General features: G+C 44.1%; 5 protein-coding genes across 5 annotated transcripts; 2 read left to right on the forward strand and 3 right to left on the reverse strand.

The window, feature by feature from the left end:
- The first annotated feature begins 2,300 nt into the window (after positions 1-2,300).
- LOC135161052 (uncharacterized) lies at positions 2,301-6,065 on the forward strand. Its single transcript, XM_064118318.1, has 3 exons — positions 2,301-2,946; positions 3,047-5,186; positions 5,273-6,065. Exons 1-3 carry the CDS (start codon positions 2,301-2,303, stop codon positions 6,063-6,065), a joined length of 3,579 nt encoding a protein of 1,192 aa, XP_063974388.1.
- A 9,065-nt stretch (positions 6,066-15,130) lies between these two features.
- On the reverse strand, positions 15,131-15,934 carry LOC135159908 (uncharacterized). Its single transcript, XM_064115971.1, has one exon. The coding sequence runs from the start codon at positions 15,932-15,934 to the stop codon at positions 15,131-15,133; it is 804 nt and encodes a 267-aa protein (XP_063972041.1).
- A 9,454-nt stretch (positions 15,935-25,388) lies between these two features.
- Positions 25,389-30,590, reverse strand: LOC135159909 (uncharacterized). The gene is made up of 3 exons (XM_064115972.1): positions 29,325-30,590; positions 27,072-29,282; positions 25,389-27,023 (listed from the first exon to the last, which is right to left on the reverse strand). The coding sequence occupies exons 1-3, from the start codon at positions 30,588-30,590 to the stop codon at positions 25,389-25,391; spliced, it is 5,112 nt and encodes a 1,703-aa protein (XP_063972042.1).
- A 4,861-nt stretch (positions 30,591-35,451) lies between these two features.
- Positions 35,452-37,346, forward strand: LOC135159910 (uncharacterized protein F54H12.2-like). The gene is made up of 4 exons (XM_064115973.1): positions 35,452-35,653; positions 36,142-36,734; positions 36,881-37,043; positions 37,306-37,346. Exons 1-4 carry the CDS (start codon positions 35,452-35,454, stop codon positions 37,344-37,346), a joined length of 999 nt encoding a protein of 332 aa, XP_063972043.1.
- Positions 37,347-68,382: 31,036 nt separating this feature from the next.
- Positions 68,383-69,663, reverse strand: LOC135159911 (uncharacterized). The gene has a single exon (XM_064115975.1). The coding sequence runs from the start codon at positions 69,661-69,663 to the stop codon at positions 68,383-68,385; it is 1,281 nt and encodes a 426-aa protein (XP_063972045.1).
- Between the last annotated feature and the right edge of the window lie 2,426 nt (positions 69,664-72,089).

The raw sequence follows: 72,089 nt of genomic DNA on the forward strand, positions 1-72,089 counted from the left end.
CTTGTTGATACCCTTTTCGGTGGTGATGAGCAGTTCAGGGATGATTCCCTGGTTCTCTGGATCCTCGAACAAATCTTCTTTATCGACCAATGTCTCGGAAGACATGTTGATGTTCTCAATTACCGACCGGAGATTATTAAACAGATTTTAATTTTGATAGATATTTGAGGTGTCGATAATTCGTTGAAGGTAACCCGGATTAGAGAGAGATAGATAACGTTGCCCTTGAATTGGGATTAACCGTGCGTATTGCCTGGTGCGGTTGTTTTGATTTCGGGTGTCTGCTTTCGCTCACAAACACCTATTGTCTTGATTTTATTACTCTCAAAATCCGTTGAATTGCTCGTGTGAACCCCGAAACCCGTTCACAACGAGGCGTTCCTTTGATTTTCACTATGCTGAATCACTTGATTTGCACTAATTATCCGTCGATTTTCGCAGTTTCACTGAATTTAATCCCGGAATCCGGCTCGAAGGACCATATGGTTGTTGAGGGAACAGTTGAGTAGGGTGGATCCGGAGATTTCAGGGAAACTGGTTGATTGTGTAAAGAATTTAACTCGCGGAAATTATCACACACAACGATTTGTTAATTTATTAAAACGCGTGGTCAATTTCAATGCGGGTTATTACAGTCTTTACAAGTTGATTAGGTGATGTACGGTTAAATTATGTTGATGTACAATTTAGGTGATTTCACGGTGAGTTTCGATAGCGAACCTTCTGCGGTGAAGGTCGATGATAGACTCTAGGTGAGTGGGGTGATTTTTCAAAGATGAGTGATAGATTTCGGCTGGTGACCGTTGACCGACAGGTCACGATCATTGCCGGAGTTTTCCGATAATTATTTTCCGTTGAAACTGCCCGAGATTATCTTAATTCTAAACAGACATTTATTGTAGATAATTTTATTCTCTGCAAAAAAAGGCTTGTGACAAAAGGCCGTAAATCCATTTGTTTACGTGATAATCAAGATAACGCGGTTATTGCTCCGGATTCCGCGAAAATCGCGAGCTATCCCCTCTGAAATTTGCCCGCGATTGTTTATTATTAATTATCTCGATAATAGGCTCTTTTACAGCATTTTGTCAAGAGACCTTTCTTGTTGTAAATTAAATTTACAATAAAAAAGATCTGTTTAAACTATAGCTAAAAAACGCCCCCCAACTCAACGACAAGTGATCGATGAATTTCGGATACTTCCGGGGTTCATCGGGTCACTGGTCATCGGTCTCGATCACCAACTTGAGACCCCCCCCCAAATCAGTCTTTCAACGTACATTCAACGGATCAGTCAACTTATTCCAGTCTTACAACGTATCTCCAACGTACCGGTCAACGTAATTCTATAATTTCGCATTTATCAACGTCTCTCAACTACAATTAGAATATCAACGATCCAGGATTTCACACGGGTGAAACCCAACGAACTTTGTGAAACTTGTATAGTTTTTTACAATTAGTGACAATAAACATACGAAGTTTTTATAACTTAGTGTCGTGTGTCTTCAATTGCATCTCACTACACCAATCCCAATTTTTCCGACGCCCGACCACCCAAAACAACGTTCCTCAACTAAACATTGGTCCTTCGAGCCGGATCGTGCGGTAAAAAACAGTGAAAAATTGTGAAGGTGCAGTGAAATTTCAACGGAAACCCAAAAAGGACGCCAAGTCCTAGAGTGAAATCAACGACCCGTGGAATATTCTGGAACATTCCAACGATAATCCAACGAGAACAATAAGTGTTTATTGCCCTTGACCCTTTGTATTCAGTGTTTACATTCCATCGGGTCTCAAATTTCCCTGACCGCGCGTGCGACAATTCGGGAATGCTCGGCCCACTTCGCTCAACTTCGTCAGTAGTCCCCCACTTACTGGGACTGTGCTCAACGAGTGAGGTCGCACCCCACTCAACGTCAACTCAACGGTCGGTAAAACTCAACGGTCGGTAACGTAGCTATATTAGTTACCAACATAGCAGATGATGGAGAGTATGAGTCAACCCAACATATCGAAACCAACGTCGAGATCAACCCAGTACCTCCAATCATCGTCAACCCTCTAGAGACCCAAGCTCCAACCACACAGGAGCATGAAGATTGGACAAATGTTGTAGAAACTTTTCCGGCAATCAACACCTCAACAATTAAAACGAGGAAGTCCGAAATTGCAACGATGCCGTCAACTATAAGCACACCAACGCAGCTCTCAACAGGAACCGCCAACCAACTAGAGTTTCTACAGGACAGAATTCTAGAATTCAACGCAATCGACGAAGAACTGAGGGAATTAAGGCCATGATCAACAACGCTCATATTGCTCGTGAGACGGTGGACCACCTGATAAGCACCGCCAGGATTCCCAAAGAAGATTTGGGCGAGCGATTCGTCTTTCACTTGCTCAAACGTTCCATGGAGGCTGACACACGCACCACATGGGAACAGAAGCTGGGAACATCAACGAATTTCATACCTCTGCAGGAGTTAGTCAACTTCCTGGAGTCAACAGCAAGAGGCATGACTCCAGATGATCAACACGAACCAACGGTTCATCAACGGCCAAAAGAGAAAATTCAACGTGGAAAATCACCACCTCGAGCACGCGTTTATCATGCCGCCGAAACAACAACTCAACGAAAGGAGCCTCAACATATTAAGCCTGCTGATTGCTGTGCGTATTGCAACGCCAAGCATTTCATTGGAAAGTGCCCATCATTTCTCAGCCTCTCAGCGCAGAAAAAACTAGCGTTTCTGGCAACAACTCGACTATGTTATAACTGCTTCGGTACACACCTGGTGACGAAATGCAAGTGCACCAAATCTTGCATGAAATGTCAACACAGGCACCACACGCTGTTGCACATGGACCCAAAAGACAGAGAGAGAACAACGACATCGACAATCAACAGCGGTCCAGAGCAACCATCAACGAGTGCGGAATCAGGTTTGAGTGTTTGATTTATTATAATTCTAATTCATCACTCAGATCATTGATCCTCACTCGTTTTCAACAGGTCGTTCAACATCAACACAATGAACTAAAGTCAACGAGAAATCAACAGCTTCAACGACTAGCCAGGGGATTTACGCCCCCCTGAGTCAAGCCGAAGAATCTACTCAACGGAAATCGGTCAACGCAGAGGACGCTAAGTTCTCCCACAAATCAACGGATCAACGACTAGTGCTCTTGGCTACGGCTAAAGCCAGGGCATTCTCCAAAAGCGGATTCTACACGATCGCCAGAATCCTCATCGATCAAGGCTCAGAGCTTTCATTTATTTCGGAAAGCCTGGTTCATCAACTTCAACTACAACGACGACATTCAACGATCGAACTCATCGGAATTGGTGGAAAACACGCATGTTCAACGAGAGGGATTGTGGCAATCACGCTCCAATCAACGAAACAGCCATTTCAACAAGTTGAGATCAACGCCCACATCCTGCAAAAGCTAACCTCACGGTTACCAACGTTCTCATGCTCATCTGCATCAATCGGATCACTGCAGCAGCTTCAACTGGCAGATGAGAACTACTCAACACCTGGACCTATCAACGTAATTATCGGAGCTGACAACTACGGGAAAATCATCGGCAACGGGATTAAAAAATCCAACGATGATCAATTAGTTGGCCAACTAACAACATTCGGATGGATAATATCGGGTCCATTATGCAACACAACGTATTCAACGAGGACCTCCTTATCCGCGGCAAGGGGATCTTCCAACGAACAATTAATGGAGCTTCTACAAAGATTCTGGGTCCAGGAAGAACCACCAATCTCAACAAATCCAACCAACGAGCTCACACCAGACGAATTAGAGTGTGAAGAACACTTTCAACGCACGCATCAACGAGACACGTCTGGGCGCTACATTGTGCGATTGCCACTTCGCACATCAACAGCAGCGCTCGGAGAATCGAAAAGTAAAGCGCTTCGTCAACTCCAGTCGGTGAAACGAAGACTAAACGCTAATCCTGACTACAGCAAACTCTACTATGACTTTATCAACGAATACGAAGCACTTGATCACATGCGACGTATACAACAAGTATCAGAACCAGCAACAAACTACTACCTGCCACATCATGGGGTTCTGAGGGAAGATTCGCTAACCACGAAGCTTCGAGTAGTCTTCAACGGCTCCAACAAGACATCAACGGGTATCTCACTCAACGACATCCTCCACGCGGGCGGAAAGCTCCAAGTGGATGCAATGGATGTACTCACATGGTTAAGACGACATCGACTCGTCTTCGGCACCGACATCGTTAAGATGTTTCGACAAATCAACGTACACCCTGACGATTGGAATCTTCAACGCATTCTTTGGATAGACGAAAATCAACAACTTGTGACATATCAACTAACAACGGTCACATATGGACAGAAATGCTCTCCATGGCTCTCTTTGAGAGTTCTTCAACAACTCGTCAACGATGAAGGTCAACGATTCCCTGCAGCAGTGCTACCGCTAACTAAAGGCCGTTATGTCGACGACATTTACGGTGGAGCGGACTCTGAGGGAGAATTCAAAGAAATGATAATTCAACTTCAACAGATCTGCCAGGCGGGCGGATTTCCACTTCAAAAACGGACCAGTAATCGCCCAGAGATACTCCAACGGCTCAACTTGTCAACGGGACCGGCAGGTACAGTGCAATTCGAGGAAGCAGTCATCAAAACGCTCGGATTGTGCTGGCATCCAGCAACAGATTTATTTCAATATAAATCTAGAACATTCAACTCAACGAGCTTCACCAAGAGGGTACTGCTATCGGAAATAGCTCAGATTTTCGATCCTCTTGGATTCATCGCACCAGTGATTGTTCGAGGAAAAATACTCATCCAAGAACTATGGCTGCTCAAACTCGCTTGGGATGATCAACTTCCACTCGACTATGTTCGAAGGTGGAAAGAGTTCAGGGAGGAACTCACGCAACTAAATCAACTGTCAATCCCAAGATGGCTAAATCTATCTCCAACGACTACCAACGTACAAATACATGGATTTGCCGACGCATCAACAGCTGCCATGGGAGCAGTCGTTTATTTACGAGTTCAACGAGACAACGAAACACCAACAATCAGCTTGGTGTGTGCAAAAACAAGAGTTGCACCACTGAAAAAGCTGACGATTCCACGCCTGGAGCTAACCGCGGCCCTTCTGCTAACAAAATTGTCAGCTGGGCACAACGCACATTGGAAATCAACGGAGAGACATACCTTTGGTCTGATTCTTCTGTAGCTTTGGCATGGATCAACAGCCATCCATCGAGATGGAAGGAATTCGTTTACAATAGAGTAACGAAAATCCAGGAAGAGTTACCAACAGCCGTATGGAGACATGTTGGTGGGATTTACAACCCTGCTGACTGCGCTTCACGTGGCATTTCACCGAGTCAACTCAACGAACATCACCTTTGGTGGAAAGGGCCTGACTGGCTAGCAAAACCGCCGTCAGACTGGCCACAAAATACAACCAGTGCTCCAACGGAAGTCTCTCTTGAAGAGAGACCAGCAACAGCTCACTCAGTAGCTTCTGAAGCTAGGCAGCATCCACTGACAGAGTTCCTCAACAGATATTCTACTTTATCAAAAGTATTACAAGTCACCGCAACGATGAATCGAGCCATCCAACGACTTCGACGACAACCAACGCCCGATTCATCAGTATTAACAACGATAGAACTCAACGAAGCGAGGACATTCTGGGTTAAGGTAACACAACACCAATACTTTGAATCTGTGTTTCAGAACTTGAACAGAGATATTCAACTACCTCGCCAACATCCACTGGCCAAGCTCACCCCGAGAATTGATGATCAAGGAATTCTCAGGCTTGGTGGACGACTAAAGAACTCATTGCTTGATCCAGACGAGACTCATCCAATTATCTTACCACGACAATCTCGCCTGACAACGCTCATCATCAACGAAGCTCACCAGAAAACACTCCACGGAGGAGTTCAACTCACCATGGCTTACACCAGACCGATAACAAAACTTTGCTTGCTACCAACGGACCCAACACCAGCAGACCAACAAGATGACAACTAGAGATTACCATCAACAGAGGATTCATCACGCCTGATGAATGCGGGCGGGATGTTTAAACTATAGCTAAAAAACGCCCCCCAACTCAACGACAAGTGATCGATGAATTTCGGATACTTCCGGGGTTCATCGGGTCACTGGTCATCGGTCTCGGTCACCAACTTGAGACCCCCCCCCCAAATCAGTCTTTCAACGTACATTCAACGGATCAGTCAACTTATTCCAGTCTTACAACGTATCTCCAACGTACCGGTCAACGTAATTCTATAATTTCGCATTTATCAACGTCTCTCAACTACAATTAGAATATCAACGATCCAGGATTTCACACGGGTGAAACCCAACGAACTTTGTGAAACTTGTATAGTTTTTTACAATTAGTGACAATAAACATACGAAGTTTTTATAACTTAGTGTCGTGTGTCTTCAATTGCATCTCACTACACCAATCCCAATTTTTCCGACGCCCGACCACCCAAAACAACGTTCCTCAACTAAACAAGATCTCTTGACAAAACACTGTAGGGCTATTGCATAATGAGATAATTAACATTTAAATAATTAGCTTTGGAACGCCAAGGGGGATGCCCGCGGTTTTCAGAATCTTGTCTTTTAATAAATAATACTAAGGTAAATAATAATCGGTTTTTAATCATCCTAGCGCCCCCCCCCCCTGAAAGGATTGTCATGAAATATCTTTCCCCCTGTCTCTCTCTTACTCACTAGCGGAATGGAACGTCCGCCCGAGGAGAAGGGGAAGCACGCACACTGCTTACCCGCGGCACACGGACGGAGAGTCGCGCAATGCTCGCGCCCCATTGGCCGTTCTTTTCACCCCCATATCTCTGCAGGTGTGAGTCCGATCGAAAAGTAGAAAAGGACTTTTCTGCTCAGAATCACCCCCAAAACATGCCTGTTTAGAGTTCGCCCCTACCTGATTTACACCCTGTATATATGTATATATATACATGCAGGTTTATATTCTATATTTATATTATTATGTATATATATATACATATCTTACGTCGTGTATGCTACGTCTTTTCGTCCTCGTGACCTCGTTGCCATCACACATGAACGACTGGTACACTCCGTGATGACCCTCCTCGTGACTGCACATTAGGATGACTTCTAATAACAAAATAGATACTAATCTTCATGAGTTATTCATGCCCTATCTCTCTCGCATTATTTTCCTCATCTTAGCGCGAATACTTCGACGCCCATCGTTCCAAAACAAAACAGACCACCGTCAATATTTACATAGCACCCATTGAAAAATTAGCGATTATTTCAAGGGTTCCTTTGAATTAAAACTATCAATTTGTGACCCATAACTCATCCCGAAAATCCCAACCGTTGTTCAGTCGGATGGCAACTTCCGCCAAGTAAACCATGACAGCTCTAATGACTGAAACAAATCGCGGATGGGAGAAATATATTCATAACACTCACATGTTTACATTTGATAAAATGAGTGCCAATGGAGAAAGAAAATTTTGACGATGTGAATTTAAAAATGACTGCAAAGCGCGAATCCATACCTCTGCAGCTACAAATGAAGTTGTGAAAGAAATAAACGAACATACGCATGGCAATGATATCGCGTTTGTGCAGGCTACGAAGGTCAAAGAAGCCATGAAAAGACGAGCTGCTGATACACCTGAAACTCCAGCACAAATAATAAATAATTCATTAACGGGATGTCCTAGCTCAGTCAAAGCTAAGTTACCAAGAAAAGATTCATTACGAAAAATAATCGAGCGAATACGTAACAAAGTAAATGCAGTTCCACCGGCCCCAGCAAATCTCGAAGAATTGATCATACCAGATAATTATAAAAATTACGTAATTACTGATGGCGACGAGATTAAATTTTTGCTAGCAGACAGCGGTAATAGTGCAGATCGTATTCTTATTTTCGGTAGAGAAGATAATAAAAAGTGGAGCCAATGGATGAAGACTGTTTTCATGGACGGGACCTTTAAACAATCACCACCTCTGTTCTCACAAGTCTATGTAATCCTCGCTGCACGTGGGAGATTTGTTTTTCCAGTATTCTATGCATTATTGCCAGATAAACGTGAATCAACTTATGATCATCTGTTTCACATGATTAAAGAGCTATGGCCACAATTTAATCCTAACAATATTTCCATCGATTATGAACTAGCAGCTCATAATAGTATAGGACAAAAGTTTCCAGAAGCATACATTTTTGGATGCCTATTTCATCTGACAAAAAACGTGAAATTGAAAGTTGGAGAAGAAGGACTAATGAAACACTATAATAATGAGCCAGAGTTTGCTGTGTGGGCGCGAATGATCCCAGCTTTGGCTTTCATACCAATGTCACATATTGAGACTGCTATTGAGACACTCTATGACAACCTCCCTGACGCTCTTCATCCAGTCCTACAATATTTCGAGGTATTAATTTAGTTGATGACATTCATATCATTTTCCAACCATAACATACATCAACCTTTTCATCTATTTTTCCAGGATACTTATATGGGACCCATGAGAAAAAATAAACGTGGCAGAGCTCGTTTCCCTCCTTCTACATGGTCTGTCCATGAAAGGACTCTTGCTAACCAAGACCGGACCAATAATTTTGCAGAAGCAGCCCACAGACGTCTGCAACGAGAACTGGATGTCTCACACCCATCATTGTGGAAATTTATTGATGGATTACGAACAGTTCAGAGCTCACTTGATGCATATCCTGAAGGGTATCTTCGCGGCGATAACCCCCCCAAAAAACGAAGCAAATGGGCCGCCAATGATGAACGAATTATCAATATTGTGAAGGACTTCGATAATCGTACTGTACTAGAATATTTACGAGGATTAGCCAACAATTTCCGCATGCAATGACTTCTAGCATGAAGAAAGACTTAATCACCATATTTACTAATAGCAAAGCTTGTTTACGACATTGTGGTTTTTGATGTGTAGGCTTGAAAACGTGATGTCAAATTTTTAACAGTGTTAAAGTGAGCAATAAGAGTATCAATGATCATAAACCATTATAGGACTTTTGTATCAATAGCTTGAAAAAATATTATTGGGAAATTATCAGAAATTCATCTATTGATTCATTAGTTTTCCAATTCTATTTTTGAATTTTTTTCCCAACAAATCTTTTTTCATAAACCAATTCGAAATTCCCAGACATCTGCAAATTTCTGAAGATTATTCCCACACAAATTGGGAATCGCCAAAATATATATGGACGCCAAAAAGCCTGCGCGCCAAAAAAACCGGCGCCAAAAAGGCGGCGCCGAGATGGAGGCGCCAGAAAAATAGCGCCAAAAAATCCTGCTCCACCCTAGTCCCCATGACCATCACCAGCGTCTCAGGGGATCTAGACCCTACTCTAACTTTATGAGTCCCAATATTTGGAGTTCCAATATTTATGTCAGATTCCCAATATTTAGTTGATCCGGGAATTCCCCAATTTTACAATACCGAGCTATTTTTAACGCTTCTAGCTAGGTATAAAGGCTGCAACTTGCTCATCTTCAGTCAGTTACGTTCAACCATTCTACCATACAATACAGTCCCCTGTGACATTGTACAATCTACAATTAAATACATTCTTTATTATAATCAAAAAGTGTAATATATTCGAGTCTTTTATATCTCCTAATTAATATCCGAATAAAGTTTACGACAGCGTTCGGAAGTATCTCTCAAACGATACAGACCCATTAAGCGTAAATTTTCGCATCTTCATTATACAGTAACCAACATTGATGATGTGTGGGAGGCTAACCTAGTTGAATTGAGATCATAAAAAACATATAATGATGGGATTTCATAATTACTTGTAGTTATTGACGTCTTGAGTAAGTTTGCCTGGGTAGAGCCGTTGAAAGACAAATCAGCATCACAGGTTCTTGAAACTTTCAAGTGTCCAAAAATTTTTTTCTGATAAGAAAATAAAATTTCGTGTTGCACGTAATCCCGACATAAAGGCTGCAGTTGTGGAGCGCTTCAATCGGACATTGAAGGAACGTATGTGGCATTACTTTACACATAGTCGAACATATAAGTATACAAATGTTTTGAAACAAATTGTCTTATAACCACGCGCGACATTCTTCAATGAAGATGGCGCCTGCGGCTGTGACTATGGATAATGCACTATACGTATGGCGTAATATACAAAGTCGATACAAGACGGAGAAACCACGTAAAGAACCCTTTAAATATAAAGTTGGCGACTATGTACGCATCAGTCGAACGAAAGGCATCTTTGAGAAAGGATATGAAACTAATTGGAGTAAAGAAATATTCAAAATAACGAAAGCTGTCTTCAAGCAATCATTGCCGATATACGAGTTGATGGATTTTGCTGACGAACCAATTGAGGGATTTTTCTACGCACCAGAATTGGTGATTGTCAATATACCAATGGACAAGGACGAGTTCATAGTGGAACGTGTCATGCGCTCCAAGGGATAAGGAAAAAATAAGCAGATTCTTGTTCAGTGGGAAGGATATCCTGATAAGTTTGACTCTCGGATACATGCTGCTGAACTGTATGCAATTGGGAAAAAATGAAGAGAAACGAATTTTATAGGGTGCTCCGCAGCAACAGCAGCATGAGCTATCATCCTGATAATACAGCATCGAAATTCATAACCTTGCTTCCAAAACAAGTTGAACAGGAAGGAGAATGGGTAGTGGGTCTGAGTGAAATACAATTTCCTTGCAATTTTTTACATATACGTGATCGAAAAGATGCTTCAGTCAATGTCGTTAGTAATTCAATCCCCAATAAGAGCAAGACAAACTCACTACAAACATTTTTTCTACCTACTGCAGTTTTCAAAGATATAACAGATTAGTGAGGTTCATGAATACATTTCCGCCTTTGAGTACTCATATCCGATTTAAATATTTGTCGCAACAAGGTTTTGTGAAAATTGTAAATAACGGCAACTCCAGGAACTGCACTAGCATAGTTCATGCAATAGACGATACAAGAATCTCTCAATGCCTTAAGCGAAATTGCAATGTTTATGAATGGAGCCAGAGAAGACTCCAAGATATATCGTCTGATGTTTGTAGGCAGTACTGCAATGCTGTGCTTCACTGGTTGTTTAATGATCGGTCTTTACAGTCCTTTCATAAACTATTTACTTCAGACACAAAACGTAACGATCGCATTGTTATGAAAATGTTCAACAAAATTATTCAAAAACGCAATTGTAATCGTAGAAATTTGAGTAAACCTTTTCAGAACTTGCCTGGTAAAGGTAGTTTGCATTGTAACCAACGGTCCTGTAAAACATATATTCCGTTTGCATTAATTTGATAATAATAATAATAATTTTGCTAACTACTATTTTTTAAATCCCTAATATTATGTATCATCCTCCATACAAGTATAATTTCTGAATAAATGATTTATATACTTGACTTTGACTTTATTATTGTTAGACGGTCCTAACCCGAGGTGCAATCAGCTTCTCGGCCATTTTACACCCTGCGTCTAGGCAGCCGTCTAGTCGCTGGTCTCGAGTATCTGTGCCCTACGCGCTAACTCATAGAGCCCCTTGATCCCATCCCTGTCGACAAGAATATCTCTGGATGCAGACCCAAAAACATCCCATCTGGCTTCATCGAGCAGGCTGCATCTTGTGCATAGGTGAAGAGGGTCCGCCTCCGTTAACCCGCATCTTTTGCATAGGGGGTCAGTCCCTTTGCCTATCCTTGATAAATACAGAGCCAGGGGCCAGTGTCCAGTGAGAAGCCCCACTATGGCTCGGAGCTTAGCCCTGTTTAGGCTCAACAAAGTTTCTGCAATCTTCCTAGTGGGTTTTTCCAAGAGGGATTTCGTGTGTCTGGCACCCGTCTCCGAGTCCGACCTGTCCACAATCCTCCTGTCCCCACGCTCTTTGACCAGGTCCTTGACAAAGTCGGTGGGCACGCCTAAGTGCTCCACTTCCCCCTGAGAGGCCCTTGTGCTTCCGTTCCTTGCGAACTCATCGGCTTTCTCATTGCCTCTGATGCCAGCATGGCCCGGAATCCAAGCCACCTCAAGCCGATTATTTACGGCAATTTCCTCCATCAGCTCTACGCATTCACCCACTAGTTTAGAGCAACACTCGTATTTGAGCCAGATACCTAGGTATTTGACTTCCCTAGAGAATTTCAGTTCTGTGTTATAAATGGAGGGGGGTTTGACAGCACCCCTCCTTCTGCTTGTATAGTGCACCATCTCCGTCTTGCCTGGGTTTACCCTCAGGCCCTTCGATGTGCACCACTGCTGAACATAGTCCAGCGCCTTCTGCATCTTGCAATGTAGCATGCTCGCGTCCTGGCTAGTTACCAGCAGTGCCACATCATCCGCATATGCCACTGTCCTTACCCCCAGCTCCTCGAGTCCAGCGAGGAGGCCGTCGACAACGAGGAGCCACAGCAGAGGGGCGATAACCCCCCCCCTGCGGGCAGCCCCTCACCGCCGCAGCACTTACCGCACTGTCCCCGAGGGTGGAGTGGACAACTCTGGTTCGGAGCATGGCGGCTATCCATCTGGTGACCGACGTCTCGATCCCAAATAATGCCGCCGCTTTCTCCATTATGTCACAGGAAGTATTGTCGAAGGCCCCCTCTATGTCTTGTGACGTAATTTCGGAAGGTTCGCGGAGCCCTTCGTCCATTAGCCCGCCCTCTGACACCAGAACACCCCAGAAAATAAAATCAGAAAAATCAGTCACGCGCCAGGTCATTAGAATGGAATGACCACCGAAAACCCTTCTCCGCTCTCAGCTTCAATAGCTCGGGCAGCTCGGGTCGTCGAGATTCAAATAATCGGAAGCTGAAAGGGGTGCAACTGGGATTCCGAAAAGAGTAACGCAACGGTCAGAAATGTCGGGGATAACAATGTTTAATAAAAGAAAATAATATCGATACAATAAAAGAAATAATTAAATAAATCCCCGGAAACCAACCCAGCGTTACAACACACAAGTTTAATTTATAAGAGAGTATCACTATTGTCCAATTAGGAATCAAGTAAAAAAATCTTCTGAAGTCCATTAACAAGAAAAATCGAGTCATAATGTTAAAACGGTCAAATGAATCATAAATAAATACTCAATGAACAACTGCGTTCCAAGACGCAAGTTGCTATTGTCCAAAAAAAAGTAAAACGAGATTGAACTCAGACAACGGAGTCATGAAACTCAATTGCCGTCGGAAAAGTCAGATAAAGTGATCAGAAATCGAAACGTTATAATTTAGTTAAAATAATCCAGTGACTCGGAACAGTAACGCAGAAATCGATACGTCTGCGTGACCCCGAACGAACAACATTCCAGGAACTAGAACTAGAATTCAATGGCGAGAAATTAATGGGTTTGCGACACAAATCATCGAACAGATATCGTAAGACTCATCACAGGCAGTTAATTAACAAATTCACATTCAGACTAACTTTCAAACAATTTGCAGAACGAGAGAGAGAATTCGAAATCGCTGAAAAAAGTGGCCAGAGATTCGCTGACAGAATACTTCGGATAACGGTCCACAGGACCCAGGTGTACGTAACACCAAAAAACTCAGAATCTCTGTCCACAGTATTTCATTGATTTTACAATATAAAAGAACTGGCCACCACGCTCACCCGGAACCTCCACACTTCCTCAAATTCGTCCCAAAAATGCTTCAGAGCCTCAAATGAATACTCGGGCGAAATGGCGTCCGCGGCACCACAAAACTGACATACAGGTCTGCTCTCAATGTCCACCAAACAGGAAGTGATTTCCCTCGACACGTGAAAATCCGCAACCGGTCGGTAACGCGGTGATATTGGGTAATGGCGAGTGGGGGGGGGGGTGACAACGTCATTATCCACCAACCCCACTCAACCAGTCATGCGCAACAGACCCATCAATCATAGCGCATGTGCGATTAACTCCAGTTAGGCTCAAATTAACAACTGCGTTGTAGTTAATCGTTGTAGTTAATCCAGGTTAACACAGCCTAGCCGCATCCTCATTAACCCTAAATCCACCCTGCGTCCTCCGTTGCCCTGAGAGGAATAATTCTCTCCCATCCATCGAATGAATATTTGCTGATCCGTAACAGCCACGTGCACGATAACTGCGTCACTTCCGGGTACAGGATTCCTGGATGGTGGCTCCACTGTCGGCCAACTCAACCGCTTCTTCATCCTCTTAATTATCCTGAAGACTAACGACATCTTCCGGCTTTCCCAGGATCCTCGCTGTCGTCCTCATTGGGAACGCGGTGGCGCGTAATTCAATTCAAAATCAAAATAAAACCATAAATCATCAAACCCTATCTTCCTCTCTACCCGAACTCTCGCCATTGAAGGTGACTTCCCGCCTGGTGGACGTCTCCCGAATCGCGAAACGGTCGAGAACCAGTAACGCGGTAAAATATCACGTTACAGTCTATGAAGACACCGAGGGTGTCCTCCTTGCTTTCCTTTGCGTTTTCTATTATGCCTACCAAGTGGTGCAACGAAGTCTCCATTGATCTGCCAGCCTGGTATGCATGTTGTGAGGAGCATATCTGGTTTGACCTCAGTGCCCCCTCCTTGATGTGCCTGTCGACCATTGTCATAGCAGCATTTACCCGGCTTGGGGATAAAGACAACTCTGACTTCCCGCCACCTGCTGGGCACATAGCCCAATGCTAGGCAGGCCCTCAGTGCCGGTAGCAGCCTGTGCAGGAGCAATGGACCCCCTCTTCGCAAGAGGGCCAGATATATCCCATCCGGACCCGGGCTCTTGTACATTTCGAAGGAGTCCACCGCCCATTGCAGCCTGTCCAGCGTTACTATTCTTGCGGCTAGCTCCCAGTCGGGATCGCCGCTTCCTGTTCGCTTCCAGTCCACTTCCGGGCACTCTCCTGGAAGCTCTATAATAGAGTCTGGAAAGTGCGCGCAAACCAGATGCTCAAGGACTTCTCGCGGTTCTGTGGCGGTCTCTCCGCTTGTCAGCGTGATTCCGCCCAGCCTTCGCGTAGGGCCCCCCGAGAAAACCCTGCGAAGTCTGGAGACCCTTGATAGTGCCTCCAGCTCCTCACAGTATGTTCTCCAGGTGAGCTCCTTTGATTATTATGAGCCTCTTGTACTCCCTCTGCGCATTTCTGTACAGAGTCCAGTCCTCGGCTCTCTTGGATTTGCACGCTCGGTTCCAGAGTCTCCCGGACCGGCTTCTCAGCCCGTGCAGCTCTCGACTCCACCAAGGCACTTTGTTCCCTTGCCTGCCTCGTTTAGCCGGGCATGCCATCTGAAAAGACTCGGTCAGGGCGACGTGGATTTTCTCCACCTCGTCCTCCAACCTGTCTTCACTGCAGGGCCTTACGCGTCCTACCCTGAGCCTTTCCTCCAGGTTCCTCTCAAAGGAGTCCCAGTCGGTGGCCCTTGGGTTTCTGCACAGGCGATCCTGCTGTAGCTTGGCACAGCCCTCAATGCTAAATCTAATGCGTCGATGGTCGGAGAGTGTGTCCTCCTGGTCCACTCTCCAGTCCATGCCTCGCCCCGCCAGCCGGCGGGTGCACATGGTTATGTCAATGATACATTGACAGCGCGAGGTGACAAACGTAGACCTCGAGCCCCTGTTTAGGATCTCCAGGTCCATGGCGGCCATAAATTCCAGGAGAGCAGTGCCCCTGTCATTACATCTTTCACTGCCCCACACCAGGTTCTGCGCATTTGCGTCGCATCCTATGATAAGTGGCAGCTTTTTGGCTCTGCAGTGGTTCACCAAATCACGCAGTTCCTTGGTAGGTGGTGGTGTCGGCGAGTCATGCGGGAAGTCAGCCGAGCAGAACACAATGTCCTCCGCTTCTGCTTCCCGAAGTCTCATGACAACCGCCACCATTTATATACTCAATAAATTATGTATTATATATTTATTTTATTTTCCACATACAGGGTGTCCCAGAATTGCAGGTCCAGACTTTAAACCTAAGTTGGCGGTGAAATTCTGGATCGAAAAGTCCTGAGCGACTTTTTGATCAGACGCACCCTCCTCAACTTATTCAGGGTTGAAGTTGGACGAATCAGGGGTGTGGAATACCCGGTCGCACGACGGTGAGGAAAACGTTCGAGTGTGGTGGTATCCCCACCATACCGTACTACTCCCCTGCGGTGGCAGAAAGAGATGACAGGCGGCGGTGGGTAAGAGGAAGGGGAGGGAAATGAAAAAAATGAACACCCGCCCGCTACATAAAAATTATTTACTCCTCCCCTAATTAATGCCAAGGGATGAAACCAAGGGCATTCGATGGAGAAATAAATTCCCCATCGATTGAGGCCCATTACATCTCTTAATCCTATTTATTAAAGGAGAAGCACATAAATTAAGTTAGCTACGTAACACATTGGCTAACTTCATGCGTAAGACTTTTTCCGTATTGGTCGTTCGGGTTCATAGTAGACGAGATCGCCAGCGCGCCGAATTTGAATTGATTCCGAAGTAGTTTACATGTAGTATTTTCGATGGTGACTTAAACAATCAATTAGTAGAATTAATGGAATTGTTTATGTTGCCCGAAAATGAGGTAGTTTCGTTTCATCGTTATGATAAGTCACCATCGAAAATATTACATGTTCTACTTCGGAATAAATTCAAATTCGGCGCGCGAAGCGCGCTGGCGGTCTCGTCTAATCGAAAAGGAGAAAAAAACAGCGTTGAAAATTACAGCGCTGGAAAAAAAAACCCGGCGATTTAATTTTCTAAAGCCCGATTGGCCCTGCATGAGATTTTCATTTTTTCTTTCAGCGAAGGGGAAAATGATCAATCGCTGATGATTTTTTTTTTTTTGGTGTTCATTTTTTTCATTTCCCTCCCCTTCCTCTTACCCACCGCCGCCAGTCATCTCTTTCTGCCGCCGCAGGGGAGTAGTACGGTATGGGGGGGACACCACCACACTCGAAAGTTTTCCTCACCGTCGTGCGACCGGGTATTCCACGCCCCTGATTCGTCCAACTTCAACCCTGAATAAGTTGAAGAGGGTGCGTCTGATGAAAAAGTCGCTCAGGACTTTTCGATCCAGAATTTCACCCCCAACTTAAGCTTAAAGTCTGGACGTGCAATTCTGGGACACCCTGTATATAACCACGTTTCCCATGCCATCCACTTTCCACCCACCGCCTTTTTGAATCACGTGCCCCTTACCACCCACCCCCCATTTTGAATCACGTGACCCTTACCACCCACCCACCACCCACTTGCTGTCGAGCAAAGACATTCTTTTAGTGACCCTCATCCCAGGGGGCCCCCAGAGCGGCGACGTCCTCCACAAAGGACAATGGGAAGACCTGTTCGGAGACGTTTGAAAAAAGGGGCGAAGGGGGGCGATTCCTGGACCAAATTCGCCCATCGTGCCCACTTACTACTCACATAATATGACAAATACATTCGAATCACCTGAAACCTCAACAGTAATGTTTTTAATTACGATTACGTTTAAATCGTTCGGAAGAACTTTTTCCAATACACCGCGTATGAATGTATCCACTATCAATTGTTGGGTGCTGCGAAGCTCAAGGCATCAGCACCAAATTCTTCAAGTAAGGAGAATACTTCTGGAAATATCGCAGAGGTCAAGGACAATGGACACCAGTATCGGTTGACGAGACAAAAGGAATTCGTAGGGAAGGCTTTACTTTTTGAATTTTTTTCGGTGGAGAGGGTTTTGAAAGCTGATGTTCACGGAGAAAGGATACTCTGTCGATACAAAACTACAAAAGAGTTCTTTCATGCTGAGTCTGCACGCAACAAGATTGCTGAAATTGTCGTAAAAGTTACTGTAAAGGAGTTTCTAAAGTAATTCTGATTCATATACAAAAGCATGTGCTTGAGAGAAACATTGGAAATCAATCTTTGGATTTTCTTGTTCATGATTTTTCCAGGTTAGACAAAGAATGCTTGGAACTTTTAGCACGCAAGGTCATCGACATATTTACTACTGAGGTTCTGGAGATTTAGTACATTTCTCCAGTCTCTGCCGAAAGCTGAAAGCCGAAAACCAGAAGCATCTGCAGGTAATTTAGATTGATGAGTATTTATCGAGATAATTGAATAACCAACGATCATTTGGGTAGAACTGTTTTCAATTAACGAAGCTAACATTGAGTAAATTTCTATAGATCCATTTTTCTCTTTTTTTAAATAGTTAGGACCCATGAGGTCTGAGAACAGAAACAGTGGATGCAGGAAATTCTGAACCCTGGGATTCAGTTGTCACAAATTGGGATGCACTGTATCAAGAACGCACAGCAGATGCACTGAACTCAACGAATGACATTGTAATCGCATCAGCGAATGGTCGATTCTGAAGCTTAACAGAGGATACGAACTAATACTGAGAGATGTTCCTGCTCCACAGCATCAGTTGACTCGTGAGAAATGGGAATTATTCACCAGTGGACTCTAGGCAGTTCGTCCCATCAAAACTCGTGACCAGATCGTAAAAAATTGGGTCGAGCTATTGGATCACCATAACACCAATGAGAACAGTCCAACAGCACTCCAAATTCATCTACTAGCTCACAACGTCCCTCCAAAAAAGAACAGTAATAGAACTTGGAAGCCTTCAATCCCTGATTACCAGGACAGCATTTTAGTTTCAACGCAGGTAGTTTTGAACTATCTAATCAATGTCTAATCAATAATCAAATCATAATTCTAAGAATGCTACAACTCAAGAGCATGCTCGGATTTTCCGGCACAATATTTGGAATAAAAAATGGTTTTGTGTTTCAGAGCGTAGAGACTATTGATGAGGCAGTTGAAGCCACAGGCACCATTGCAAAAACTCGCAAAGCTCTTGTTAAGCCGTTCATCCTCGTGATTGGTAGTACCATCGCATCTGTAACTCATGTCTATGCCTGTCTTGGAGGAGTAAAATACCAAGTGCCAACTGTCCTGCAAGCTTTAGATATTGTCTTCAAAGCTTTCACGCTCTCCAAGATAGACTTCCCCGCAGAAAGCCAGACTATTTGGAGGTTAATCAAGAAAGCCGTTTATGACATCTCAATTGAACCACATTCAATTGTCGCTGAGATTTGCACGGATCTGGATAAACATCACGTTGCAAGTGTTGCAGCAGAAGGGTCACCGGATGCTGATGCACAGGCCTGTTAATAATCACGTCAAGTACTGTAAGCCTTTCGTTTGCCACACCTTCATATAATCCCCCTTTTACACACGATGAAAAATGCGGATTTTTCCTGTTTGACTGTGAGCTGCGTCATCACCGAAGTTTGTATTTCCTGAGATTTTTTTTTACTGCGATATTGGATTTGAAGATTTAGTCTCTTCAACTCCATGGGTGCTATAAGAGGCCAATGAATATAACATTCAGTTAATATAAAATCATTACAGGTTTATTAGATTGAGGATATTATTTGCGTGGTAATAACCACGCACATCTCTATTTTATAAAAAGACTCGATATTTCATAAGTGAGCCCCGTCAACGATAATTAAATGTGTTCTTCCTCGAAAAGATTTAAAATGCGTGCTCCCATCTTCCCATGTCCTCTCTGTTCTGAAGAACTCAGCAAACCCGATCTACTCATTCTACATGTGAAATGCATCCATAATTCTAATCACTGAAGATTTTATTGTCCATATTCGCCTTGTGCGTCATCATTCAGCACGGTCTATAGTTATAAATCGCATCTACAAAAAATACACGTAATGCAAACGATGGTCTACTCCCACCCAGTTCATTCAGTAATTCCGAAAAAAAATTCAGAAGAGTCATCGAATGATTTCAGTTTAGTTGGCAATTTGTTAGATAGAGTCGAAGCAAGACAATCACGTGCAGCTGCAGATTTAGCATGCAATTCATATGCCGATAATGCATTAAACAGAGCGACGACTTATAGAGATTTCAACATTATCGCTGAATATCAATTAACAACAATTGAAACAATTCGAGAAAGTCATGGGTTCTCCAATTGTCCAGACTCTTCAAAACGTAATATGATCCTTAATATCCTTGAAAATTCTTTATCCGAGTTCAGCACAGAGTAACGATCATTTGAATATTAAAAAAAAACGGTTCTCTTGTTTCCCCCGAGACAATTCACATAGAGTCATCATTACTTAATCAAGGTAAAAAAAAATTACAGCCTGTGTTGCGGCGATAGCCTCATACGGCCTAAGGGTGGCAGCACCTCCTGAGCGCCATCCCCTTTACCGGCCGCGTTGGCCACCAGGTGCCTAACTGCGCGGCCGAGGCGCTGTCCTTATCACCGTTTCCGGTGACTCTACGGGAACGTTCGGATTGAATCTGGAACGTTCGATATTTCCGAAGGATTTTCTCTCGGACGTTCTGAGAGACACTCAATACTGTGCTCTCGTGGTGACCGTTAGTCCTCGACAATTCTCTATCACCAGATTTTCCTCTACCGCGTTCAATATTCAAGTGTTTGTTGGCGGCTTATGTGCAAGGCACAATCGTATAGTTGGATATTTTAATAATTGTGAATCGAAAGTGACGTGAAATAAATAATTTTCCTAGTGACTAAATAGTACGTCTCGTGTGATCGTTATTCACCCCCGTTAACCCGCATCCCACTCTCCACCGGTTTTTTGACGCTGTCGCCGGAACAGCCTAAAATATTGAAACGTACGTTTGAATTTATTTCGATGAAAACAGTTGTAAAGAAATTTCTAGAGCTGCCACGTGTTTATCAATCCGTCATGAAATCAATCGATGCTACTGATTACCCTGACAATGAAATTTCATCGATGACACACGGGGATGCTACTGATTACCCTGACAATGAAATTTCATCGATGACACACGGGGATGTGTGGAAACAGATTCAAGGGCGATTTCGAGATGAAAAAGTAATCCCACTAAATCCATTCTCAGACGCGTATGAGACGAATAATCCATTAGGTAGTCACCGCGGTTTGAAAAAGCTCAACGGAGTATATTACTTCATCAGTTGCCTTCCCCCTGAATTCTAAAGCCATTTAAAAAATTCATTCTTGGCACAAAGAAATCTTGATAAGGATTTTGCAAAATTTGAAAAAAGGAAATTTGTATGTTAGGTTTAAGTTTTCAATAAAAAAAAAATGTTTAACATAAATTTTTGTATTTCTATGTTCTTTTTGCATTATCCCTTCCCTTAGTTTTAAGTTTATTATTCAGAAAAAGTATATTAGCGTTAAGCTTATTATTATTAAGAACCAAAAAAAAATTTAGTTTAGTTTTAAGTTTTTCAATAAAACATTTTTAAAATAAATATTTGTCATCCTTCTTTTTTAGACATTTCCTCCTTTTAATTTTAAATTATTATTAAATAGGAATTGGTTGGGAATAAGTGTAACGGGAGACTTTTTTCTAGTTTTTATTTATTTATTTATTTCTTTGTATAACATACATTTTTCTTACAGCTAATTTTCATTTTCGCGGGCCGCGGGTTTTTGAAACTTCGTATTTCAATTCGAAATACGAACGGCTAAAAACCCGCCTGTCAAAGCTGACGGTGGCGCCCCCCTGAGAATCGGTAACCCCTCCCAGAAACGTAGATTCCCAGATTTCCACAGTGTCGGTAAAAACGTCGGGCCGCCTCCTGACACCAGGAGGCTCTGCGCAAATGTAAACACTGTAGGCCCCATTTTTAAAATAATGAATATCTAGTGAACAAATAAACTTAAAAATATGGAATTTGGATATCAATTAGCGGCAAACGATTCCCTATCCAATAATAATAACTATTCGAGGCTACAAATAAATATTGGTCGAGTGGCGGGATAGCCCCTACTCATTAAATTGTTTAATTAATTATTAAATAATGAAGACCTACAAACGTTTTTAATGCATAACAATATTATACAAAACTACTACAATCAATCTAAATTGATAAAATACTTGATTATTCAATAAACAGTGCGCGCCAACTAGCAGCGGTTAAATCGCGGTTTTTTGAAACCATAGGGCAGTGTTGCAAAACCATCAAGCGGCCGTTTTGGGTCTGTCGCACGTACGATCTTACTCTCAGGTCTCGTGATGACGTCATGATACACTGTCCGACGAATACCATGATAGTCGATCTGGTAAGGATCTGCTTTATCGACAACGAGCGCGCGAATCGAGTCGTAATGAATTTGTTTACGCGATTCATAATTCAGTCTAACCCCTTTTATTTTACTAACTTCCGCGATACTGCCGTCCGGTTTTTTTACGCGATAAGTGTAAAATTTAGGTCCCCCAGAGACAAAAGAAGTAATGAAACTACCTTCTCCGTAGCCCTCTACTTCGTCGGTCAAATCCCCTAGAAAATTCCCTAGCGGTAATTCATTTGATCCATCGCTAACGTAAATTACCGAATCTGTATCATAATATAAAACACGTTCTTGCTGTTTTTCTAGATAAGAATATAACTTTAGACGCGCGTGAGCGGTTGTATAAGCCGCAATAACAACATTAGCCTTAGTGGACATTTCCGCGGCTTCGTTTAAATGTTTCCAGGACATGAAGAGAGTGTCGTTATCGACAGGAACAAGTCCTGTTACTTCAATTTCAGGATTAAACATTATATTTGCAAATTCCTCTTGTGTTCGAATAATAGCTTTTTTTGTCAAGTTCTCCCTCTCCCCAAATTTACCCCAGAGACAGTTTAAACAAAGTTTTGCTACGGCTCTTAATCCGGCATTCTTTTGAATTTTATCTTTGTCAAGTTTTATACCTTCTCGCGCCTCATATTCAGCAATATATCTATTCTTTGATTCATCATCTACACACTCAGCAGGCCAATCTGAAGCCTCTTGTTTTATTTTCAAAAAAGTGTTAATGTATTCGGCAAATAATCCACCTGTTCGCGTCACAGGATTATAACGCGTAGTATTCTTATACTCCCAAAGCTCACTGATTTCTAATATTTTGTACCCCATTTCTACGGCTTTACGAAGTTCTGGAGCGACCCAAGTTCCCAAAAATTCGCGATCAGCGGGATCATCATGAGGGCAATTGTCTTGTACAAGATCATCGCAGCATGATCGACAGAGAGGGAACAGTAACTTTCCATGGGCTTTTACTGGTAAAACAGGGTGAAATAATTGACGAGGGGGTAAAACGCGACATTTCACGAGACCTTCTATCCGCGAAATATTATTATTGGGGCATATAAGCTGACAGTCACGCCCCACATGGACAGTGGGATGTCCAATCGGGAAAATCCCTGTCTTTAAAACGTATGGGTATAACGAACAAACGTCAATATAGCGAATTTTTTCATTATCTTTTACATCATAATGTGTTACGGTATTTCCTGTTCGTCCCCCGAAAAATGCATCGCGTGGATCCAGGGCTATAAACATCTGCTGATCAACGTTTTCTACAAAATTCGCCAGCGCATGATCTGTCTTTTTTTGACGAATAAAATCGCATTCCCACATTTCAACGACTTCATAACCCGAGTGTCGCAATTCCCGTGTAATAGCCCCTGTTCTCTCATATCGACTCTCTAGTGTATCCTTGTGACTCAACTCTTTATCTCTATTGAATTTGAAACACCGTGGGCATCCATGCCAATAACATCCGTGGAACTGATATGGATATTTATTATTATTATTCGCGGTATCCTCCCAAAAACCATCTAGACGCAGGCCTGAAGTTGTTCTGTGCTCACGAGTTCGTCCGGCATGTATTATTCGATGATTCTCGCAATGTTCTTGCCCTTATCCGCCGTGGTTTTTAATTTTTCTGCATGTGCTTTGGCCACAACAAGTGATCGGGCTAGACACAAGCCATCTTCATTTGAAATCTGAAGGATACATTTTCTACTAAGCCCTCTTTTCATGCCGTTTTCAAGGAAACCTGGACCTACCGGGGCTTCAGCCACGTGAAGTTTGATCCAAAACTTATCGGCACATCCGAAACCGTTTGCGCTCTGCGCGATAGAGCTGACAAGATTCCATAGATCTTGAAACTCATATCCTTTGATCGCACGTGGACTTATCCAGGCATTGTCTCTTTGCATATTTGCAAAATTGAATGTAAGACACATTCGATTCATACCACGTCCTCCAGCCTCAATAATTTTATTATAGACATCACGAAAAGCTTCTTCAGCCCAGTCGGCAGGGTCACGACTTTCAGGTAAAGGGTTGATTGCAAACTCCATCACATGTGTGTCGAGTTTGAAACGTGGAAGTCTCTGGCGTGATCGTCGTATTGTCCTTAAGGCCGGCAATACATTTTCAATCTCTTCTTCGCTGCCATTTTGCTGATCTGAAATCGAGTTTAGTATTTTTCCATAAAAAAAATGCCTAAAATTTTTTCTCGGTATTATAAACGGTATGAAGCCAGATACTTACCATTCTGTTGATCTAGTAAATCTAGATTAAACTCTTCAACAGCTTCCAAAGCCTTAGGGTCACTCATCACATATACACTACCACCACATTGAATATCAAAGAGCTCAGAATTGAAATTTTCGAATAAATCTCCATCAAAATTATTTTCAATGGCAAAATCACCGAATAACTCAAGATCAAAATTATTTATCCAATCAAAATCTCCCTGTGGAGGTGCAGTATTTTCTTCGGACGGGTCAGTGGGCCCCGCTAAATCGTTTGGGTCCGACATTGTGGATGTCCCTTGGACGACTGCAGCTAGTGCGAGAAAATTCGGGCTATATTGGGAAAAGTCAGGGATTTTACTTGTTTGTTCTTGGATGAAGAATCAAACGGTTGGATTAGGTTATTGTTAAATAAGCACAAGTCGTATTTATTATGTGATAATTTTATTTATTTTTAAGGAAAAAACACAAAGGACACTTTCACAACCTTATCGTCTTACAGTGATGGTTGACTTAAAGGCGATGAATTTGAATTGAATAACCGGACTCTTTACAGTGCTTCGATTAAGACTGAAAAGGACCGATTCGTTCCGTTGTTCTAACGTTGGAGACTAAAATTGAACTGAACTATTAAATGTGCTTTGCACATAAATTCGAGAATAGAGTGGGAGAAGTATGGCCATAAAAAGAAGGTGGATGGTCGGGTCTTATTTGGGCCGTAGGGTCTCCGCTACATGATTGACCCTCCCAAATACATGAACGACCTAAGTAAATGGTGGGAATTAGAGCAATAAAAACTAAAAGCATTTAATAGATTTGGGGATTCCCCATTTCGGCTAATAAACTAAAAATGTCAGAATTAGCGATAGTGTGGTTTATTATCGCTGCATCTGGACATTATTACAGTGTTTGCATATTGAGAAAAATTAATAATAAAGAATAAGATACGAAAAAAGATTCCACGACGGAACATACTCCCCTATTGAGAAGATAATGATCAATATGTTATGTTTTCTCGTCGTCATTAGTTATCAAAGGTGCGAGCTTCTTGACGTTTCGTTTGAGGGTTCCCTTGGGTGTCTTGATAGAGACAGTCCGAATAATACCGTCAGCACCAGGGTGAATTTGGATCACCCGACCCATAGCCCACTGTTGCGGTGGGAGGTTGTCTTCCTTCAACAAGACGATGGTACCTGCTGTGATGGGGTGTTCCCCGTTGGCCCACTTGTTCCGCAGATTGAGCTCGCTGATATACTCGCGATGCCAGCGAGTCCAGAAATGTTGCTTGAGCTTCTGGAGATGCTGCCATGAGGAGAGCCGATTGGAAGGAGTTTCTCGGAAGTCAGGCCCTCTCAACGCTGTCAATGCTGCACCAATCAGAAAATGCCCAGGGGTAAGTGCTTGCAGGTCATTTGGATCTGATGAGAGAGGTGTCAGCGGCCTGGAGTTCAGCACGGCTTCAATCTCGATCACCAGAGTGTTTAGCTGTTCGAATGTCAGAAGTTCGTCTGTAACAATTCTCTTCAAATGAATTTTGAACGATTTGACGGCAGCTTCCCATAGACCCCCACAATGAGGTGATTGTGGGGGAATGAAGTGCCACCTAATCGATTTGATCGCAGCAAATGATTGAATTTTCCTTTGGTGATCTTCGTTCTGGAGAAAATCATGGAGTTCCCGGAGTTCGTTGTTGGCCCCAACGAAGCACGTCCCGTTGTCCGAGTAGACATTGTCGCACAGCCCTCTCCGACCGATGAACCGACGAAAAGCGGAAAGGAAGGCTTCGGTGGTCAGGTCACTGACGATCTCCAGGTGTACTGCCTTCACAGCCAGACATACGAAGACTGCTACCCACACTTTTATACGAGCCCTATTGCGGAACTTCTTCTCCTTGATGAAGAAGGGCCCACAATAGTCAATACCCACGTTGTTGAAAGGGCGGGACTCGGTGACGCGCGTTGCGGGTAGACTCCCCATGATGTAGTTCACTGGAGGTGGTCTGTGGCGGATGCATCGTACGCAGGAACTAATGAGGTGTCGCACAGTACTCCGTCCATCTGGGATCCAAAACCGGAGTCGAACAGCACTGAGGGTGGCTTGAGCTCCCGCGTGAAGTTGCCTGTGATGCTCTTGATGGATCACGAGGTTTGTCACGTGGTGTTTCTTGGGCAGTATCATGGGGTGGCGTTGAGAATAAGGTACGTTGGAATTTCTTAAACGACCACCCACACGGATCACTGCCCGTTCATCAAGAAATGGGTTGAGTTTAGCTAGTGGTGCTAGCACTGCTGCTTTCTGCCCTGGGTTCTTCTTGTGGAGCAAAGTGATCACTGGCGTGAAGGTTTCCCGTTGGACCCAATATGTAATTCCGTGGAGAGCAGAATCCATCTCCTCCACGGCAATTGGACCCTTGTTGCGAGTCAGGAAGCGGCGACAATGGGCAATTATGCGCTGAAGTTTGGTTAGAGATGAGTACCATGTGAGCGCATTGCCGCTGCGCTGTTCCATGGCTGTCATGAAACAGGTTCCAGCTTGAGGCGATGATTGTTGTTTTTTCAACTCTGGAGGATCTGAAGGGAAATGGAGATCAAGGATAGGCCAGTGATGTTCATCCTCAAGAAGCCATGCTGGACCCTCCTTCTACAATGAAGGTTTGACAAACTCTTCTGCTGTTTGTCCTCTGGACACCAGGTCTGCTGGGTTCTCGTGAGTCCTGACGTGCTTCCAGTCAGAGATTAGTGTCATCTGCTGAATCTCAGAGACTCGATTGGCCACATACGGTAGTAATTTCGTTGAAGGAGTATGCAGCCAGTGGAGAACCACTGTGGAATCTGTCCAATAGTTCACTCGCTGGATTTGGATATGGATGATGTTTCGGACATTCGTCATCAGCCTTGCGAGCAGCAATGCCCCACATAACTCCAGTCTGGGTGAGAAAGGTTTGTTGGTTAGTGGAGCGACCCTGGATTTGGCACATAACAAGGAGACTTGAGTGGTGCCGGTGGTGCTGATGGATTTCACGTAGATGCAAGCGCCGTAGGCAAGGTTGCTAGCATCGCAAAAGCCATGCAGCTCAATTCTCTGTACTAGTTGAGTGAGAGCCTTGCGTGGATGTTGGAATTCTTGGAGAACTGGTAGCTGCTGGTAGAACTCTTGCCACTCCTTCTGAACGTCGGCTGGTAGTGGAGAATCCCAATTCAGCTTCAGCTTCCACAACCGTTGGATGAAGGTTTTGGCGATGATGATGACTGGAGCTAGGAGACCCAATGGATCGAAGATCTTAGCTGTCTCAGACAAGACCATTCGCTTCGTGATTGGAGCAGTTATCTCGACCGATTTTACCTTGTACGCGATGTTGTCACTCGTAGAATTCCAGCATAACCCCAAGGTCTTCAATGTAGGCGAGTCTGAGATGAGCAGATGGCGGTTGATGTCGTCGGGTGCTAGGTCTTGGAGCAGGCTGGGGTCGTTGGATGCCCACTGACGCAGGTTGAAGTCTCCCCGTTTAACCAGCTGGGTTAATTCATCCCGAATGGCTATTGCATGTTCTCGAGTTTCAGCTCCAGTCAAAAGGTCATCGACATACATGTCGCGTTTCAAGATCTCAGCAGCTATTGGAAAATCTTGAGCCTCATCAGTAGCCAGTTGATGGAGGCATCTAATGGCGAGATATGGTGCAGCGGATAGCCCGAAAGTAACAGTATTCAACTCGTAGGTTCGGACTGGACCATCATCGTTGCGCCACAAGATTCGTTGATATTTACGATCCTCCGGTTTCACGAGTATCTGGCGATACATCTTCTCGATGTCCGCTGTCAAGACGTATTGGTGTAGCCGGAACCTCAAAAGAAGAGACAGGATGTCATCTTGGATGGTGGGCCCAACATGGAGAGTATCGTTCAATGAGATACCCGTGTTGGTCTTGGCTGATGCATCGAAGACCACTCTGAGCTTGGTTGTCAGACTCCCTTCTTTGAAGACGGCGTGGTGAGGCAGGTAGTAACCTGGATGAGAGATGTTATGGGTGTTGACTTCAGTCATGTGGCCGAGGTCAAGGTATTCCTGAAGTACTGCATCGTACTGGGTTTTCAGTTCTGGATTATGAAGTAATTTCCGTTCACAGGCCTTGAATCGATGATAGGCCCTAGAGCGAGATTCTCCGAGATTGCTGATTTTCTCGTTGAAAGGGAGTGCCACAACGTATCTCCCCGTGGAGCTTCTCGAGAAGTTAGCAGTGAAATGTTGCTCGCATTCATTCTGGATGCTGTTGGATTCTGGAACGGCTTCTTCAATTTCCCAGAACTTCGTTAAGTCGAACTGTAGATTCTCAATGTTCGTGAGATGACAGGAGAATGATGTTGATGATTGTTGAACAGGAACCCCTCCACCGATGATCGAGCCGAGTGCTGACTGCATCAAGTATAAGTCTGGTTGATCCTTGGAGGACAGGCGCCGTTTCGATGTGCCAAGCATGGAAAGGGTTGTTCCACAGCCTAGGAGCATGTCAATGTGTCCAGGCTGATAGAATTCTGGATCTGCTAATGGTAAATTAGCAGGTATCTTGATGCACTGATGATCAAGACGTTGATCGGGAACCAGAGATGAGATACGGGGGACAGTTAGAAAGTCCAGTGTCTTCTTGAAGTTGCTGACCCGAGACCGTATCGTTGCAGTGACGAGGTGTTTCGTGGAAGTCTTCATGGAATTCAGAGCACCGATGGGGACTACGAAGTTCTTTGTAGGTAATTTCAATGACAAGGCCAGACGCTCGGTCATGAAATTTGTGGTGGAACAGGTGTCCAGAAGGGCCCGACAATTTACGGGTTGATCAGAATGATTGATTACCTGGAGTTGAGCGGTGACCATCAAATCACAGTTGGAGGTGTTGATGATGAAGGACTGACCTGTCGTGTTGGTGCTCTGATGTTCCTCTAGTCATGCCTGGCTGTCCATGGGTGGTTGCGCTTGAGGCTTGACAGCTGGCTTTGTTGAAGATTTGTTGACTGGATTCCTTGATTCAGACTTATCATTGAAATGAAGAAGGGTGTGATGACGTTCGTGACAATGGTTGCAATCGAAGCGTGAAACACACTGTTGTCTTTCATGCTTGGCGCCAAGACAGTTGATGCACAATAGTTTTTGTTTTGCGATTTTGTAGCGTTCTGCTGGTGACAGAGCTCTGAACTTCGGACATTTACCAATCTTGTGGCCTTCTTTACACATGTCACAAGTGGTTTCTGATGTGAAGAATGCCTGTCTACCTCGTTTGGAATGACTCGAACGTTCATTGATAGTTGATGTGATCCGAGTTGAACACTGTGATCGATTCTCTAGGAATTCCAGGAGGCTGGTGTAGGTGGGCAGCTTGGAATCCTTGATCTTGAGTTCCCAAAGAGTGAAGAGTTCGGGGCTGATCTTCGATTGAATCAGACATATGAGCGGTAAATCCCATTGATTCACTGGTTGATTGAGATTCTTTAATGACCGAAGGTGTTGGTTGATAGTATCGACAAGATTGCTGAGGGCTTCTGGAGTTTCCTTGGTGATGATAGGAAGATCTTGGAGAGTCCACCAGTGTCTCGAGAGAATTTTTCTCTCAAAGTTGAATTTTTTGTCGATCATTTCCAATGCAGTTTCGTAATTGTTTTCGGTGTTTGGAAGAGCTTCAATAACTTTGGCAGCCTTGCCAGTCAGAAGACTGCGGAAATACTGAAGTTTATGAAACTTGGAGAGCTGGGGATAATTATTGATGCCAGACATGAATGTGTCGATGAATGGTCGATAATTTTCATATTCGCCATTGAACTTGACGATCTCCAGCTCTGGTAAACGCATGAGGGCGAGGAGAGATGTGGCTGTGTCTGCTGCCAAACCGGCTGGGGAAGGCACCCGTTGGATATCACTGGTGACACTTCTGGATCTGGGCAAAGGAGACACGATGGCTGTAACTTCCCCGATGACGTCGTAATAATCACCCTCGATTTCGAACCGTTTCGCTTTTTCGGCTTCATCCAGTGTTTCTATTTGTTCTTGAAGGTCATCAAAGGCTGCGAACTTTGCTTTGAGAGCCACGGCGGCAACTTGTAGCTTCTCTGGAATCTGAAGTTCAGCTTCTAAGGCCTTATAATACACCACGGCATTTTTTAGGTGTGTGATGGCCCCAATGATGTGACCACGTTGACGTCTGAGCTTGGATAATTCAGGCATGCTTGAAACCATATATCGGAGTCCACAGGGGTGTAACGAATGTGCGTCGTTCACTTCACTACACGGACATTGGTGTCACTCACGATGATTTTTAATGGTTTTAATAGAGGTTTCGTGCGATGTCGGGATTCACAGGTCTGGAGATGAATGCGCGTCGTTCACTTCACCACAGTGCACTGGTTTTATCCACGATGAGTTTACAAAGTTCAAAGTTTTTATTCAATCACGATTCAATATCCGGCTCGAAGGACCAATAAAATGTTTGTTCTTGGATGAAGAATCAAACGGTTGGATTAGGTTATTGTTAAATAAGCACAAGTCGTATTTATTATGTGATAATTTTATTTATTTTTAAGGAAAAAACACAAAGGACACTTTCACAACCTTATCGTCTTACAGTGATGGTTGACTTAAAGGCGATGAATTTGAATTGAATAACCGGACTCTTTACAGTGCTTCGATTAAGACTGAAAAGGACCGATTCGTTCCGTTGTTCTAACGTTGGAGACTAAAATTGAACTGAACTATTAAATGTGCTTTGCACATAAATTCGAGAATAGAGTGGGAGAAGTATGGCCATAAAAAGAAGGTGGATGGTCGGGTCTTATTTGGGCCGTAGGGTCTCCGCTACATGATTGACCCTCCAAAATACATGAACGACCTAAGTAAATGGTGGGAATTAGAGCAATAAAAACTAAAAGCATTTAATAGATTTGGGGATTCCCCATTTCGGCTAATAAACTAAAAATGTCAGAATTAGCGATAGTGTGGTTTATTATCGCTGCATCTGGACATTATTACAGTGTTTGCATATTGAGAAAAATTAATAATAAAGAATAAGATACGAAAAAAGATTCCACGACGGAACATTACTGTTGGCGCCACAGGGGGATCTACTGCACCTCTTCACGTTTTTTGCCTGACCCCGCCTCCGCCCATTGTCCTTGCCCTAGCCATAGGCAAGCCCACTTGAACCTCAATACAGGTGCATTACGTCACGCCCCTCTCTAGCATTTTCAAATCCATATTTTCGGATATCGTAAAATTGTATAAAATGATGAGGTTTTAGGCATGATTAATCAGAAGGCAATATGGACACGAGGTGGAAACATCCCTTTACTGCAATGATTTGTGGTCCCACGGGTTGTGGAAAAATATTTTTTGTTAAAAGGTTTTTGAAGGAAATTAAACAAATGTGCGATACACAAATTGAAAAAGTGATCTTTTATTACGCTGAGTGGCAGAATGGATATTCGGATTATGATAATAATTTTGTCGAATTTCGTGAAGGCCTACCAAGATCTGGAGATTTTGATGATAATAAGCCAAAATTGGTTGTCGTGGACGATTTGATGCGGGAATCTTCGAATGGTGCAATAGTTGATTTATTTACAAAAGGAAGCCATCATAAAAATCTCAGTGTAATGTTTCTATCTCAAAATTTATTCCACCAAGGAAAAGGACATAGAGACATTTCATTGAATACAAATTACATAGTGGTATTTAAAAATCCCAGACATCGTGCACAAATTGCCCATTTGGCTCGTCAAATATATCCAGAAGATCCAAAATTTCTGCAAGAAGCCTATTTTGATGCAAGTTCGGCAGCTCATGGCTATTTGTTGCTAGATTTGAAACAATCGACTCCTGAAAACTGTAGGTTTCGTACCAATGTATTCCCCAGTGATCCCCATCATTATGTTTATATTCCGCGGAAGGATCGCAATATAAAAGGAGGAGGGGCACCACGGAGTGTACCAGTCGTTCATGTGTGATGGCAACGAGAAGTCGTTCTGAAAGCGGCTCTGTTCGCAAGTCGCTGGGAGAAAAAAATACAGCCTTATTACACGCACTCATCTACGCACCACCCAGGCTACGCCAAGTAATAATACAACACGCTAATAAAGGTTTAATTCGCTGCATTTGCGAGTGTGCTTTAAATTTGTTACACGGAAATATTCCTTTGAAAAATTGCGAGAAATCAAAACTGTGCAAACATAAAAAACTATTGAGAAAACTCGCCAATAAAAAACAAAGTTTAAATAGCAAGAAAAAAACCATTAATCAGAAAGGTGGTTCAATTTTACCGATGCTATTGGGTCCTCTGATAAGCGCACTTATCTCAGCCATTGTATAAGGATGGAACATGCACGTAAAATGATTCTTGTACCAGAGGAGAGTGTGGAGCGTCTAAAAAAAAAAATTCTTCACATGTTGATGCTCACCATGTTTTAACGGAATTGGCTAAAGAAATTCAGCCATCAGCGCAAACTCCAGGCACTGTTACAAGCAGATTAGATACCCAGCTATTGGAAATTTTAAATTCGAAAAGCCCTAGAGATGACCATGAAAAATGGAAGTTGTATAACGACGTTCTGAGGCGATATTTGTTTTATACAGAACAAACTAAAACGCCGGTGTTAGAAACGGAGGCCCACGTCGAAACTGAAACCGCTGAACGATACGACCCAAAAGCTATTGTTGCTACTGTACCTAAAGTATATCAGCGAAAAGCCGCTGGTATACTAGAATACATTGACGCCATTGATACTGCTAACAGACTCAAATGGAATTCAAAAGGACAAGTGACTTTGGATGGACAGACATTTCCTGGTGTCAATATTGTGGATCTCATACAAGATGTTGTCAGAGCACGGAAAACATATTCAGCTAAAGGATGGGAGCATTTTGCCGTTTATCTCCAAAGCCTGAACACCCCTCGGGAGTTTCTGGGTAATCCCAAGTTTCATCAGCCTCCACCAGCATTGCCAGACATTAGGAATCGAAGAGAACCTGAAATTTCAGAGGACGAGAGTTCCGTAGACGAAGATAGAAGAAGGAAAAGCTATAGATCACGCACTCCTCCTGTTCATCGCCCCCGTAAAAACTCGAAACAACCCCGGCTTAGTTCTCCCTACACTGCGAAAACCGACAAAGTTACATCATGGCTTCCGTTTTGAACAATGAAAAACTCTCGAGGACATATTTTGACCTTCCAGAGCCTGAGGCATACACAGGGGCTCGAAATATTTTGTCAAAATATAAGAAAGAAATACCTGAAAGTGAAATAAGAAATTGGCTTAATGCTCAGAACACTTATACTCTTCATAAACCCATTAAGCGTAAATTTCCACGTCTTCATTATACAGTAACCAACATTGATGATGTGTGGGAGGCAGACCTAGTTGAATTGAGATCATTAAAAACATATAATGATGGGATTTCATATTTGCTTGTAGTTATTGATGTCTTGAGTAAGTTTGCCTGGGTAGAACCATTGAAAGATAAATCAGCATCACAGGTTCTTGAAGCTTTCAAGCGTATAATCGATACAAATGGAGGGCGCGTTCCTGTTTCTATACAAACGGACAAGGGAAAAGAATTTATGGCCAACAGTGTCCAAAAATTTTTTTCTGATAAGAAAATAAAATTTCGTGTTGCACCTAATCCCGACATAAAAGCTGCAGTTGTAGAGCGTTTCAATCGGACATTGAAGGAACGTATGTGGCGTTACTTCACACACAGTCGAACATATAAGTATACAGATGTTTTGAAACAAATTGTCGAGTCTTATAACAACTCGCGACATTCTTCAATAAAGATGGCGCCTGCGGCTGTGACTATGGATAATGCACCATACGTATGGCGTAATATACAAAGTCGATTCAAGACGGAGAAACCACGTAAAGAATCCTTTAAATATAAAGTTGGTGACTATGTACGCATCAGTCGAACGAAAGGCACCTTTGAGAAAGGATATGAAACTAATTGGAGTAAAGAAATATTCAAAATAACGAAAGCTGTCTTCAAGCAATCATTGCCGATATACGAGGTGATGGATTTTGCTGACGAACCAATTGACGGATTTTTCTACGAACCAGAATTGGTGGTTGTCAATAAACCAACGGACGAGGACGAGTTTATAGTGGAACGTGTCATACGCTCCAAGGGAAAATGAAAAAATAAGCAGTTTCTTGTTCATTGGGAAGGATATCCTGATAAGTTTGATTCTTGGATTCCTGCTGCAGAACTGCATGTAATTGGGAAAAAATGAAGAGAAACGAATTTTATATGGTGCTTCCCAGCAACAACAGCATGAGCTATCATCCTGATAATACAGCATCGAAATCCACAACCTTGCTTCCAAAACAAGTTGAACTGGAAGGAGAATGGGTAGTGGGTCTGAGTGAAATACAATTTCCTTGCAATTTTTTACATATACGTGATCGAAAAGATGCTTCAATCAATTTCGTTAGTAATGCAATCTCCAATAAGAGTAAGGTGAACGGACTACGAACATTTTTTCTACCTACTGCAGTTTTCAAAGATATAACAGATTTAGTGGGGTTCATGAATGCTTTTCCGCCTTTGAGTGTTCATATCCGATTTGAATATTTGACTCAACAAGGTTTTGTGAAAATTGTAAAACACTGCAACACCAGAAACTGCACTAGCACAGTTCATGCAATAGACTTTTCCGATAAAGTAGCCGATATGTTGGGGTTTGAGAGACGTGCGCACAACCTCACAAGCGCCAGGCCCCATTGTGAAGGATCTTTACCAGCAAGTTTGGCCAGAGGCTTGCCTGCGAATTTGTTCATCTACAACGATATTTGTGTACCGTCCGTAACAGGTGACGTGCAGTCATCTTTGTTACGAGTGGTACCATTCAGCGTTTCTACGTATACCTATGGGTCCATACACTGTACTACGTTTTCCACTCCTCATTATATTCCATTGATGAGGTATTCATTTCGCACATTTGAAAGAGATATAAGATGCAATCAGGGTGATATGATTCCATTCGAGTATGGTCCTTTGAACGTGACACTTCATTTCAAGAGGATTGATTGACTAAAAAATGAGTCCGTACATTACATATTACGCAAACCAGGCTGGTGGAAGAACAGTGGATCGATATAGTGATTTTGGAAGGGTATTCGTTGGAAGTCCTTATCAAAGAGGACATGGAATTGGTGCTTTCCTTGGGGGTCTTTTTCGGCGCATTCTGCCCTATCTGGGAAGCGCAGCCAGAGCTGTCGGTAAAGAAGCTCTCAATGCGGGTATTAACGTTGTTGGGGATGTAGTGACAAATGGCAAGCCTTCAAAGGTGGCGCTGGAAGACCGATTAGCCGAGTCTGGATTGAAATTGAAAAGGAGGGCCCAGGACAAAATTGGGACCATGATGCGCGGTTCAGGATATAAGAGGAAGCGTAAACGTCTCGCCTCTCATAAGCTCACTGGCCGCGGATCTGCCAAGACATCCAAAACTCGGAAGAATAAAAAGAAGAGACCCGTTGCAAACAAAAAAAGCAAGAAAGTGAAAAAAGTAACGAGACATAAATCAAAGCGGAAGACTCGTGATTTGTACGATATTTTCAACTAATCATCATGTCGTTTCTACATTCGCACTCTTCTGAGTGTGTGAAGTCGGAGCTGGACCTATTTACCATACCACCTACACAAACAAGTATTGAAAATTCTCAATTTGTTTATTATAATCCTGTATCTACGCTGTCGGACGATGCCCCAATTGAATTTATCGTACCAGGCCATGGAGAAGAATATATCGATTTGGCACACATCATGATCAAAGTTCGCGCCAGAATCCTGAAACCCGATGGCTCTGCTGTACTCGAGGACTCTGTTGGTCCTGTGAATAATTTTTTACATTCAATGTTTAACCAAGTGGATGTATATTTCAACCAAAAAGTTGTTACGCCTCCAAATAATCTGTACGCCTATAGAGCATACATTGAAACATTGCTAAACTATGGAACAGATGCCAAGTCCTCCCATCTTGGAATGTCTCTTTGGGCTACGGATAGTTATGGTGCAATGGATTCTACTGCTGTAGCTGCGGGTGATGCGAGAAACAACAATCGGTTAGCCGCACGTCAGGCCTTTACTAAAGATGGAAAAGCCTTTGATCTACTGGGACATTTACATTGTGACGTGTTCAATCAAGATAAGTTTTTGATGAATGGCGTAGAGCTACGCGTTCGTCTTATCCGTGCAAAGGACGACTTTTGCCTTATGGACGATAGTGCCCTGAATTATAAGCTGCGTATAGTAGAAGCCTCCTTGATTGTTCGTCGTGTCAAACTCAGCCCTGGAATTTTGATAGCTCATGCTAAAACGCTTGCAAAGACAACTGCGAAATATCCTTTGACACGGGTTGAGGTCAAATCTTTTGTTCTCCATAATGGGATTATGGGAGAGACAATAGACAATGCGATTTTGGGACAGCTGCCTAAAAGAATCATACTGGGATTTGTTGAAAATGCCAGTTTCAACGGCTCGAGGAAGAAGAATCCCTTCAACTTTCAAAATTTTGGGATAAACTTGTATGTCTGAATGTCGATGGACGTCAAGTACCTACAAAACCTCTGCAGCCAAGTTTCACCTCTGGCGTCTGCCTAGATGTGGAAGCATACAACACACTATTTGCTGGTACTGGAACACATTTCAGTGACCATGGGAATAGCATATCTCGTGCGGGCTATTCCGATGGATTTTGCTTGTTCGCGTTTGATCTGACCCCTGATTTATCTGCAAGTTCCGCTGGCCATTGGAATCTGGTGAAAAGTGGAAGTATTCGTATTGAAGTTCGCTTCAATAGAGCAACAGAGCAGAATGTAAATTGTTTGTTGTACGCCGAATATGACAATTTGCTAGAAATTGATTCCACAAGGCAGGTTATTGTCGACTACAGCGGATGAAAATGGAAGACTACTTAATGGATGCGCAGAATAAGATTGCATTAGTTGCATTCAACCTGCTGAACGAGACCAACGCTCATTTCCCGGATTACCATCGTTCTATGAATACACTTGAGCTCCTGGAGATATTACCGCATACAGATGCATGCATTGGAGGTGTCTACCCTGCCGACCGTGTCCCCTGGACATGGCCCCGGCCCTGTGCTATCATCATCAACACCGACAACCACAATCAGGCAGGAAGTCACTGGGTTGCCGTTTACCTCGGTTCGAATAGGCGAGGCATGTATTTCGACAGCTTTGGAATGCCACCCTTCGACACAGCAATCTCTCAGCGCCTTAAGCGAAATTGCAATGTTTATGAATGGAGCCAGAAGAGACTCCAAGATATATCTTCTGATGTTTGTGGGCAGTACTGCATTGTTTTGCTTCACTGGTTGTTCAATGATCGGTCTTTACAGTCCTTTCATAAACTATTTACTTCAGACACAAAACGTAACGATCGCATTGTTATGAAAATGTTCAACAAAATTATTCAAAAACGCAATTGTAATCGTAGAAATTTAAGTAAGCCTTCTCAGAACTTGTCTGGTAAAGGTAGTTTGCATTGTAACCAACGGTCTTTAAAAAATATATTCCGTTTGCATTAATTTAATAATAACAATAATAATTTTGATTACCACTATTTTTTAACTCCCCAATATTATGTACCACCCCTCATACAAGTATAATTTCTGAATAAATGATTTATATACTCAATAAATTATGTATTATATATTTATTTCATTTCCACATCTTTACCCACATTTCCCACGCCCCCCCTTTGAACCACGTGGCCCATACCACCCCCCCTTAAATCACGTGACCCTTACCCCCCCCCCTTTTGAATAACGTGGCCCTTGCCACCCACCCACCACCCACTTCCTGTCGAACAATGACATTTTTTGGGGACCGTCACCCCAGGGGGCCCTAGAGCGGCGACGTCCTCCTCAAAGGACAATGGAGAAAACGTGTTCAGACACGTCTGGAAAAAGGGGGGAAGGGGGACGATTCCTGGAATAAAATTCACCAATCGTGCCCACTTACTACTTACGTCTCCTCGGTTGTCGAAAATCTCCCAGCCGAAGTCGTGGTCTCTCAATTCGCTGATGATGTCGCAATATACACAAGCCAACCAACCGTAGCGTCTATGAAATCAACCTTAGAGGAAACAGCAAAAATAATAGACACCAACCTCAGCGAGATTGGACTTTCATTGTCTCCAATGAAAACGCAACTCGTGCATTTCCATCAAAGGAAAAAACCGCCCACACGCACAAGGATAAAAATCAATGACCACCTAATCCGCTGCTCTCCAGAGGCAAAATTTCTAGGAGTCATATTCGACCATAGATTATCATTTAAGCCCCAGCTTGCAAAAACCCTACGATCCTCACTCACAAATCCCTCACAAATCCCTTAACATCATAAAATTCCTCAGAGGCACATGGTGGGGTGCTCATCCAGATACCCTACTAATAATCTATAAATCCTTTGTTCGTTCAATCATCGATTACAGTTCATTCATCTCAACCCCAATCTCTAAACTAGACACCAATAAGCTTCAACGACTTCAGTACGCTGCGATTCTGTATTGTCTAGGATACAGAGTATCTACTCCAACTAATGTCCTACTAGCGGAGAGTAAACTTCCGCTCATTGAAAAACGCTCAATTTTTCTCTGCAAGAATTTTTTTATCAAAGCTCTGTCCAACCGCAATTCACAGGTCTCGTCGACCATTCACGCCATGATTGAGAATGACGAATTTATACCAAATGACAAAGAACGTATGTTCAAAAAGTGCATACGAGGGTTAATCCCGATGATCCAAGAGTTGTGCATGGAAGATCATTTCAACATGTACCTGTACGAGTACAGGACAATCGTTGCTAGTCCTGCTATTGAGGACGAGCCAACAGAAACCTACCCAGAAATAGATCGTAGGCAACGAAATGCCATCAAAATTTTCACTGACGGTAGCAAAAAACCAAACGGGAATTCTGTGGGCTCGGCCTGTTTCTCACCGCGTCTCAAGTTGGCGAGATCTCTCATGAGGCCATAAAAATCGCTGTCCACTCACCCAACCATGATTATATCATTGTAACGGACTCCCTCAGTGCCCTCACTTCGTTATCACGACCAACCCATAACATCAGAGGCAATAAAATGTTACTAGAAATAAAAAAAAACTGTGAAGAATTTAACCAGAACAATAACAATCAAAATAGCATACAATTTGAGTGGGTTCCCTCGCATACGGGAATTGAGGGTAACGAGGAAGCCGACTGACTGGTCAGAGAGGCCACGGATTTACTCCCTAACTTCAGACTCCCAGTACCGTTTACCGACTTTAGGGAATATATGAAGAAAGAGTCTCTAGAATCTACCCTAGAAATTTGTATAGAGGAAGGGAGAAACGACAACGCCAGAGGTAAAGGCAAAACATTTCTCAAGGAATTCTACAGAGATAGCAGAAAACCCTGGTTCCACAACAAGGATTATCCGCGGTCCACGATAGCATGGGTCAATAGAGCGAGGGCCAATCACTAGCACCTTGCAGCTTTCTTGAAAAGAAAAAATTTGATAAATTCAGCTGAATGTGAGTGTGCTTGCCCTGACGAGGACCTTGACCATGTTCTTTGGGACTGTCCTAGACACGACGCTCCCAGGTGTAGAATGTACTGATAATTGGTGAAGAACCAATTCTGGCCTCCGTATAGCAGCAAAAAAATTCTAAAAGAGTTAGACCCTAAGTGCATTGAAATAATATCGACCTTTCTCCATGAGAGCAATCTGAGAGTGCAACCCTCCACAGAGACAAGACTGTCTGCTACGTAATGTAGACAACACCAATAAGCTTTGTATATATATCATGCTGTATAAACTTGTAAAGTTTCGCGCATTAAAAAAAAAAAAAACAGATAATTGACAGTAAACAATTCATGTCAACATTCGCAGGGGATGGCTCGCGATTTTCGCGGAATGGGGTGCAATTTTTTTTTTATTGATAAGCAATCGGGAGCAATAAATAAAAAAAGGCCTACTGTGTTGCTGCAATGTTGTTTTTATTGTGACTTTTATTTTTTAATACATACAGACAGGAAAAAAGAGAGTATACGCCTGACTAGTTTGGTGGCCCTGAAAAGGACCGATTTTTTTTCTTGGGGTAGACTACAGTAGGTTTTCAAAATGTCCACCTCCAGCAGCGATGCAAAGTCGGGCCCGTTGCAGCTAGTTGCCCTGCATTCGCTCCAGTTCATCAGGAGTGATGGTTGCGACTGCTGCATGCAGCAGTTGAATCATTTCCTCCTGATTCGCGGGGTGGTGAGCGTGTACGCGCGACTCCAGAGTACCCCAAAAGAAGAAAATCGAGTGGGGTAAGATCTGGAGAAGGCGGGGCCACGCAACTGGTGGCGCTCGTCGTCCGGCCCTGTCCCGGTCATTGCGATTCCCTATCCAGCGCTCTGGGAACCATTGATTGAGTTGCTCAATGACGGATACACAGGTATGTGCTGGTGCTCCATCGTGTTGGAACCACACATCCCTGGAGGCCGCACCATCACCAACCATCGCTGCAAGCCGCTCTCGCTAGAACCCCAAATAGTTCCCACCCTGCAAACAAAAAAATTATTATTAGAAGAAACCTATCATACCGGGTTAGACATCGAAGTCCAACAGGAAACGCAGTATTGACTATGTGGAATACTTACGTCGAGACGTCCTGGAAGAAGGTGTATGTACACCTCATCTCCAAGGATTCCTCCCCAGACATTTAGTGTTTCCCAGCGATATTGGAATTTTGAACTCCTTGCGAGACAAGGATTTTCAACCGCCCAATGATGCTCATTATGCTGGTTGATGATCCCCTTCTTCGCAAAGAGTTTCTCGTCCGTCCACAGTAGGTTTCTGAGGAAGTTTGGCTCTTCACTTCTGTCGAGGAGCCATCTACAGAAGGCCAAACGCTTGGGGAGGTCCTCGGGCTTTAACTCCTGGACCGGGGTAAATTTCCAGGGGTGAAACCCTTCCTCCTGGAGAACTCTATGCACCCTGCTCCGTGGGATTCCTAAGGAAGCCGCGATCGCCCGAGTGGATTGCTGTGGATCCTCCTCCACGGCCTCCAGGATCGCTTCCTACACTTGTGCCGTAGCAGCAGTTCTTGAACGCCCTGATCCCCCATTTCGCGGGAGAATATTTCCTTCTCGGAGACGTTGCAGGGCGTTCTGGAAGGTTCGTGCGTCAGGAACCACACGGTGAGGGTACCGTTGCGCGTACAACCGTGAGGCTTTCGCCCCATTACCCCTGGCAATACCGTAAATGGTCACCATATCCGCATAATCTGCTGCACTAAACTTTGCCATTCTATGTATGTTTCTATGCCGGTAAAGAGAGGGAACTACAAGTTATTTATTCGAGAACAGTATAGGAGCAAGAAAACGCGAAATCTATCTCTGTCTTCGAAGACGTTTTTAGGGATACTGACGCTTCGGAAAAATTGCTGGAAAAATTTCCTCTGCCAACTATAAAATAATAATTTTTATGGGTGAAAATGGCCTGCTCCTCTCGATCAATTGTTCCATCGTCTGCAGATGGGAAATTTGGACTTGAACGTGCCGCATTTGAGTTATAATTCATACTGGTAGTGGGAAAACCCTTTTTTGCGCGGGGGGCAACAGGCTAAGTCGTAAAGCTGTGCGACACAGCGTCCCTTCCACATGGGCCTTTACGACAGCTAGGTAGCCAAATATCGTAATTACCCCATCTTTAGAAGAGTCCCTAACTATTTGCTACTTTTTTAGCGTTTATTGCTCACGAATCCGGGAAAATCGCCAGCCATCCCCTTCGACAATTATAACAAAAATATTTACAACATTTTGTCAAGGCGGTTTTTTTGCCGGGAATCCAATTTTCATTATTAATTATCCTATGTCAAAATCGCGAAAATGACTTCGTTTCTTAATGAAACGCGGATTTTTATTTAACTTTGAACTCCAATTATTAAATAAACAAATGGATTTACGGGACCCGCCATAAGACATTTGTTGTAGACAATTTGATTCTCTGCAACAAATCTCTTATGACAAAAAGCCGTAAATCCATTTGGTTAGTTGATAATCAAGAAAACGCGTTTATTGCGCCGGATTCCGCGAAAATCGCGAGCCATCCCCTGGGAATGTAGAGATGCATTGTTGATTATTAATTATCCTGATAAGAGGCTCTTTTACAAGATTTTGTCAAGAGACCTTTCTTGTTGTAAATTTAATTTGCAATAAAAAAGATCTGTTTGGGGAGTTACTGAATTTAGGGTGGATGTGGGAGGAATTTGAATGGAGTGATTCAAGGATGGAGGATGAATAGGGTGGAAAAAAGTCTATTAAATATTGAGGGTTTATATAAAAGTTTATTGGGGTCACGTGCCACCAAAGTCGTTTTCTTAACACTGATTTCACAAATAACCCGATGATGTACAATTAATAGTTCGATAAGGTTTAAATAACAATTAATAACACTGTTGATTAACTTTATAAACTGGGCTAATAATGCCGTTTATCTCTAACGGAGATGTACCCGTCGATGTACTCGGTAATGTACTCGATCACAAAGGGAGATTTTCTGGGGTTGATTAGAGTTACCGCGCTCGCTGAGGATCTACGATAGACTGGAGCGAGTTTCCGTACTTTCGGGGTCAGCTAGGGGGCCTAGTGACCCGAGGTGTCGCTGCTGACCTTTTGGCCTGACCGGGGGCCTTCATTACGATTTGGGCGCTAAACCTCCACGTTTCAAACAAGATCTCTTAACAAAATACTGTAGGCCTCCTGCATCATGAGATAATTAACATTTAATAAATGATCTCCGGAATGCCAAGGGGGATGCCCGCGGTTTTCAGAATTTTGTATTTTAAGAAATAATATTAATGTAAATTCTAATCGGTTTTTAATCACCCCAGCGCCCCCCCCCCTCCCGCGAACGAATTGTCTTGAAATATCTTTCCCCCTCTCGCTCTCTCTCTCTCTCTCACTCACTAGCGGAATGGAACGTCCGCCCGAGGAGAAGGGGAAGCACGCACACTGCTTACCCGCGGCACACGGACGGAGAGCCGCGCAATGCTCGCGCCCCATTGGCCGTTCTTTTCACCCCATATCTCTGCAGGGGTGCGTCCGAGCGAAAAGTGGAAAAGGACTTTTCTGCTCAGAATCACCCCCAAAACATGCCTGGTCAGAATCGGCACACTTAATCTGAGCGCCCTGTAAATATTTTATAAATTGTTGCAGCTCTGTTCTTCTTCCCCCCTCTTCTGCCTCCTCTCGTGGATCCATCTCTTGTCTGGCCGCTGTTGCGGCCTCCGGATCGACCTCTGTTAGGCCTTCTGGACCTGCCTCTGTTGGCTCTCTGCTAAAGAAAAAATCAATCAAAAATGCTGTAAAGTAAATCAGTTGAAGGCAATATTTTTTTTTACCCTTGGAGGTTCCATGGCGAGGTGTGGCATCCTGCTCGGAATAGGGCCCGGCACCACATGGCCAAACCAATATGGGCCAATCCCATAAGGAGCTGGCTCGTAATGGCCAACCATATAAGGGCCTGGTCTGTGATGACTAGTCAGGTAGGGCCCTATTCCGATGGGGCCTGCTTCGTTGGGGACACCTGGGTCCCTTCCTGCTCCGCCCAGATTAATCGCTGGGGCGTCAGCTGGGCCATAGTCGCCATTGTGGGGGTGTTCCTCCTCATTCTCTCTCTCCCCGCGTGGTGGTGGGGCTGGTGGTGTGGTGTGGTTGGGGTTGGGGCTGGTGGTGGTGGTGGTGATAGCGGTGGTGAGCCACGAGGAACAGGAGGAAAAATGGGACGCGAAGGAAGAAGGTGGTATACCCCTATGTTTATATGTTAACATTACTATTTTCCACTCATTTATTACTTGTGGCATACCCCAACTACGTCTGGGCCAACTCTTAAGCCCACTATAAACCCTGATGCCAGGACGAATTTTCCATATTTCTTATTTGCTAAAAGCAATTATCTGCATGCCCAAAATATAGGAATGTTTCCCTCCAACCCCTCCAATATTCTTTTTGTATCCTCAGGTAAGCAACTGAGGACTGCGACATTATTTGTTTGTTAGTAAGATTCCGAACTTTATAGAGAGCACTGAGTCTACTGAAAACATCAGAAACCTCTTCGAAAATCTACATCTTTTGTCATAATACTTATACGTTGCGCGAATTTCGTAATAAATATCAATTTTAATTAAACATAAATTCTAAATAAAAAAAAAAACTCCATTATCATAAATTTTTATTTAAACACAAATTCTGTGTTTTAAAATTCATTGCGGGAATCCTACACAATAGCGGCTGCATTCTAGTTTCATTGTTATCGCGAGTGAAGGTGCTTGTGTCCGTGAAAAAAAAATCGAAATGAAACGAAAACGGAATAATAATCCTAATGAAAAAGGACAATTGCGGTTATCGGCAACGAGACGAAAACGGGGGCCCAAAAGGTAAGTGAACTTATAATAATTTATTTTGAAAATAACTGTATTTAATTCCATTGCCTTTCTTTTTTTTTCTGTGAAGAATTTTGCTCGTGAAATATAAAAATGACATGGGTTTCTCCTATATAAGTTGACAGTGGGTTATTCTCAACGTGATTGATGTTTCTTTATGTAGCTTGCTGATATCGGGTGCTGATGCTGCGGGCATCCTTACTGCATCGCAACGAAGCTCGTCAGGATCTGATTGTCCCGGATTTTCTCATGTCCATGACAACACTACGCATCATCGATGGATCCAAACAGCCATAGCTGTCATCGACGGGGAAAATTCAGCTCAACGCCTATCACAACCAAGTTGTTCGGGCTCGGATTGTCCCGGCTTCGCCACGCCTCATGCGAACTCCGTTCATGGCACATGGATTGAATCGACGATAGCCCCTGGGGATGGGGCCAACTCACCAGTACGCTCATCGCAGCAGAGCTCAACAAAATCGAATTCTCACCCATCGGAAATCGTGGATCCTACCACTCTGCTCCGCAATTTATTATCGGCCAATACTTCTACGAAATCGGCATCATTGCCCAGTCAGAATTCACTGTTTAGTGATTTTTTTTGGAGAACTTGGCTGAAGGAGATTTGATAGGCCATCAATTCGACGAATCGATTCAGCAGCATGAGAGTCAGAGTAGTACTTGTCGGTCATCAAGGAGAGGCCTAATGGAGACTGACACCGCAGAAAATCTTGGACCTTTACCCAATTTCAGCAACATTCTACATGATCACGGCTAATTCATGACATCAAAAGAACCCACCTACCAGGAAAGCCATGGAAATTCTACCGCGGCTCCACCAAGTTTCCAGAACATTGATGAAAATATTGTTGAAGCTGTGGGAAATGATCATGACATGGTTCAAAATACCGATGTTGCAATAGATGAGAGAGCTTCTCAAAGTAATAGCTCCTGGAATAGAGAAAATGGCGATGTCAGTCAGACAATATCTCCGTTGAGAGCTACTCCTGAGATCAACGTGAATCCTGTCGTTGATAGCTCTTGTCTCACTCTCGAAGGATCCAATATTGCTAATACCTCCCCGCCACAAATAACGACCACCAGAGGAACTCAAAGAATGGTGTCCCCAATGTCTTCTAGATCACGAAGCATTGTGACGTTTACCTACGTTCTTCGTCAACTGCGAGAAAAATTCACTGGCAATCTTCATGGTCCTTTTGGCTGTGGTATTCAGCATCAGGAGCTGATAGACGAAAAAAATCATTTGTTCAAAACTAAGTGGATATTCCAGTGCAGAAATTGCAATGTACGAAGTGAGCTTCTTCGGAAGTGGAAGATGATGATCGTCTGGATGTAAATCGATGTGCAGTGGCTGGAATCACCGCGATAGGTCAAGGGCATGCAGCATTGCAAGAATTTACGGCAAATTTAGGCATCCCTTGTCCAACCTTCAAACCTTTCAACGAAATAAGCGCCGAACTTGATGACATTTATGTGAAAATATCTGAGGAGCAATTAATACAGAATGGCAAAGAGGAGCTCAGAATTGCTCATGAAACGGGTTCACTCATTGACGGAATTCCAGCATGTTCAGTCATTGTTGATGGATCCTGGCCCGTAAGGAGCTACAATAGCGGTGGTCGAGCAGAGTCTGGAATGGCAGTCATCATAGGTGCTGTTACCAAGAAAATTCTATTTGTTGGTTATCGCAATCGATATTGCCGTGTTTGTGCCCGCGCCAACAATCAGCAACGTCCCATTCCAAACCACAGATGCTTTATCAAATACCCAGAAAATAAAAGCATTCTTTCTGTGGAAAGCGATGTCATCGTACAAGGATTCACACAGAGCCTAGCACAACATGGCTTGATTTATCACAAGCTTATTGGAGATGGTGACAGCAGCGTTATCAAGAAAGTGAGAGATGACGATCCATATCCAGGACTACGCATGGTATCAAAAGGAGAATGTCGCTGTCATCTACAACGATGTCGAGTCCGGGAAATCCGAGAAGTGATTGCGAAATTCAAGACTGGACGCTCGGAGGAAGCGAAAAGATCGAAGAGCTTAGTTTTTGGGAAAATCCAAGTGATTTGCACAGCGGTTACGAGTGCCGCCAACTTTCGAAGAGCACAGGAAGGGATTTCCAACGCAATGAAAATATCTTTTCTCAAACGAGACATGAAAAATGTGCTCAATCATGTCTTTGGCTCACATGAAGAGTATGCTGATTATTTCTGTGATGGAAATAGCAAAGAGAATGAGATCAATTTGATTCCGGTCTTACGACTGAATGGTCTGTATGATCAGCTAGAAGCCATCATGGATACCTGGGCTCTTACAGCTGAATATGTATTAGCAGCTGAAACAGCCAACCTTGCCGAATGTTTCAACTCAGTTTTGGCAAAGTTTATTTACCACAAGGGTGTCAATGTCCAATCAAGAGGCATGTATCCAGCACGTATTGCAATGGCTGCTATTCAGTTCAGCAATCAGGATCTTGGAAGTTGTCTTCACAAGGGAATGAATAAGACACCACCACAGGAGCTGATCGAAATAAAATCGGAAAAGCAGAAAAAGAATGCCTACAACACCAGATACGTCAAGAAGAAGAAGATGCCTCCATTACCTGCAGATGACTCCGGTGCCATTACACGGCCCTCGGATTATGGTCGTCATTGCGAGAAGCCAGACATGGATCCCCATATATATACGGAGGCATTGGAGAACCACAAAGCCGTACTTCGCGATTGGCAGAATGACCGTGAAAATATTGAACGTAGATCGCGATCGCTTGATCCGTACGAGAATGTGTATGTGAAAAAGATTCTCTTCGGCCATAACTTTGGAGGTATATATCGTATTAGGAAAGAAACGCCAACGGCAGTCGCAGTAAAAGAAATCCTGTACCCATCTTCGAAGCGAACTCAACCCTACACCCTCTATGTAAAGAGGAACATCAAAAAGAGCCTATGTATACCGGACTGCGGTGTAATAATCGACAAAACTCATCCGTTCTTGGCCGCCAAACCAGATGGCATTTTCGGTGATGGAATTATCACAATTCATTGCCCATATGTTCTTCGAAACTTGTCAATAGAAGAGGCTATGGATAAATTGAAGCTTCGTGATAATCATGGCCAAATAAAGAAGAATAATCCCTTATATTATGAGATTGTAGGCAATCTTGCAATCAGTGGAAAGAAATCTTGCCGGCTATATATATCTACTGCTGAAGACCACATAGTCATCCCTATAATGCATAATGAGGGTTTTTGGAGGGATCAAATGGTTGGAAAACTGTGCGAATTTTATGAAAGGTGGATGATTCCCGAAATTGTTGATGGCAGACATCGTAGGCGTATGGATTTACGGAATAAAAGCCGTTCACATCTACCAACATTGCATCTGACAAGGGAATACCTGAAATTTCAAATGGTGCACCACCAAACAATTCACTGGCCACTAATCACGGCGACGTCGAGGACTCTGCAATAGGGGAATTCCAAACTACAGAGCTTTCCAATGAAGATTTCGCCGTATTGATGGACCACACCCATGGTCAGTTGGAGGCAACTCATATAGATGTTTTTGGCACTATCGTGTCTCGAGTGACATAAAATCTTTACCTATATCGCTCACCATCATTGAGAGATGCTTTGTTGAGAATAGAGCCCATTGAACCTTGTCGCAAGCATATTCAAATTGTCAATGGTGATGGTGAGCATTGGGTTTGTGCTTACTACGACACAAAAGACATTTACGTCTATGATTCATTGCGTAATCAAATCCAGCCACCGAGTCCAAATCCATATTTGCCGTACTTACAACGACTTTTCCCTCATCATTCATTTGATGAAAATCCGGTCGTCTCTCGTGAAGTACAGCAGCAACCCAACTCTGTAGACTGTGGTGTTTTTGCAATTGCATTTGCAATAACTTTGATGTATGGTTTAAATCCGGAAAATATCACGTATGAAGTCGAGATGATGCGGGATCATTTGCTTGATATATACATCAATGGCGACATACAACATTTTCCAGTCTCCGCGCAATGTGATGTCATAATACCAGAGCTCCGCCAGTGTTATAATGCGGAGCTAGATGCGCTGATCGGCCGTCTTAGTGACACGATCTAAATCGCAGTCAACTTGTTAGGTAATTACCTTTTTTCAATAAGGTGCTGCAGAGGAATCTTGTCAAACCTTCAAGACAGAACGAATGCCAATGTGCTGCATCAAGAGGAAATTTTCTAGAGTAAATCATTGCAAAGAAATCAGTGATTCTCAACATGATTCACGCTTATTGGTGTTGAATAATGTTAGGCATGACCCACTTTTTGCAATGAGCTAATTACGAGCTTTTTATTGCAGAAAAAAACGAAGGAACCCGAAAAATTGATCCGCAAAGCATTTGCGACACTCAGCACTCTAGTGCAGCGGCGCAGAATTCCGTAAGTATTCATTTTTTAATGAACTTTCGACAAAATCGAAGGTCTTTATGAGATTGGTAATGAATTTCCAGATTGTTAATTTAAATATATTAATTATGTTTTTTTTTTGGAATTTTACAGTCAGCGCAGAAAGGGACCAGCCTGCTTCCTTCGCATCCCATTTTTCCTCCTGTTCCTCGTGGCTCACCATCGCTATCACGACCACCACCACCAGCCCCAACCCCAACCCCAACCACACCACCAGCCGCAAACCCCAACCACACTACCAGCCCCATCCCCAACCACACCACCACCCCCACCACCACGCGGGGAGAGAGAGAATGAGGAGGAACACGACCACAATGGCGAGCCACCACAGACCAGGCCCTTATATGGTTGGCCATCACGGGCCAGCTCCTTATGGGATTGGCCCATATTGGTTTGGCCATGTGGTGCCAGGCCCTATTCCGAGCAGGATGCCACACCCCGCCATGGAACCTCCAAGGGTAAAAAAAATTATCAGCCTAGAAAGCTAGGCGATAGAAGTGAAACTTCATGGATCTCGATGGGCACTTGAAATGAAAATACACACCCTAGCCAGCAAGTTTTATGACATAGAATTATTTCCCCGATAACCGAAGCCACTATTCATTATTCGGGAATTTCTAAGGGTGTTAGGTTAATGAAAAAAAAGTTAGTTGACGTTTTCACCGCCATTTATAAAAAATCTATTCATTCACTTCCATACTTTCATGTTCAAGAAAAGATACAATTGGTTTGTGATCTGACAAATACAAAATGAAAACTCGGGATTGTAAATTATTTAAATATCTTGAGAAAATTGCATCGATTGTAGTGCCTGATCTGGTTGTTGTCTTTGGGATTATTATTCATTTTTAGATTAAATTTACTTTCTAAAAATTGTACAAGTGGTTGAGCTTCTTTCAAGGCAAAATTTACATTAAAATCACCACTTAAAATCATGGGCATAGTGTTCAAATCTTCTTCTAATTCTGCTGCGCCAGAAGGAGTATATGCCAATAATGTTCTATGTATAAATTTTATGATATCGTTAATTCTTTGGTTCGATACTGCAGCCAAGCCTTAATTGTTCTCTTGTTGATGAGACCACTCAAATGACTGGACTTGTGAATTTTCTTTTTCTTAATGTGCACATTGATGCAATGATCGTCATCAAGATGCCGTGGAAGATGTTTCACCATTATGTCCACTTCAACTGGAACATTGATGATCTCTCCATATATTCCATATTGACCATGCCCATGCCGTAATCGCCGTGTTTGCATGAATGGAATTCTCGGTGATATCAGTCTTTCTGATACCGAATCGAGGGGTGGAAGATGGGCAGGTATTTGTACACATGAGAAGCCATTATATATTGACAAAATTGGGATACAATTAGCGTTGAGTGTTCGAAGGCAGGTGTAGCAAATTTTCACTTCATCTCTATTCATTGTTGGTGCAATTGTGTCTGAAATCTCACTATGTTGATTGGCTGGAGCTCTCGAAACCTCTTGGAGCCACAATCGATCACAGATAGAGCAAGAAAAAGCGAAAGAATTATTCTTGAATTTTTTATCAAATTCTTTATGTATATACTTAAATTGAGTGAAGTCTTTGTAAGGGAAGTTAGGGATTGTGGTTATGCTTCTTACGTCATCCTCTCTTGCTGATGGCCCTGGGATGTCTGCATCAACCCGTGGAACAAACATACCGTGGAAAATTCTATTTGCAGCGTTTAATGTTGCGGAACGCTCATTACCATCGCCCAAATTATTGGTCTGTTCGATTTCGTCTACCAGTGAAGGGTTCAGAGGTGGTTGTAAATTGATAACCCTCTTCCTTGGTCGGTATTCCCGGACACGTTCAACACTGGTTTTGGGGATTTTCTTCACTTTATTTAGTTTATTGTTTGAACGCAGTCGATCTCTGTATTCCTTCCACAACTGAGCATCAGATTTAGGCATGATGTACAGCTCTGATTAATAGTTTTTAGACTATTTAATAACGCTTCTCACTTCTCTATATAACCTTGAACACTTGAAACACTATATAACCTCGATAAACAACAAATGCTGCACGACTCTTGAAATATATGTATATCTTAATAAAGCAAGGAGTCTCCAACAATATTCGCTATACGTGTAGTATAGGCGGAAATTAACATTTGTAATCTCTCGCTGTACTCCCGCGCTCAGCTCACGCTCTACGCATGCGCTTCGCTTGCGCCTGCGCATCAGTCCCATTCCTTTGCGTCGGCGCATTCGAATGCCTGCCAGTCAGTGAGCAATGCGCGGTCTACGCAGGCGGCCCGGAGCACGTGGAGATGGCAGTCGCTACAGTGCGTACACGTACGTACATTGGGGTGTTACCTACCGCGCTCTCCCTCCCTTCCCATGACACTCATGGCTCATTTCGTCGGAGCCAATCCCCCCCCCCTACGCAAGCTACCCCACTCTCGTCTTTTCCTACTCCGAATCTATCGCGTTTTTCTTTCTCTCTCAGGTCTCCTTCAGTCCGACTGCCCCACCACGCGCGCTATCCCCTCCCTTTTCCTGTCGCTTTTTCGTTGCATACGATATTCGATTTACATCCGAACGAGCGCAAAGAAGTTTCACTTCAAAAATATCGCCTTCGGATTATCTACTTTACAGCACTTTTGATTGACTTTTTCTTTAGCAGAGAGCCAACCGAGGCGGGTCCAGAAGGGCCAACAGAGGTCGATGAGAAGGCCGCATCAGCAGCCAGACAAGAGATGGATCCACGAGAGGAGGCAGAAGAGGGGGGAAGAAGAACAGAGCTGCAACAATTTATAACATATATATAGGGGAATAAATAAATAAATGAATAATTCTTCTTCTGTTTGTGTCCCCACATGTAACCTCGTCTCCCCCATCCCACCCTCCAATCGTCAATTTATCCTGATGCATTGATCCCACCATCAACCCCCCATTTCACCCTTACACACTCATCGAACTCTCAAACCCCCATTTTTTTCCCGTGCACTCATCCCACCGCCAACTCCCATTTGACCCTGACATACTCAACACACCCTCAATCTTCCATTTTTTTCGAACACACTCAGTTTAGCCTGCTATGCGCATTTTTTCCTCATGCACTCATTTGACTTGTCGAATCCGTCAAATAATCCCTTGAATCCCCTCATCAAGCCGGGAAGTTTATATAGCGTTCCACATTTCTTGTGACGTCAAATGAAATCGTTGGATAGGATTTTGGATGAGGTAGGAAGGGGAACAGGATAATTCTCCATATGATTTTTGCAAGAAAAATTACTGAAAAAATGGATAGTCCAGACCGGGACCGGGAATCTATCTACATACACCTCTAGAAATATTTTTTAATCACACCGTCGGCCACCTTGGAAATGGGATAGTGAGGGTGGAAAAATGGGGTCAAAATTTATAGATACAGATCGACTCACAATCATCCCCTGAGTAGATTTACCCGCCCCTGTGGAGACATTTTTTTTACTCCGTGGGCCATCTTGGTAAAGGGGTAGTGAGGGTGGAAAAATGGGGTAAAAATTTATAGGTACAGATCGACTCAGAATCACCCCCTGAGTCGATTTACCCGTCCCTGTGGAGACTTTTTTTTCACCCCGTCGGCCATCTTGGTAAAGGGGTAGTGAGAGTGGAAAAATGGGGTCAAAATTTATAGGTACAGATCGACTCAGAATCACCCCCTGAGTCGATCGACCCACCCCTAAGTAGACATTTCTCCAGGACCCGCACACGGTGCAACCCCCCAACCCCTCTCATAAAAATAATAGCATAATTATTTCACTATTTTTATCACTGCTATTATTATTATTATTATTATTATTATTATTATTATTATTATTATTATTATTATTATTATTATTATTATTATTATTATTATTATTATTATTATTATTATTATTATTATTATTATTATTATTATTATTATTATTATTATTATTATTATTATTATTATTATTATTATTATTATTATTATTATTATTATTATTATTATTATTATTATTATTATTATTATTATTATTATTATTATTATTATTATTATTATTATTATTATTATTATTATTATTATTATTATTATTATTATTATTATTATTATTATTATTATTATTATTATTATTATTATTATTATTATTATTATTATTATTATTATTATTATTATTATTATTATTATTATTATTATTATTATTATTATTATTATTATTATTATTATTATTATTATTATTATTATTATTATTATTATTATTATTATTATTATTATTATTATTATTATTATTATTATTATTATTATTATTATTATTATTATTATTATTAATATTAATATTATTATTATTATTATTATTATTATTATTATTATTATTATTATTATTATTATTATTATTATTATTATTATTATTATTATTATTATTGTTGTGACGTTTTGAGGTTTGGCTACCCCCTCTTTTGGTGCAATGGATAGCCAAACTGATTACTATTATTCCCAGTGTACTCACTAAGGGGTTACATATATATTTCTGGATGCTACTAGCGGTTACTAGTAGCTGGTGTATATATATATCCCCTCTTGGGACTGATGGTGATGGGACACTCCTGTGTCTTGTCCCCTTCTGCTGGGCCGTCGTGCCCCGTCCGGCTAGATCTCGGTGAGCCCTTCGGGTTCACTCTTCTAGGGGGGTATCATGGTGACGGGTTGGGAACAACACTTAATAATCTCACTCGCGGAATGTATTCAATGTATATATATATATTTGATCTTAATGGTATACACTCCTTGCGCGAGTGGGTCGGTATCGCGTTATTAGGTGGTTATGAGTTGGACTTGGAGCGCGGTTACGAGCAGTGGAAGACCCTGTCTGGTCTGCTCCTGGAAGGTATCTGTCTCTCTGCGAGTCTCTAAATCTCCTCCAAGTCCAAATCGCTGATCTAAGTAGTTCCACGGCTTTTTGCACCAATATTGTCTTGTGTCATCATTGACGCAAGACTCATACAGTCACACAGTATACTGGACGTGCCAAAAGCCCTGAAACTGCTTTATTTGATCCCTGCTGTGGCGTCATTTGGGTGCTGACAATGGTCTAAACATCCGTTGGATTGTTCAGTCCCTTGTCCAAATGGCGTTGCAGGGAGCAAACCGATCCTCCAAACACTGGGGCAGCTGACCACAGCGTCTCCAAGACATCGTGGGACTGCTGACCCACGTCTGGGCATCGATTTTCAAAAACGACGCATTGGCGGAGGCCAATACGTCACACTCCCCTGATAAAACTATTGCTACCCTGGTTCACAATCAGGTGGCAATAGTACTAAACTAAGAGAAACGAATTTTAATATAGTCTGTGCCTTAAGGGCCTCGGCTTATGCCAAAAGGGCTATCAACTTCCCTGCCATAAGGGCCAAAATCCCTGCTATATGAGCAAATTAAAAACTATCCCTATCGACCGGACCCTTACAGTTTTCTTATTGCTAAAGTCCTTATCAAGAACAGTATTAAACTCCTTTCGGATAAGCGTAAGAATAAGTTTAGCGAGGTCGTTGATAGGTGCTTTCGGGGTTGGTTCTGCTGGTTACCATCCTCCCAGGTCGTGTTGGAGGGGTGGTCTGGAGTAAGACGTCTCCCCGTTCCAGTATGGGCTGACGATCTGCCAGCCCTGGGCTTCTGTTCGTTCCGGCGGCCCGATGATCATCGGAAGGGCCTGATATTGTTGGGTGTGCGTGACTCGATCATGGGGAATCAGCGCAAGCTGAGTGGTGAGGGGGGCGGCTGTCTCGACTGGGCGACTTGGTTCGACAGGCTCCAAGTGTTCGTCCAGCTCCACAATCTCCGTGATGGTGGCTGTAGGCCCCGGTCGTACTCCTCGAGCGAGCGTCTTCATCGGAAGGTGTACTTCTTGGTTTGTTTTTCTCGTGCGTGATCGTCGTGGTGGCGCCTGCGGCGATGGGGTCCTGGTTCTCGGTTGGTGGGGCTCGTTCTCTCTGTTTCGAGTACCTGAACAAAACCTAACTCCCCCACATAGCGTCGCGACCTTCGACCATAGGGAGAATTTCCAACATGCCGCGGCAATCACCCCAAGAATTCCTAGCGAAATCCCCGCGTATCCTAACCCGTGTTCAACCCTCCTCAGTCTTCTATTTGTATCCCCTTGTCTGGACAGCGCTCGGGCTTTATCGATAATGACTTGCAGCCCGAGACTGTCCCTTGTGACGCTGTCCTCGTCGTTCTGTCCAACCTGTACCGTTTGTAGTAGGCCTATATCGCCTAAGATTTCCGTCAAATTGTTCGGTCCGAGTCCGCGTATTGTCTTGTTTAGTAGGGTCGGTATGTCGAAGACGGCTCGGTCCACGAATTTTAGGTCGAACTTCGACGTCAGTTCTTGGAATGGGGTGAGGGTGACGGATCGCGATCGAATCTCGCAGTCCGGCGCTAGGGTGAGTGTTCCGGTTCCCGTAATGATGATCGTGGCGGGTTCGCGTCTTGTGCATTTTACCCGTATTTCGTCTTCCGTGACGACGGAAAAAACCCATGTGTTGGAATTTCCTATTCGGGCCCAATATGTTCGGTCCATTGATTTTACCCGTACATCGCATATTTCGGAGCTCGAAAAACGGGGATTGGAGATCATTTGTACCTCACAATCCTTGTTCCCATTGACCTCGTATAGGGGTCGTGCGGTCTTGCATATAAGGCCGATCATTCCCGTTTTACAGCGGTTGATGTCTTCACTGTCAAGCTTGAGATACGTATTGGCTTCCTCCGAAATAGCGGTGTAGGGACAACTTGGCGTTATAAAGGCCACTAGAGACGTTGAGGTATTGTTAATTTTTGTCGGCAATGTCAAGTGTCTATACACGATATATTTTGTTAGCTCAAGTATCGGTATCGTGATGACGAATACGACCTTTTCCTTATGAAAATAGGCCGTCAGATCCGCGAGTTTTAATAATTCGGTGATATATGGGATTTCTAGGGGGACCGGGAACTCCGCCCCCCGATTATGTTGAATTGCTTCGTTAGCCGCGTCCAGGATATTTTCTGGCGACATAATTGACGGGTGCAATTGTCCTCTTTTCGCGAATAGGATGGCGTTAATCAGCATTTGGGTGTCGAGCTCATATTCGCTCAGTTCCGCATCGAAAGCTGATATAAGGCTCGCCATTTTCCCATTAATCCCTATAGTGTTGATACGTTCGAGGATGTTTCCGATGGCTACGTAGACTGTCGCGTTCAAGGTCTTAATTTCTTTAGTTAGACCTTGAATAGTTTGGTGGATTGATTCGAATTCGGATCGAATAATGTGCGTTTGATTCGCCAGAAGGGCTAGGGTTTCCCTAGTTGTGTTCTGTAGGGATTCTATGTATTGGTCGTAATAGTCCGCGTCATCTTCGTCCATTATCCCGAAAAGAATCTTGCTTATTTTCCCGACAAATCCGAGGACCGCTCGTTTCGATCTCTCCGGTGTTTCTGCTAACAATTCTCTCATGTGTCGATGAGTACCGTCTAATATATCGAGCCGATTAATTACCTGGTCTAATTGGTCTTCAAAATTACAATTGCCTCGTAGTTGGGTACAGATCCCTTTCATTCCCAACCAGTGTTGTGTGAGGATTTGTTTTTTCTCTAGGAATTTTGTTATGTCGATATGTGTAATCATATTCCACACCGTGTGATAGGTTCGCAGGTTCGCATATTTAGTGGTTAGGATTCCGTTTCCTCCCTCTAATCGTGTGATCTCCACGCCTGGAGTTTCCGGGCTCCCTGCGAGCCTGAAACATCCAATCATACGCGGCTATTTTGTTGTTTACGTTTCGTCCTTCACTCCCCTTCTTATTCCTGGCTGATTGTACTCTACAGTTCATCAGTCAGAAATAAGAATATTTTTCGGGCGAAATGTGAAAACATTAAAATATATTCCTGACAGAGGTAGAGATCATGCGGGATCCTCTATTCAATTTCCTGGTAACATATTTATATAGCATTTTACAACTAATGGAGCTGTGATCAGTTCGAAATAATTATTTCATTATCCCAAAAACTATAATTTATTATTCTCAATCCAATGAAGTAAGTATTTTTTTTTTTGATAAATTTTAATTTTTTAAAATTTTTAACAAGTTCAGGTGACCAAATTTTCAGGTGCAATAGTTACTAGAACTATTGATCCATTAAAAATATCCTGAGAGTGATAATTAATATTCTCAAAGCCCCTTTATTTAAAAAAAAATGAGTCTCAGATATCTCCGTAATCACCAAAGTGAATTAAAAAAAATTTCTAACATCCCACGCATGTATTCACCCCATCTTTTTATTCCCTCTAATTTCTGGAATTATATTGCAGTAAAATACGCAATATTTTTTTTTTCATGCATCAATGTATAACCTTTACCCCAAAACCGTAAAATTTCTCTCAGCACCCGATAATCATCCGTATTATCATTTCTGGGCCCAATTCCATTCATCTTCTCGTTACCCTGATTCACAATTCTAAATAGATTAATGTTTTACAAATTAATGTAAATTTACAATGAACGAGGGTGTCTTTAGGGAATTTCGAAATTTAAATAATCGTCGTTGGTGCGCCAGCGAGATTGATTGGTAATTTTTCTCGGTATCAATATCGGTCGTCGCCCGACGTCTTTCTTGTTGCCCAAGAGTATGCTCTTCCGGCGGGGGGGGGGGTGTCAGATTATCGGGTCGCAATTACGGGGCGTATGTCACCAGTCGTTTGACATTTGACGAACAGTGAAGTTTTTGTGAATATTTTTGTGAGTGCGTGTCTAAATATTTTTGTGAGTGCGTGTATAAATATTTTTGTGAGGGTTTTTCTCTTTCGATTGGTGAAGGATGTCTCAGCACGGATTACTAAGCAAGGTGTCCCGATCACCAAATGGGGATGAGCCTATTTCCACCGGCGGTGCTTTTACCGGTAAGTCCCCTTTTTTTTTATTATTAAATTGCATTAAATATATATTATTTTGGAGGGGTCCATTTATAATAAGACTGGTGAACAGGGGACTGCGGGGGGGGCGCTACGTCATTTACTTCTTTCCTTAAGCGGGAGCGTGGCGAGTAGGGGACCGCGGGAAGGAGGGGGACGGCCTACGTCACCCGCTTCTTCCTCCTTCAGTGGTGCTTCTTGGGGAAGGTTTTATGTTTTTAATTTATTACTCACGATAATTTATTCCCCTTTTTTAATTTATTTTTTTGTTTTCTTAGGGATTCGCCCCGAATCGGGGTATGGATCGGGTCGACAGACGGCTCGTCGGTCCCGTCGATTCACGCCCGGGGAGTGGATAAGTCGATTATCCATTTGTCCTGATCTCGCCCAGGTGCCGGGCGTCCTCGAGGTTCCGGTCGTCGACGAGGATCCGGACGTCGTCGTGGATCCGGACGTCGTCTCCCAGAATCCCGACAGTCGTCGGTGATTCCGTCTGACTCAGGTGTTGCTCCATAGTTGGTAAGTTGATCCCCCTTTTTTTTATCATTACCCTCTATGCTGTGTGGAGTGTTTATAATCTCTTTTCTAGGAATCTTTCCTTTTCTTCTCCCTTTTTGTTCTTCGTTGACGTGTGGTCATTCAGTCGTTGTCCGTCTGTCACGTCGATCGTTTGTGGTTTGTTTTATTGTTATAAAATGGTGTTATCCGCTGGTGACCCGATTGTGCGAGTGTTGGAGGACCTTATAGAGACGGTTCCCTTCGTTGGGTCCCTGATTCGTGGTGGTTCGCGATTCTATGATTTCCACGAGTTGTTGTTAGAGCCTCTTCCCTCTTGGGCTCCACGGGAAATTTTTGAGTACCGTATAGCTCTTACTCTTCCCGCCATCCGGTCTGGCCAATATTTTGGGTTGGGGTTGGTCGATCTCCTCAATAGCCAGCGAGATTCTAGTGAGATGACGGGCCATCCTTTCTGGATTCCGGGTTTTGAGGTTGGGGATTTTGACGTAGTTCTCCCGGCATCTTTGGTAAGTTTTTTTTTCTTTTTGTTTTTTTTTTATGTTTAATATATATTCCCCTTTGTTTTTCAGGAGTCCTTTCCCTGGGAAACCGTGCAAGAGGTCACTGAACTCTGGCTTACCCTGACGGTGGAGAATTACTATCGCGTCCCTCTGTTCTCCCATTCTGCCCCGTGTCTCCTGTTTGACCTTCTTTACGATGCTTGTTGGGATCGTGTGGAGAGTATCCTCAGGATGGGGATTACTCGTGAGGTTCGGCGACAGGACAATCTGCGCCTGTGGTTATCGGGTGATTTTTGTCTCCCCCGTCTCTTTATTGAGGGTCCCTGTCCGGTGGTGAGTTATCCTCCCCCCCCTTTTTTTTTTTTTTTTTTTTATGCTAAATTTGTGGTATATATATATATATATTTTTTTTTTTCAGGCTCCCCGTATGTATCAATACGGGGATGATCCTCTGGAATATCTACGATATTTGTCCGGGGATCCTACTCTCGGGGAGGAGATCGTCGACGAGTACGACTGGTTTGCCTTCTTTGAGCATGTTCGTGGGGATGCCTTTGTATGTGTTTATTTTCCTTTTCTATTTGTCTCTCCTGATCATGATCCTCGTTTTTTTTTTTTGCCAATCTTTTTATACTTTGTTTTTTTTTTTTTTCTAGGATCGTCTTCGCGGTGTCTAAGGCTGAGGGAATCCTCTTTTCTCCTGATGCGGCCATCGTACCCGGTTTTACCGCGTCCAGGATCTATATTTTTTCTTTAATTTTTTTCTAAAAATATTTTAATATATGTTTTTTTTATTTTCTGAAAATTTCATTGTTGTTTTTTTCTTTTTCCATCCAGCTCGTCTCCAGTTCGGTTTCCGGAGTCAACTGCTGCCAAATTAGATGATGCCCGTTCTTCAATTTTGGTGAGTTATTATTTTATTTTATATCCCCCTTTTTTTATATACCGGAAATTTTCGAAAAACGGGTAATATTTCGTCGTTTCGTTTTTTTTTTCTAATTTCGGTTATCGGGGCGGTTTTCGGTTTCCCTGAGACGCGCTTTCTTTAGTTTGTCGCGGTGTACAATTTTTGATCTTCTTTCCATTTGGATATTCACGTTGTTGTGATCTAAAATTTCCAGAATACGGTATGGTCCTTTCCAATCATCGTCCCTTTTTCCCGTTCTGGGCTCTTTTAAAAGCCAAACATATTCTCCTACTTGAAGCGGTATTTCCCTCACTTTTCGGTCATAATATTTTTTTGATCTTTGTTTTGATTTTATGAGGTTTATCCGGGCTTGTTCGCGTACTCTTTTTAATCCTTCGGTTAATTCTTGGAATAATACGCGATAGGGTTTGCCTCCGATTCCCTCGATCGATCTTGCTGAGGGTACGCGTGGTTTTACTCCGAAAACTAGCTCGTGAGGGGTGAATCCCGTGCTTTCGTGTACGCTCGTATTATACGCAAACATCGCCATATCTATCCATTTATCCCAGTCTGCGCTATCTCCGATTTGGGTTTTTAGAAATTCGGTTAGGACATGGTGACTGCGTTCGAGGGATCCGTTTGATTGGGGGTGGTACGCGGTAGTCAGACAGTGGCGAATTCTAAATAATTTACAAAATTCCGCGGTGATCTGACTTGTAAAATTTGTGCCTCTGTCCGACAAGAGGGCCTGTGGCGCACCGAATGTACATATTAATCTGCGTGCGAGAGCCCGTGCTACGTCTTCCGCTCGTTCCGTTCTCAATGGCACGGCTAAGGCGTATTTCGTTAGACAATCCTGCATTGTCAATAGGTATGCATGTCCCCTGTGGCTCCTGCCGGAGGGCTCATAGATGTCCATAGACACCTTCTCGAACGCGTCGATTGGTGTATCAGTAATGATCATGGGGTGGCGGGCCTTCTCCCTCGTTAGTTTCTTGCGTTGGCAGGTTTGGCAGAGGTTTACGTATTCTCGGACCGTTTGGGACATGTTTTTCCAATAGTATTGGAGTTTCACTCCGTGTAGGGTTTTGGTGATACCTTTATGTCCTCCTATCGTTGATGTATGTTTTTCTTCAACGATGGAAATGCGATCTTCCGTAGTCGGTACTTCGAGTAATCTTGCGCATAATATTACTTGTATGTTGGTTCCGCGTAATTTTTCCTTCAGGGTCGTTCTGATTGTTCTTCGTGATCGTCCCGATAGGCAATCATAGTCGTGTGCCATTCTTATTATTTCTATATTTTCGGCTGTTATTAGTTCGAGAAATTTTTCTAGGGTTCGTTCAATGTTATCCTCGAGGACTTCTGCCTCTGAGTCATCTTTAATGACCAGGCCAAATCCCCATTTGTCGGATTTCCTTATTTGAATTACCTCTCCCGTTTGACACCGTTGTGACGTCAGTTCTTCCGCCTGTATCCATTCCTTTTCGATTAATACCCTAAGGCATGCGTTATCCGGCTCTCCGGATGCTGGGAGAAAAAATGCGAAGTTTTGTTTTTCTTCCGTCACGTGCATTCGAGAGTGTCGGACATTCTCGTTGTCTTCTTCTTCAGACAGTTGATACTCTGGTGCCTCTTCGTTGTCGACGAAAGGGGGGTCTTCTCCCTCGCTGTTATCAGCGTCCGTCGGCGGCTCCCATGCATCGTAATTTGCGTCATCCAGTGGTTCTCTGTTTTGACTATTGTCGATCTCGTTTCGGTTGTCAAGTGTCGTCTCGTTTCCCTCGTCAGCTGTTGCGTTATCTTCTTGGTAGTTTTGTCGACCCATATCTTCATCTGACGTTGGTATTGGCTCTTGTGTGGGGTCGAATACACTTCCGGGTTCGCTTCCGGGGTTAGAGCTCTCTCTTTCTGTTTCCGGTTCTTCATTTGGCTGAGGGGGTTGCGTGTTTCTTTTTGGGCGTTTTGCAATATTTTCCTCTTCTGTAGATATTTCTTCAAGTGGGATTTTTCGCGGTCGTCCTCTTTTTCTTTTAACTGCTGGTAATTTCGAGGGTCGTTTTCGTATCCCTGATTTAACAGGAGTTTTCCGTGGGCGTCCTCGCTTCCTTTTTGTCGGGCGGTTTTCTTGGGTTTCTATTGGTTGATCGGCGTCTTGGCTTCCGTGTGAAGTCGTTCTAGGACCCTTATTTGGTTCTTCGTTTACTGAGACGACTCGGCATTTTGACACGTGTGTATCGACATTCCCTGTTCTGACTTTAATTACGTCGGGCGAAAGGAGTGCGATAACTTCGTGTGGTCCCACCGTGTGATATGGTGAGAATTTCTTGTGCCATACCATATCACCGACCTTTATGTCGACGTAAGCTGAGACCGCTTCAATCCCGGTCTCGCTTGTGTTCCAGTCTGTCGGGGGGGTATTCACTGCCACAATGTTTTCCCCCCGAGCGATATCTGGTCTATCGCCGCGCATGACCAGTACTTTGTTATCTGACCATATTTCTTCGATTACACATGGTCCTATTCTTTGGCCACTTGGTCCGATAGTGTACCATATCGCGTCCTCGACCTCTACGTCCCAAATTTGCGCGTTCATTCCGGCTATGACTGCGACGGTTTTCTCCTGAGTGACTTCTTCTGTCTCCTCAGGTATCGGGTTTCGCGATAGCGCGTCCGCGTTTAGATTTAATTTTCCCGGTTTATATTTGATTTCATAATCGTATTCTTCTAATTCATTTGCCCAACGACGTAATTGGGCCCCTGGGTCTTTTGTTGACCTCAGCCACACTAGTGGTTGGTGATCGGTTATCAGGGTGAATTTTCTTCCGTATAAATATGGTCGGAATTGCCTAATCGCGAATATTATCGCGAGGAGTTCCTTTTTTGTAGTTGTATAGTTTTTTTCTGGTTTTGTCATTACTCGCGAGGCATAGCTTATAGGCAGATCTTCGCCTATCTTGCCTTGGCTGAGGATTGCCCCGACCGCATAATCTGATGCGTCGGTCGTGACGATGAACGGTCGAGAAAAATCTGGGTGTCGTAGTATGGGGTATGACGTTATTTCTCGGGCTATTCCTGTGAATGCATTTTCTTGTTTTTCTCCCCATTCAAAGGGGACCTCTTCTTTTAAGAGTTCCGTTAGGGGGCGTGCTTTTGTCGCAAAATTCTCCATGAATTTCCGATAGTACCCCGCCAATCCAATAAATTGTCTAATTCCCTTCCTATCCTTAGGTTTTCGATATTTTAGGATGGGTTCTATTGTTTTGGGGTTAGGTTTTATTCCCTCGTGGCTGACGCAATGCCCCAAAAAGGCTACCTCTTCCCTTAAAAATTCACATTTAGAGGGCTGCAGGCTCATTTGTGCATCATGGAGTCTGTCCACGAACGATTTATATTTTTCTCTATGATCTTCTAACGTTTTTCCATAGACGACTATATCATCCATGTAGACAAATAACCCTGCCCCCTGTAGTCCGGATAATACTACGTCCATTGACCTCTGGAAGGCTGGTGGACCGTTCGCAATGCCCATTGGTATTCGGGTATAATGATAGTGTCCTCCCGTGGTTGAGAAGGCTGTTTTGGGGCGACTCTCCGGGGCTAGAGGGATTTGGTGGAATCCGGATACCAAATCGAATGTTGAGAAGTATCTCACGCCCCCTAATTGGTCGAGTATATCCGTGATATTGGGTAGTGGGTATGCGTCCGCGACCATTTTTTCGTTTAGTCGGCGAAAATCGACTACCATACGCCACCGTTTCTCTTCGTCGGGGCCTGGTTTTTTCGCAACCATCCACGCTGGCGAGTTATACGGTGAGTCAGAGGGTTCGATGATACCGGCTTTCAGCATGGTATCTATTTCTTCTTTAGATTTGTCTCTGATGTGGAAGGGCAGGCGGAATTGTCGGACTACGACGGGTTCGTCGTCTTTTAGTTTAATTTGATATCCCGGTATTTTGGCTTCTTTTAGTTTTTCGTGATCAAGCTTATATACCCAAGGATTATATTTTATTAAATTTTCTGCCTCTTTCTGCTCTTTCTCATCCAGACCTTCCAGCCGGAGCATTTCCATTATTTTGTTGGTTCTCTCCGACCGGTTTTCCGAACTCTCTGATTCGCTGAATGCTTTAATTTCCGCTTCCGTTGCAATTGACTCTATTTCTTCTAAGTCGACAAATGGAATTTTAAATCGTTCTTCGGTTTCCCGGGTATTGTACGCGTATGAAAAAGCTACACCTTCCCTAGGTTTCACTATCGCATCCCCGAACTACACCCCTGATTTGATGTCCCTTCGCGGGAGGTAACCGACTTCTGCGTCGAATTTACCTACTCTGACGTAGACTAATTTAATTGTCCTAGGCGGAAGGGAAATTGATTCCGTATTTAAAAATGTGTGTATCCCCTCCCCTATTGTAAGGGTGTCTTCCCCGTAGTCAATTTTGACTGCCCTGCTTTTCAGAAATGGCCTGCCCAGCATTCCATCTTCTGAAAGGGGAAAACTCGAATCGACGACATGGAATTTGTCTTCGATTCCTTCTACGTTCAGAGTTACGTACCCTATCGTTCTCGATTTCCCCGGTGTAACCCCTTTGATAATTATTATTTCTTCACGATTTATCCTTAATTCCGGACTGAGTTTGTCTGATCGTACTAGATTGACATCAGCTCCCGTGTCTACAAAAAATTTCCCCTCCCTTCCCTTCATTCGATCTACCTTTAGATGTACTTGGGTGGGAGGTATGTCCATTACGCGGAAATTTACATGGGCCGTTTTATATATTGTTTTTTTCTGCGCTTTTGACTCGCCCATGTCTTCGAGTCCTAGATCGCGCAGCTCTTCTGGACTCGTTTTTAGTTTAAATTTTGGCTGGTACTAGCGACCGCCTCTTGGTCGTTCTTTGTGTCTTCTCTTTTTTCTTCAGTCGCGATTTTATTCGTTGGACGTTGTTTTTTTATTAGGTGAGCGGGGGTTCTACAATCCCATGCATAGTGCCCCGGTTTGGCACATCTGTAGCAAACGTTATCGTTGGTGTTAGGTTTCGTCACCCGTTTGTCTGACTGTTTCCCCCCTCGGTACTCGGGTTTGTTCTTTTCGTTTCGGACTACACGTTTCTGTCCGTCGGATTTTGTGGAGTTTGTGAACCTGATGTTCATTGCTCTCATATCAGCCTCAATCGCGTCATCATCGATTGATTCGATTCTTCGAATCTTCCCTTGCCCTTGAGACTGTTTTGGTTTTGCATGCAGCCTCCGTAGCTGTTCGAAATCCTCGGTTTCTTTTATTTTCGACTCGATCGTGACCGCGAGTCCGACGGCCTCGTCAAAAGATGCTGGAGTCAGGGGAAACATCATACTCTTGATGTCTCTTCTGAGTCCGGCGAGAAAGGCTTCCCTCATATTTAATTTAATACCGTGGATCGTGATCCCGTAATCTGCCGTCGGATCCGTGTCAAGTCGACTTTGTGCTTTTAATTGCAGAGCCCTGAATCGCGCTTCGTAATCTGTGACCGATTCTCCGTATTGTTGATACAGACGCGACATTTTTCCCAGAATTTGACGTAGGTTTTCCCTAGTTCCGAATGATAAGCGAAGCTTTGTGACAAGGTCATCGAGCGAGTTTATGCTTGTTAGCGCGCTTTCTACCGCCAATCTTGCTTTCGGACCGAATTTTGGCAGGCACTGGTGCAGAAAATTTAGCTCATCTCCCGGCCTCAAAAGTCTTCGTGACATATTCAGGCTGGTGATGAATCTCTCTACATCATCCCCTACCTCATATTTCGGCAATGGTCTTATTGCATTCCTCACTCGTTGATCTTCTCCGTAGCCGCGATCTGCCCATGGATTGTATCCCAAGCCCAATCCGTGAGCTTGTGGTGCGTGACCTGAGAAAGCTCCCTGTCCTACATTCCCGTCTTCGAAGGTATTTTGAGGGACCGTATTCGGTCCTCCGAGACCGAAATTGGCCCTTCCAAATCTCGCACTCAATTCCGACATAGGGCTTCCGGGTACCCTTTCCGATCTACCGATTCCATTGCCCCTGTGAAATTGTTGTCCCAACTCTTGTCTCCCCATCGCGTAATTCATTCCTAGCATAGGGCTAAATGGTCCTAATCCCAAATCCGATCGATTATTTCTGTAGGGCGGACCCATCTGTCCCATTTCTGGTCTAATGTTCCCTGGTATTGGGGAACTGAACGCGAAAGGTTGGGGAATACCGACTGATGTTGGTGCGACCGTACTTGCTGTTATTCTCGACTGTAAGGTTGTGAATGTGGTTGTCGTGTTTGCTACGCATGATATTGCCGTCGGGTTACTTGTTGTCGTCTCGCGGTTGACCGGTTCCGTCGGTCCTCCCGTGGTGGTTTCGTTTGACGCGCCGTCCATGTCTATTGTATTCAATTCTGTGTGTGTTAAATATGGTCGCGAGTCTCGGTTCCGTCGGTCGCGTCGTTGGGTCCGACTGGCCAAAGATCGCGGTGTGCGAATAGGAGGAATTTTTAAGCTTGTTCAGTACTTACGCGAGTCCCATGAGGATTGTCAGTAGTCCGATATTCATCCTGTTGTCCCGGATCTCGTTTGTTGTCTCTGCTAATGATGATTTTATTTTTCAGGTTTGGCGCTGAGTTGTCTCCGGTACCGCTGTTGGCGAGTTGTCCTGTCCCAAATTTCTCCTGCTGCTCCTGGCTTGGCGTTGGGTGGTTCCTGGTGTTGGTGTCAAGCGTTGTCACTGCTATACTTCCCGTCTCGGCTATCGGTCTGCGTTGTCGGTTTAATTTTCTCTGGTGTTGGTTGGGGTTCTGTGTTTTTATTTATTAATCTCCTTCCTTCGTCGACCGTCGGCTCCGTACGCGTAATTCAGTGTGTTCCCACTTCTAGTGTCACATAATTCTTCTGCACTATCTCCTGATGAGTGCCAAAAACTAGTTGGGCGCCAATGTGACGTTTGAGGTTTGGCTACCCCCTCTTTTGGTGCAATGGATAGCCAAACTGATTCGTATTATTCCCAGTGTACTCACTAAGGGGGTATATATATATTTCTGGATGCCACTAGCGGTTACTAGTAGCTGGTGTATATATATATCCCCTCTTGGGACTGATGGTGATGGGACACTCCTGTGTCTTGTCCCCTTCTGCTGGGCCGTCGTGCCCCGTCCGGCTAGATCTCGGTGAGCCATTCGGGTTCACTCTTCTAGGAGGGGTGTCTTGGTGACGGGTTGGGAACAACACTTAATAATCTCACTCGCGGAATGTATTAAATGTATATATATATATTTGATCTTAATGGTATACACTCCTTGCGCGAGTGGGTCGGTATCGCGTTATTAGGTGGTTATGAGTTGGACTTGGAGCGCGGTTACGAGCAGTGGAAGACCCTGTCTGGTCTGCTCCTGGAAGGTATCTGTCTCTCTGCGAGTCTCTAAATCTCCTCCAAGTCCAAATCGCTGATCTAAGCAGTTCCACGGCTTTTTGCACCAATATTGTCTTGTGTCATCCTTGACGCAAGACTCATACAGTCACACAGTATACTGGACGTGCCAAAAGCCCTGAAACTGCTTTATTTGATCCCTGCTGTGGCGTCATTTGGGTGCTGACAATGGTCTAAACATCCGTTGGATTGTTCAGTCCCTTGTCCAAATGGCGTTGCAGGGAGCAAACCGATCCTCCAAACACTGGGGCAGCTGACCACAGCGTCTCCAAGACATCGTGGGACTGCTGACCCACGTCTGGGCATCGATTTTCAAAAACGACGCATTGGCGGAGGCCAATACGTCACATTATTATTATTATTATTATTATTATTATTATTATTATTATTATTATTATTATTATTATTATTATTATTATTATTATTATTATTATTATTATTATTATTATTATTATTATTATTATTATTATTATTATTATTATTATTATTATTATTATTATTATTATTATTATTATTATTATTATTATTATTATTATTATTATTATTATTATTATTATTATTATTATTATTATTATTATTATTATTATTATTATTATTATTATTATTATTATTATTATTATTATTATTATTATTATTATTATTATTATTATTATTATTATTATTATTATTATTATTATTATTATTATTATTATTATTATTATTATTATTATTCTTAGACGGTCCAAGCCAGAGGTGCAATCAGCCTCTCGGCCATTTTACACCCTGCCCTTGGGCAGCCGTCTAGTCGTTGGTACCGAGTCTCTGTGCCCTACGAGCAAACTCATAGAGCCCCTTGATCCCCTCCCTGTCGACGCAGATATCTGTGCATGCAGACCCAAAAACATCCCACCGGACTTCATCGAGCCCGCTGCATCTTGTACATAGGTGATGAGGATCCTCCTTCGCCAACCCGCATCTTTTGCATAGGGGGTCAGTCCCCTTGCCTATCCTTGATAAATACAGAGCCAGGGGCCAGGGTCCAGTGATAAGTCCCACTATGGCGCGGAGCTTAACCCTGTTTAGGCCCAACAAAGTCTCTGCGATCTTCCTAGTGGGTTTTTCTAGGAAGGATTTCGTGTGCCTGGCACCCGTCTCCGAGTCCCATCTCTCCACAATCCTCCTATCCCCACGCTCCTTGACCAGGTCCTTCACAAAGTCGGTGGGCACGCCTACGTGCTCCACCTCTCCCCGAAAGGCCCTGTTGCTACCGTTCTTTGCTAGCTCATCGGCTTTCTCATTGCCTTTGATGCCAGCGTGGCCCGGAATCCAGGCCACCTCAAGCCGATTATTTACGGCAATTTCCGCCATCAGCTCAACGCATTCGCCCAGTAACTTAGAGCAGCACTCATACTTGAGTATTGCCCTCAGCGCGCGCCTGCTGCCTGAGTAGATGAAGATCGTTTTACCCTTGTCCCCTCTCTCCAGGATCATCCTGGCGCAGGTCGTTAGGGCAGCCAGCTCGGTCTGGAGCACGGTTGCGTGCGAGTCCAGCCCAATGGTCCTCGCTATTGCGGGCCCCTCTGACCAGACCCCCGCTCCTGCCCTTCCGCTCATCCACGATCCGTCCGTATACCAGACTAGCCCGCGGGGCGGCGCCCAGCCCGTATCTTTTCCTGACGGGGTTTCCCCCCATCCGAGGTTGACAGAGAACTTTCTGCGAAAGTGCCATCTGGGTCTGCAGGCGTCAGCACCGCGCGACATTAGCCCCTCCAGCTCTCCGTCCACGCGGAGGACACTAGCGTGCCCATTCCTGGCTCTCTTCCAAATTCCCTGTAGCCGCAATCTTGCGGCCGCTTTTATCGCCTCCTCCCTTATAATTAGGTGTGGCGGTTGCATAAAGAGCAGGGCCTCCAACGCTGAGCTCGGGGTAGTTCCGAGAGCCCCTGTTATGCCCAGCATCGCAAGCCTGCCTCTTCTGTCCACCGCTTTCCTGTGGCAGGCCTTGTTCAAGGCTGTCCACCACACTGAGGCTGCGTATGTTAGCTGTGGGGTCATAATGACCGTGTAGATCCACTTGACCATCCTCGGCCTTAGACCCCATGTGCTTCCGAACTTTCGTTGCACGCCCAGTATGTCATAGTGACCTTGCTAGTCTGCATGGCGATATGCTTTTTCCAGCTGAGCTTCTTGTCGAGCCAAATACCTAGGTATTTAACCTCCCCCGAGAATTCTAGCATTGTGCTATAAATGGAGGGAGCTTTAACAGCACCTCTCCTTCTGCATGTAAAGTGCACCATCTCCGTTTTGCCTGGATTTACACTTAGGCCCTTCGATGTGCACCAGTGCTGAACATAGTCCAGCGCCTTCTGCATTTTGCTATGTAGCGTGCTCGCGTTCCTGCTAGTTACCAGCAGTGCCACATCATCTGCGTATGCGACTGTCCTTACCCCCAGTTCCTCGAGTGCAGTGAGGAGACCGTCAACGAGGAGCCAAAGCAGAGGAGCGATAACCCCCCCCCCTGCGGGCAGCCCCTCCCTTCCGCAGCCCTTACCGCGCTGTCCCCAAGGGTGGAGTGGACAACTCTTGTTCGGAGTATGGCGGCTATCCATTTGATGACCGATTTCTCGATCCCAAAAGCTGCCGCAGCTTTCTCCATCGTATCAAATGAAGCATTGTCGAAGGCCCCTTCGATGTCTATACAGACACCAAAGGTGTCTTCCCCCTTTCCTTTGCATTCTCTATTGTGCCCACCAAGTGGTGCAGCGCAGTCTCAGTTGATCTGCCAGCTTGGTAAGCACGTTGTGAGGAGCATATCTGGTTAGTCCTCAGTGCCCCCTCCTTAATGTGCCTGTCGACCAGCCTCTCCAGCGTCTTCAACAAGAAGGAGCTCAGGCTGATTGGTCTGTAGGCTTTCGCGTTGTCGTAGCTGCATTTACCCGGTTTGGGGATAAAGACAACCCTGACTTCCCGCCACCTGCCTGGCACGTGGCCCAATGCTAGGCAGGCCCTGAATGCCGGTATCAGTCTGCGCAGGAGCAATGGCCCCCCTCTTCGCAAGAGGGCCGGATGTATCCCATCCGGACCTGGACTCTTGCACATTTCGAAGGAGTCCACCGCCCATTGCAGCCTGTCCAGCGTTACTATTCTTGCGGCTAGCTCCCAGTCGGGATCGCCGCTTCCTGTTCGCTTCCAGTCCACTTCCGGGCACTCTCCTGGAAGCTCTATAATAGAGTCCGGAAAGTGCGCGCGAACCAGATGCTCAAGGACCTCTCGCGGTTCTGTGATGGTCTCTCCGCTTGCCAGCGTGAATCCACCCAGCCGTTGTGAAGGGCCCCCCGAGAAGACTCTGCGAAGCCTGGAGATGCCTGAAAGTGCCTCCAGTTCCTCACAGTATGTCCTCCAGGTGAGCTCCTTTGATCGTTTTATGAGCCTCTTGTACTCCCTCTGCACATTTCTGTACAGAGTCCAGTCTTCGGCTCTCCTCGATTTGTGCGCTCGGTTCCCGAGTCTTCTGGCCTGGCTTCTCAGCCTGTCCAACTCACGACTCCACCAAGGCACTTTGTTTCCTTGCCTGCATCGTCTACCCGGGCATGCCGTCTCGAAGGACTCGGTTAGGGCAACGTGGATTCTTTCCACCTCGTCCTCCAACCTGTCCTCCCTGCAGGGCCTTACGCGTCCTACCCCGAGCCTTTCCTCCAAGTTCCTCCCGAAGGAGTCCCAGTCGGTGGCCCTTGGGTTTCTGCGCAGGCGATCCTGCTGCGGTTGGGCACAGCCTTCAATGCTAAATCTGATGCGTCGATGGTCGGAGAGTGTGTCCTTCCGGTCCACACTCCAGTCCCTGCATCGCCCCGCCAGCCGGCGAGTGCACATGGTTACGTCAATGATACATTGACAGCGAGAGGTGACAAACGTGGGCCTCGAGCCCCTGTTTAGGATCTCCAGGTCCACGTCTGCCATAAACTCCGCCCTGCTCAGAGACAGCTCAGCCCAGCTCAGCAGTGACAGTTCTGCTTTCTCAGCCTCTCAAGGGCCACAGCCGCTCCCACGGGTTTTCCCGGGAGAAAGGCCGTAACCCTGATCAGCTTTTGGAGCGCTTCCTTATCCACCAGGATAAGGGAGGCCCCTTCCCAGGGTACCAGGGTGGGCACCACGGTCCTCAGCCATTCTTTCGACTGACGGTCCGCGCATGCCACCCACAGCACGCCATCGTCATACCAGTGGCCGTCAAAGCTCAGGAGCTGACCGTCTAGGTCAGTCCCGAACAGTGCCGCCACTAGCGCCGCCTGAACCAGATCGGCCTGCTCTCCTGTCAGGGACAGCTCAGGATGACCAGTTGGCACTACGGCCACCCTGCCACCACCCTTCGCCGCCTCTCTGAAAGAGGTTGCCCCCAGTCCTTCCATCGCCCGTACCTTCTTCCTGGGCACGGCCACATCGGGGGGGAGTGGATCCCGAGGACCTGGGCCTCTTGGGCCCTGTCCCTCTTTGTCCTCCGACGCGGTCGCTTT

Source organism: Diachasmimorpha longicaudata, chromosome 3 (genome assembly GCF_034640455.1).
Source record: "Diachasmimorpha longicaudata isolate KC_UGA_2023 chromosome 3, iyDiaLong2, whole genome shotgun sequence".
NCBI classification, from domain to species: domain Eukaryota; kingdom Metazoa; phylum Arthropoda; class Insecta; order Hymenoptera; family Braconidae; genus Diachasmimorpha; species Diachasmimorpha longicaudata.

Bases quoted from the DNA above. Each gene is read 5' to 3' on its own strand.
- LOC135161052 (XM_064118318.1), top strand. From the start codon at position 2,301: ATGATCAACAACGCTCATATTGCTCGTGAGACGGTGGACCACCTGATA. The intron at 2,947-3,046 runs GTTTGAGTGTTT...AATGAACTAAAG, and splicing joins ATCAACGAGTGCGGAATCAG to TCAACGAGAAATCAACAGCT. The intron at 5,187-5,272 runs GTCAGCTGGGCA...ATGGATCAACAG, and splicing joins GCCCTTCTGCTAACAAAATT to CCATCCATCGAGATGGAAGG.
- LOC135159908 (XM_064115971.1), bottom strand. From the start codon at position 15,934: ATGGTGGCGGTTGTCATGAGACTTCGGGAAGCAGAAGCGGAGGACATT.
- LOC135159909 (XM_064115972.1), bottom strand. From the start codon at position 30,590: ATGCCTGAATTATCCAAGCTCAGACGTCAACGTGGTCACATCATTGGG. The intron at 29,283-29,324 runs GCATGACTAGAG...ACGACAGGTCAG, and splicing joins AACCACCCATGGACAGCCAG to TCCTTCATCATCAACACCTC. The intron at 27,024-27,071 runs GTGTCCAGAGGA...CCTTCATTGTAG, and splicing joins ACGAGAACCCAGCAGACCTG to AAGGAGGGTCCAGCATGGCT.
- LOC135159910 (XM_064115973.1), top strand. From the start codon at position 35,452: ATGAGTCCGTACATTACATATTACGCAAACCAGGCTGGTGGAAGAACA. The intron at 36,735-36,880 runs GCAAAGACAACT...TGAAAATGCCAG, and splicing joins TAGCTCATGCTAAAACGCTT to TTTCAACGGCTCGAGGAAGA. The intron at 37,044-37,305 runs GTACTGGAACAC...TGTCGACTACAG, and splicing joins ATACAACACACTATTTGCTG to CGGATGAAAATGGAAGACTA.
- LOC135159911 (XM_064115975.1), bottom strand. From the start codon at position 69,663: ATGGTCAAGTGGATCTACACGGTCATTATGACCCCACAGCTAACATAC.